We start from the raw sequence: 72,089 nt of genomic DNA, 5'->3' as shown, positions 1-72,089 counted from the left end.
ACCGAAAAGGATTCGTAAATGATATGGAAGTAAGTTACTTTTTTGTCTTCATTAAACTGCTGAAGGAAACATCTTGTTCAGTTATGACTATAGGTTGATAAATCAGAGTAGTAGCTGTGCCCATGGCTTTGTGACCAATAAGATCCAATATGTGCAGATCACTTTTGAGTGCTTGCCAATCTTCCAGATGCTCAACACTACTTCCATCTTGTCATTGCATAGATTGATAAACGTGCATGCTGTAGAAAGACAGAGGAGAGAAAATGGAAGGAAGGGAAGAGAAGAAGGGAGGGGAGGAAGGGGAGAGAAAGCAAGAAAAGTTAGAGCATGAAAGAAGACAAGCTGTCTCTTTAAAATTTAAAAGAGTTAGAGGGGCCCTGGGGTGTGACAGCAATCTGAGACAGAGGCAGAGAATCCTGAGTTCAAGGTCAGTCTAGGCAACCTAGTGGGGGTGGGCAGAGGGGAGGAAGAGGAGGAGGAAATGAGAACAGAAAGGATAAAGAAAATGAGAGCAGGAGGAGGTGGGGAAGTGGAGAGAAGAGCCAACTTGGAACGAAGAGCTCATAGATGTTCTACTCCTGTGGAAATGCTTATTGAACACAAACGCACTCACACCCATCAGCCATCATGTCCTGTGGCTACTCTGCAACCGACAGGATGCTGAGGAATGGCAAGAACGTGGAAAACCCACAAAACTTTTCCCAAACTCATCTCAAGTTCATCTAATACAGCAATTGTGAACCCATCCTCCACATGCAAGCACTGCCAGTAGTTATTCAACTGAAGATGGGGTCCTTGGAGACTAAAGTATATCAGTCAGTCTGGCTATGAAACAATTCAAAGTACAGGAGGTCAATGATGACCCTCCGGTGAGGTATATCATGTTTGCTCCCAAAGCAGTGGGGACTGATGCAGCAGGCTTCCAGGAGGGAGGGTGCTTTCAGAATGGGGAGAAGTGGGAGTTTCTTTCCCCCTGCCCCCCCCTGGGGAACTCAAAGATGGGGGCAGTAAGGTGTCAAGCTTGGAAAAAGTGGTGAAAACACCATGATTAAAGCAGAGAGAGCATGCAGGATGTGGAGGCGCTCCCTGAGGAGAGTTTACAAGGTTCCAGGCAAGTTTGAGGGTTCTGGAAACCACCGAGATTGGTTTCAAACTTTTTAAATGATGCATACTCCTCCCGAGAGGGCATATCAATACAGAATTAGAAACTGCCAATGTTTCCGGTCCACACATATGCCAAATACTGGACGGTTCTTCAGGGAAAAAATACCACTGGCTGTCAAATCCGTCGCTCTTAAATTCTTTATGCTCTCTTGTCTTCACCCAGGAGATCTGATTTTGTGGGGAAAAAAACTGGTTTCAGAATGCCTGCATGATAGTCTATTTATATGCAAATGTAATTCTCCTGTCAGTGACCAGCCTGGGGCGCCCCCTAGAGCTTCATGGAAAGGTGTTTATTAAAAATCCAACTGTTTCCAATCTAGGCTGCAGAGAAGAGTCACCTGGGGACTGCTAAAAACTACTGCAGTCAGGCCACTCATGTGCAGGTGGAGTTCATTGGCGTTTTATGCTGTACAGCAAGAGCACCAGAGCTTTGTCGTGTTCCGCAAATGGGACTGTGGCTCAGCACAGCCCTGGCCTAGTATGCATACAGCCCTGGGTTCAATCCCCAGCTACAGGGGGTTCAAGTTGACTACCAGACTAAAGTAATTCTTGATATCGGGGGTATTATCGGGCTGGTTAATTTGTTCTTTTCCAAATTGCTTTCACTGTCCTAAGGTTTCTGCATTCCCATATACCTTTACATAGCTTTAAAATTACATTTAATTGGTGTGTGTGGCACGGAGGGGAAGGGGGTTGTCCACACTTGTATTCATTCATATGGCATTCAGAAGACAGCCTGCAGGAGTCTAAGGTCGATTGCTTGGGTAGAAAATGCATTTACCTATTGAGCATGCTGACACCCCACATATCCACATTCTATTTAGAACCAGCTTAGTAACTTCTTTTATAAAAATGTTTGCTGGGGTTTTGACTATAAACCAGTTTGGGGGAGAATTGTCAAGTTTGCATTATTGATTCTCTGATCCATAAAACAGTACCTGTCTCCTTTGATTTAGCTCTTCCATTTTTCTCAGCAATACTTTGCATTTCTCAATATCCAGACCTTGGAAGAGCTAGACCCCTCCTACACACAAGCTGATAAAAATGTAAAAAAAAAAAAATCACAGCTTTGAGAAAGCAGGGCGGTTTCTTAAACAGTCAAATGCATATCTGTTGCTGGATCCAGCCATTTTCTCCTAGAGTCTCTTAGTTAGGGTTTCTATTGCTGTGATGAAACACCATGACCAAAAGCCAGTTCAGGAGGAAAAGGTTTATTTGGCTTACACTTCCACATCATAGTCCATCACTGAAAGAAGTCAGGGCAGGAGCTCAAACAAGGCAAGAGGTTGGAGGCAGGAACTGATGCAGAGACCTTGGAGGGGTGCTGCTTACTGACTAGCTCTCTATAGCTTGCTCATCCTACATTTTTTATAAAACCCAGGACCACCAGCCCAGGGGTATCCCCACCCACAACGGACTGGACCCACAATGGCTGGGCCCTTCCCCGTCAATCACAAATTAAGACTCCACAGACTCGCCTGAAGCCCAGTATTTTGAAGGCACTTTTGCAATGAGGTTCCCTCCTCTCAGATGACTACAGCTTGTGTCAGGTTGACAGAAATCCTGCCAGCATGTAGAGAAACAAAAGCCTGTTTGGCCTCAGAACTCAGAAGCGTTCGAGTGAGCCTTGAACACTTTTATTATCTTTCTACCCCCTGTTATCACCCCCTGAACAAATCAGTCCTGTGAAAATCCTTGACTTCGGGTTTGATTGTCAGGAAACCAAATTTAAGAGAAACTGCAATTCCAAATATAGAGGAAAATCTGGTTTTTGCTGGGGATAGTGGTGGTGGCCGAACATTGCAGCCCTCAGGAGACTGAGGCTGGATGATTGTTAGCTCAGTGCCAGCCTGGGCTACATAGTGAGTTTGAGACCAGTCTAGGCTGCATATAAATCCTATCGGGGTAGGACCAAGGGAAGGAAGAGAGGGGAAGAGTTAGTTATTGTTCAACTAAAAGCCTTTCTTGCATATTTCTTTTAAATAATAGCCCAATACCACTGACTGGGTACATATAAAGAAAAGAGGTTAATTTTAGCTCTCAATCCTGGAGGTACCAGTGGTGGTGGTCTTGTTGGTGGAGTCTTAGGGTGGTGCAAGGGCCAGAGAAAGGGAATGTAAGTGTGTACATATGTCACTCCTGGTCTTTCTTCTTGCCTTTAAAGCCACCAGCATTCAGTCCTGGATGTGCTACCAGGATCACTGTAGCTGCTCATAATCTCCTGCCAGAGACCCCTCCCTCCTATGCACACTACAGTCAGGTGATGTCTCCACATTCTTAACCCCTCACAGTGAAGATGAATGGAGACTTGGGTGCACTCAATACACATGCAGACATGAAATACACATCTTGACATTAAGAATAACTTGGCATACACTCTAAGGGATGCTTAGGGGTTCTGTACTGCAGAAGGGAGGGCAGAAGCAGTGTTTCCTCTCAAAAAAAAGCAGGGGGGGCGGATAAGGGGTTGAAGAAAGAAAGAAACAACGAAAACAAAAGGAGGGTGGAGGTCAGAGCAAGTAATTTGGAAGGTGGCCGGGACCGAGGGGAAATGCTATTGCTGTGATTCCACTGCAGTACTGATTCTATCACCACGGACCTCTGGATACCCCGGAAACCTTCCATAACCACAGCGCATTGCTCATCTGTGTTTGGGCGGGTCAGCTTCTGGCAAAAGTCAAAGGTGACTGGGTCTCAGGCGTGCTTGGGCAGAGCTGTGAGTGGGAGGATGTCAGAGCAGGTCTTGAAGACTGGCCACCTAAAGCTCTGTGATCAAGCACATTTACTAGGATGCCTGGAAAGTGGGGTGGGATGGGAGAGACTGCCAGTGCATGGGGCCCGTGCTAGGGCATCACACTTCCCTCTGACATTCCACAGAAACGGAGCTGTATTTTCTCAACTGCCAGTGGGTGGGAAAGGAGTGTGAGTCATTTGGAGTAAGGATGGGGTGTTAAATCAGCAGGAGGCATTGGGGATTCCCTTCAGGAAAGCAGAGATAAAAATCTGGAGGGAAAACCAGCAAGCTTGAGTCAATACAGCAAAAGGGATTTATATGTGAAACAGGAAATAAGAAAGGTTCAGAAGCGGAAGCGGTCTTGCTCCGGGATTAGGTCTCCATATGAGGATGACATTACCTTTCACAGTGCACAGATACAGAGTCAAGAGGAGCAAGTTATGTTGAGGTACCCTGTCATTAATACAAGGAAGAGAAATACGCCTGTTTTAGAAACGCCCAGGCTAGTTACGAAGAGAACTCTCAAGGCTCAGCCCATAGTAGTCAGTAATATTACAGCAGGGTAGGCGTGTGTTTTTGGAATAACGTGGTTTCTCAGAACACAGTCCCCAAGGAGTAAATTATGGGTTCCATCCTACAGCTCTCTGTGATGCTAGGGAATTGACATGTTCAACTGTAGAGCATGGCTACCATGCAGCAAAACGTTGCTCAAGATATATATACTCTATGGATTTGGCCAAGGGAACACTAGCTTCTGGGCGATGGGGTTGGGGAGGGGGGAGCATGACTGGTGAGGCATCCCTGCCCACTCTCAGAGTGATTTGCAGGCTACTTAAAGCAATTTCCTTTTTACATAAAGAGCAACCAAAGTCAGAGAAGGGTCTCCTTTGGGGAAAGGCCATCTCATTGGCAGTTGGTGTACATAAATCTCATTTCCACAGAAATTGAAGCCTTAGTTTAAGTTTTATGTGTTCATGGCGCCATCTTCTGGTAAGATGTGGATTTCAAATTACAAACCTAATTCTCCAGCTTTTTGTTCTTTTACATTAAAAAACTATTGAGGACTCCAAGTAACTTTTGCATGGAGCATATATATCAATATCGGTGATATTGTAAATAATAACTTGGAAAATGTCCATATTTATGTGCGACAGTAACAACATATATGAATGTAAATAATTTAATGAGAAATAATACTGTTCTCTAAATTATAAAATTGGTAAAAAAAAAAGTATAATATGAGGCTTAAGAAAATATATCTAGATTTTTCATATCTGCTTTTACAACTCAATCTGTCTCAGTATGTTGTTGGGGGGCAGCTTTTTGTTTGGTTGCTTTGCTTTTATATGTTTGAGTATTTTGCTTGCACTATATGCATTCCTGGTAGCTGTGGAGGTCAGAAATGGGCATCTGATCCTGTGCAACTGAAGTTCTAGATGGTTGTAAACCACCACGTGATGCTGGGAACCAAACCCTTGTTCTCTGCAAGAGCAACCAGGGCTCTTTAACTGCTGGACCATCTCTTCAGCCTCTCAGGTGCTTTCATCAAAATACATGAAGAAAATTCAGGCCTTTTAGATAACTTAGGGTATTTTTATTGCATATGGAAAAGTGGCAAGATAACTTTCTGGGATGTAGATGCACTGTGAATCTGTAAAGATATCCGTGAACTATCGCCTCTCTGTTACATTAAAGCACATTGGTCTTCTTCGGGCTTAGGTGGGTGTTCATCAGTGTGGAATTTTGTGACATTGTCTCTCCAAGGAGTTTTCTGAGGGGGCAGCAGTTGTGTAGCCCTCCCACATTTTAGCATCCCACCTTACATCATACACTAGGAAAAACCCCTCTCTTGTCATTTTCAGAACATACAGTTTCCTCACCAGTGCCTTGTTTACGAACAGAAATAGGCCAGTGTGCACAGGAAGAGGGCCTTGGCATCCCTCTTATGATCCAGCCATCCTAAGAGCAGCCTAACTGGCAGAATGCAAGCTGCACTCAAAGCTTCCACAGCAAAGAAACTGAGAAAGACTGACCTTTGACCTCTCAGACTTAGACAGCTGCTGCTTCTAGGTGCAGACTGCAGAAGTTTGTTCATGAAAGCCAGACCTAACAACTGTCAAATTATTTCCTACCTTTCCTCCAAAAGACAGGTCATCTTCCTAGACAACCTAGAGCAGCCTAACTGGCAGAATGCAAGCTGCACTCAAAGCTTCCACAGCAAAGAAACTGAGAAAGACTGACCTTTGACCTCTCAGACTTAGACAGCTGCTGCTTCTAGGTGCAGACTGCAGAAGTTTGTTCATGAAAGCCAGACCTAACAACTGTCAAATTATTTCCTACCTTTCCTCCAAAAGACAGGTCATCTTCCTAGACAACCTAGAGGAAGATTTCTATTTAACCCTTTTGACTTGAAGCCAACCATGACAACAGCATTCAGTAAAGCCAGAAAAAATGTCAGGGATCATGGGGAGTGTTCACAGTCAGCAAAGCTGGTGACAATCAGGAACCTTCCTCTGGGAGTGCCTAGCATGGTACAGTGGGGACATCAGTTGTCCTCCAGCATCCCTCTGAAATGCTGTCCTTCTAGTTTGCTTGACCGTGCTTCTTGTAAGCCAGCGTCCTACTTAGGGTTACTATTGCTCTGATGAAACACCATGACCAAAAGCAAACTGGGGAAGAAAGGGGTTATTTGGCTTACACTTCCACATTGTAGCCCATCATTGAAGGAAGTCAGGACAGGAACTCAAACAGGGTGGAATCCCGGAGGCAGGAGCTAATGCAGAAGCCATGGAGGAGAGCTGCTTACTGGCTTGCTACTTCTGGCTTGTTCAACCTGCTTTCTTATAGAACCCAGGACTACCTGCTCAGGGATAGTACCAACCACAATGACTGGGCCCTCCCTCATCAATCACTAGTTAAGAAAATGCCCTAGAGCCTGATCATATGGAGGTATTTTCTTAATTTAGGTTTCCTTCTCTCAGATGACTGTAGCTTTTGTAAAATTGACATAAAACTATCCAGCACAGCCAGGAACTCTTAAGATTACTCTTGTATTAAAAACATGGGTTAAAACATTTAAGTGTGAGATGTATTTTGATATTGCACATCTAAGACAGAGTTTATTCAGTATGTGTTGTGGAATAGAATATTTGTTTAACTATGTAAAGATGTGTGGCATTTGTTTGTGTTGCAGAATATTTGTTTAACTATGTAATGATATGTTGCAGTTGTTTAATTATGTAAAAATGTGTTGTTGTTTCACCTTGCCTGCCTAAGGCACCTGATTGGCCTGATAAAAAGCTGAATGGCCAATAGCTAGACAGAGGAGGGATAGGTGGGGCTGGCAGGCAGAGAGAAAAGGGAAGCCAGCTGGAGGATAGTCAGCTAGGGCCCAGCAGCCAGACAGGGAGGGAGCAGGAAAGCAGGATGAACAGCATGTAGATAAGGTAAATAAGACTCAGGGAAGCACATAGATTAATAGAAATCGGTTAATTTAATTTTTAAAGGCTGGCTAGAAACAAACGTAAGCATAATTAATAATAAGTCTCCATGTCATGATCTGAGGGCTGGTGGTCCTAGACAGCCTGCTCCAAGGATGTCTAAGATAGACGTTGGAGTGGTTTTACATAGTATCTTTTGGAAATTTTTGCCCCATTTATTTGACCTGGAGAGATTCTGAAGCAATTGGTCAGTCTACTGATCCCAGGGTGAAAAATGTTATTTTAAGCCATAAAATCCGGACCCCACAGTTCAGAATTGCCTAGAAAGCAATTTCTAAGGTGAATGTCTGCTCTCTGTGCCTGTTCTGCAGCTGTCCCCTGGCACAACCAGACAGAGGGACTGTGACATCCTCTGCAACAAAAGGAGTCATTGTCCTCCCAGACTGGGCTAAAATTCCTCCCTACTTTTCTACTTTGTGGTTAAATTACTAGTGCTTTGTTGTATCCGGTTCCTTCCTGTTGGCTGAGTGCAGTTTACATGTATAAGGTAGAGCGAGAATCAGTTTTCTCTGTGCTGTTGTATGGTTCTTTTCAGCTGTTCCTGTGTTACGGTTTGAGCATTCGATTTTTGAAGGTCCCTTGTAGGACCCACTGGTGTTATTGATCTGCTTGCCATGTTGTTAGCCAGAGCTATTTGATTTGAAAGTTTATCATTGTTCAGTTTATTTTTACATTAGTAAGAACATATTCTTTTCATTGCTGTTTCTCTTAAGATATTTTCTGGCTATTTCTATTGATTCTTTTTTCCTCCAAATGAACTTGAAGATTAAATAAATATTGACTTTGCCTTCTCTTTGCTTTAAGCTTGGCCATACAAATTTTTCTAAAGATTTATTTGCTTTTACTTTATGTGCTCGGAAGTATTTCTGTGCATCACGTGCATGCAGTGTCCTCAGAAGCTGGAATTCCCTAGAACTTGAGTTACAGACAGTTGTGAACTACCAAGTGGGTTCTGGGAACAGAAGCCAGGTCCTCTGGAAGAACACCAGTGCTCTTAACTGCTGACCTATGTCTCCAGCCCCAACAAACAGGCTTTTCCCTCTGTTGGTTGCTCCTTGCCATTCTGCACCCTTTCCTTCTGTGCCCTAATCTAAGTGTAATATTTCACAAAATACAAATAAGTCTACCTCTTTTGTCATCAAGACCTTCTGTTAGTCCCTTTTTCCTCCAAAGGAACAGATTTGTTTTGCATGATTCTCTGTCTTCTCTTTTTTCTGTCATTTAATTTTGGTTTATCAACATGACTGGCTTGAGAAAAACAAAGCACAACTGAGTGTGTTCACGAAGAAGTTTCCAGAGAGGGTTGGTGTGGGGGTCAAGTACTGAGTGGGAAAGACCCGCTTGGGTATGAGCAGCACCAGGCAATAGACTGGGAGTCCAGATAGAGCAGAAGCATGGAATGTGTGGGAAGCTTGTGTGTGTGTGTGTGTGTGTGTGTGTGTGTGTGTGTGCGAGCACACATCACTTCTTGAATGGATGCATTTTGGCCAGGAATTGTTTGTTTGATGCTGCTGTTGCCTATAGACATTGGACCCAAAATTCTTCAGCTTTTTATTATGGCCTTGAACTGTGACTGGTGTACTTAGCCTTAGAGCAACACTGCATCATTGGTCCCTCTTGAGAAGCTTCCAACTTCTTGAGATGAGTTGTTTCCAGTTTCCTTGACTCTCCACCCTTTAGAGACCATTGTGGCACTATCCAGCCTCTGATCCTGTAAGCCAGTATTTAATTGCAACGAGAGAGAGAGAGAGAGAGAGAGAGAGAGAGAGAGAGAGAGAGAGAGAGAGAGAGAGAGAGAGAGAAAGAGAGAGAGAGGATAGTCCTCTGGTGATCCCTAAATTCTCTCTTTCACCTTAAAATAAGGGCATTGAACACAGACTTCAATACTTAACAGTTTTTTTAAAAATCAGTTTTCGAAAACCCTATGTATCTCTTTATCCTCTAACAGAAGATACTTATTTTTTCTTCAGTACAATCCTGTAAGATAATTTAGTATTCACAATGCCACCCATCCGATGCCTTTCTGAACCTTTATTGACACTACTCAAATATTCAAGTACAGTTTTGCTGGCTGCCACCATCAATCAACAGAGTTTTTTCATCACTCTGTCTTGGAAAAAAAAAAACATATCTAAAGGTGTCAGGGCAAGGTGCTGTCCATCTTTGTTGTCAGTTTGGCATGACTATTTAGCAAAACAACAACAGAAGGAACCCCACTCCCACCCCCAGTGCCTGTCATTCCTGTGGAGCAGGCCTCGTATCCAAACAGAAACCAGTTAGTTACTTTCATAACTTTTTTTGTTTGTTTTTGTTTTTTTGTTTTGTTTTTTTCGAGACAGGGTTTCTCTGTGTAGCTTTGCGCCTTTCCTAGAACTCACTCTGTAGCCCAGGCTGGCCTTGAACTCATAACTTTTATGCCATTATGGCACTAGTGGTCACATCTTGACCAATGACCTCTTCTGGCTTCTGAGGGCAAGTCAGTATTGTATCATAGAAGATCCAGGACTGGCTAGACTATGACTTTGTTGCCCTAGCATCCTCCATAGTACATCTGGCACTGTGTAAGGTAGCCTAAAGAAGGACAGCTTCCTTGTCAAAGTTTGTTTCTCTGTGTCCTATATCCAAAGTAAATGATGTCTTCAGCAGTAGGTCTCACCATCTAGTTTTAGTAGGCGACCAAGAGCAATAGTTTGTGTTGTCTTGGGTGCCCCTGGGGCCCTCCTGACCAATAGCTTGTAGGAAGTTATTGCTTATAGGAAGCACCTGGGTCAGGTGCTGAGATTTTCCTTACTGTCTTCTGGGAACAGTAGTGTTCAACCCTGCAGGGTACTTTTAAATATATTTTTTCAACTAGCTCACAAAAACTAGTAGATCTCAAAAAGCTGCTTTATCTAGTTTTAGTTTTGAAATAACCTAATCCCAACCCACTCATCTCCTCAATTTCTGTTTTCCATTTAGCTTTTGTCCTAAAGATTTTTCCCACAATTCCTAAAGGAAGATTTAACATTTTCCAGCATTTATAGCACTTATTTTGGTTTGGACATTGAATGTTGAGATTATCCAGTTAATTGCATTTCAAGATAGTATGTAACTTTTGAAGAGGTTAAATTAGTGATGAACAACCACTTGAGAAGGAAAAGCACAGGAGCAGATGCTTTACCTGGAGAGGTGCTGATGAAGATATTGATGGTGCTTGTGTTAGCGTTTTTATTGCTGTGAAGAGACACCATGACCAAGGCAACTCTTATAAGAAAAAAATTTAATTGAGGGGGTTCCCTTACAGTTTCAGAGGTTCAGTTCATTATCATCTTGGTGGGGAGCATGGTGGCATACAGGCAGATATGGTGCTGGAGGAGCAGCTGAGAGCCCTACATCTTGCAGGCAATAGGAAGCCGACTGTGTATCATACTGAATGAAGCTGGAGCAAAAGAGACCTCAAAACCCACCCCTACAGTGACACACTTCCTCCAACAAGACCACGTCTACTTCAACAAGGCCACACTTCCTAATAATGCTACTCCCTATGAGATTATGGGGGCCAAATACATTCAAATTACCACAGTGCTCAAAGCCAGCAGTCAACTAGGACCCCCATGAATCCAGAAGCCAGAAAAAAAAAAAGATCTTTCTGTGACCAGAGGCAGGATTCCAAAGATCAGTGTTCTCACAAAATCCAGGGAACAGTGTATTGCCCTCTTTGGTTTATCCTTGGAAATCGAGTAGTATCATGTTCGCTGTAGGCATCACATAATCACATAAAACTGAGTGGAATGGCACACACCTATAATCCCAGAACTGGGTAGGGAGAGGCAGGAAGATCAGAACTTCAAGATCACCCTCAGGTTCATAAGAAGTTCAAGACCAGCCTGGACTACATGAGAATGTGTCTCAAGAGAAAAAACGATTGTGTAGTTTGACAGAACTGTACTTGGATGATACAACTTGTCATAGAGAGCGTGGGCATGAGATTTAGATGGTCTTCTGTCTGTCTGTCTGTCTGTCTGTCTCTCCCCCCCCCCCTCTCTCTGTCTCACCCTCTCTCTACCCCCCCTCTCTCCTTCCATCCTTTTCACCCCTTTTATCATTGATTGTGTTTCTCATTTAACCTATTTGAACCTATGAGCTTCCTGCTGCCTATAGTCTGACCTTGGAAAGGACTGCTTATCTCTCCCTAGCCCAGGCAGGCTACAGGAGGTGTCGGGCTTTATTTAGTTCTTTTTAATGAAGTCTTTAGAGCTCTGAGAGCTATAAATCATGAGCTGAAAGGTTGGACTTTGTGCTTAATGGTCATGCTAAGACAAAATGCCTTCCTCTTGGGTTTCAGCAAATTATTAGCTTGTGCTAGAGATTTTACCACTCAGCAGTTTCCAAAGTTTTCTCTCTAATAACCCTTACATCCTGTTAGTAAACTTTATGGATCTCATCCCTACCCTGCCATGTTTCAAAATAAAGAGGTGTATATTATCCTTCTGATTACTTTGGAATAATTAATTTTTTCAAGGGTCTGCTCGTTAAGGTATTTTTTTCCTTTAATGGTGGCAATCTGTCCAATGTCCTTCACTTTAGAACACCTGTTCTAGGTGTTAGACATGTTGACTGAGCATGAATCACATGTATGGCATGGACCTAGCAACAGCAAGTGCACTAGTTACTTTTCTTGTGGGTGGGACAAGATGCCTGACAGAACAACTTAAAACAGGAGTGATTTTATTTCAGTTCCCAGTAAGAGGGGGTGGAGTCTCTGTGGTGGGGGAAAGCATGGCAGTGAATGTGTAGCACTGCTTGCTCACATCTTACTGGGTCATACTGCAATAAAGTATGGGTTGAAGGTAAGCCTGGCTATAATTTGGGAGGCATGCCCTCCAGGGACCCACATGTTTCAGTAATGTCCTGCCTCCTAAAAGTTCTGCAACCTTCCATAAGAATGCCACCAGTTGGTAATGATAGTTCCATCACAAGTCTATGGGGACTATTTCATATATAAACCCAAACATTCCACTTCTAGCCCCTAGAGGCACATGACCCCAACCTCCTAATGTAAAATGTATTTGTTTCACACAATCTTACTTCAAAGTTCCTCATAGTCTTAGTATTTTTCAACACTGTTCAAAAGTCAAAATGTCTTTTGAAATTCAAGTCTCTTAGCTGTGAGTACCTGTAAAATCAGAAAGTTACAAACTTCAAATATCTAATAGCATAAAACAACCATGCCATATGGTCTCCTGGGGTCTCAGAGGAGAACAAAGATTCTTCCAGGAACTGGATTAGAATCTGTTCATGTTATAATCCAGCAAAGGATCTGCATGCATTCTGCTCATGTCTTGAGATTTAACTGTGGATGAATTCAAAAGCAATGGTCTAAGGTATTTAATGGAGAAAATTTCAAGTCAGTACAGTATCCAGGTTGTGGTACAACTGTAGCTAACTTCTCTGAGACATAACTGTAGTTAGTGCAAAATTGGAATGGAAGGATGTAAAAATAAAATAAGTGAATTTAAGTTTAGAGCCAAGGGAATGGAGGCACAGCAATGAGAAATAGACCAACGTAAAACTGAAACACAGCAAATACCAAATGCTGCGACTCTGTGTGGGACATATGGGGCTTATGATGACATCGTCTGTACTCAAACACACCTGAGTAGCCCCTGCTCCTTTAGCTCTACTGCCTCTTTGTTGGGCTGGGTCCACTCAGTAGCTAAGTGGACGTTCTTTCCTGAGCAGGCATCCCACATTGCTGGAATCTCCCAAATCTTTGCTATCCACTATAACTTAGATTTCTGTTTCAGGGCTTCTCTCAATGACTCTATCCATGCAGGGAATCTGGCTCTGCTGTACACGGCATGGACTAGCCTAGGTGAAAGCTTCCTTATCTACTCATTTACACCCTTGCATGCCTGCAAGCCACCACACAGAAACAACACCAAGTTCTGCCGCTAGTTTGAATATAGCCTGGCCCCCGTTCATCACAGCTGCTGCACCTGCTGTATACTTAGGCATCTAAACCTGGGAAAACACATCCATTGGGGGTTGTTTTCAAACAGGGAATACTTGTGGTTGCACTCTGTTCAAGCACTTTCCTTTCTCGTTTATGTCCATATAGTCTTTAGTGGACGGGGTCTGGCCCTCAAAGCACATTTCTTATTGGCCCAGTATAGAGTGCAAGGTTCCTCTTTAATTTCACTAATCTAATAGTCAACACTACATTGTCTGCAGTCACTTTGTCCCTAACTTTAAATTTGCCTACATTTCCTTCCTTGACAAATTTCATAGTCTTCACACCTTTCTGACTCACTTTCTGCTCTCCTTCACTGTGAATATGACTGAGAACAGAGGCAGTAAGCATGCTGTAGCCTGAATGCTACGATGTCTCACAAATTTCCTCTGACAAGCAAATTGGTGCATGATTTTGAGCTATTCCTGACCCCAAATTTCAGGAAATGGGCAGAATACAACAAGATCTGCTTAACATCAGTGGGCTGTAATCCAGACTCCAACAGAATCCTGTTCTCCACTGAAACCTCATGAGAAAGTTTTACTGTCCTCGTTTCTATAAGCATTCTGGCCTTCTTAAATCCCACCAGGATGTCTATGAAAGTCTTTTTTCCAACACTCTAGAGCTTCTCCAGCCCTAAACAAACTTCTTTCACATTCCTTCCACAAACCAGTGTCAAATGCTTAAGAACCGCTTGGTCAGATGTATCATAGCAAAGGATAAGAGTACCAATTGTCTTTGTTAGCTACTCTTCTTTTTTTCATTATTGTTACAAAATACCTGACAGAGAACTAGAGAAGGAATGATTTATTTTGGCTCATTCTTTAAGGTGATACTGTCCATTGACACTAAGCTTATAGATGTCTACCATTCTGCCCATGTCATGGGAGAAGGAATCTCAGGATGTGACTCCATAGTAACAGGCTTGTTGTGGTTACTTGAATGAGAATATCACCCATAGCTCATATATTTGAATGTTTCCCAGTTGGTGGAACTGTTTATGAAGGATTAGTAGGTGTGGTTTGTTGGAGGAGGTATGTCACTGGGGGTGGGCTTTGAGGTCTTAAAGGCCCATGCCATGTCCAGCCTCCACCTCTCTCCCTCTCTCTCTCTCTCTCTCTCTCTCTCTCTCTCTCTCTCTCTCTCTCTCTCTCTCTCTCTCTGGTGTGTGTATGGATCAAATGTAAGCTCTTACTTACTGCTCCAGTGCCATATCTGCTGCCTGCTACCCTGCTTCTGACCATGATGGTCACAGACTCACCATCTGAAACTGTAAGCAAGCCTCCAATTAAATGCTTTATTTTAAAAGTTTCCTTGAGCATGGTTTATCTTTGCAGCAATAGAAGAGTAAGTAAGACAAGTTGTAGTCAGAGGTTTTCCTGTGTCCCAACCGACTGGTGGTTGGGACAAATCTCTCCCACTCATGTCCCCCAAATAAACACACAGAGGCTTATATTAATTACAAACTGCTCCCCAATTAGCTCAAGTTTATTATTGAGTAGTTTTTTTTTTTTTTTTTTTTTTTGGTGTTTTGAGACAGGGTTTCTCTGTATAGTTTTGGTGTCTGTCCTGGATCTCCCTCTGTAGACCAGGCTGGCCTCAAACTCACAGAGATCCACCTGGTTCTGCCTCCTGAGTGCTGGGATTAACAGCATGTGCCACGGCCACCAGGCTACTGACTAGCTCTTACATTTAAATTAACTCATAATTCTTATCTATGTTTAGCCACATGGATTGGTACCTTTTTTCAGTTCTGCCTTGTCAACTTGCTTCCTCTGTGTCTGGCTGGCGACTCCTGACTCAGCCCTTCCTCTTCCCAGAATTCTCCTCATCTGCTCACCCCACCTGTACTTCCTGCCTGGTTACTGGCCAGTCGGCATTATATTTACCAACCAATCAGAGCAACACATATTCACAGCATACAGAATTACATCCCACAGCAACAAATGTGTAGTACTGCTTGCTCACATCATGGCAGACCAGTAAACAGAGAGTAAAGCACAGGCTGGAGTCAAGGACATACTAAAACCTGAAGGTTTGCCCATTACCAGTGACCCACTTTCCCCTTTCCTAATGGTCACAAAATGTCCTGAAATAGTACCACCAGCTGGAGACTACTGAGCTTATAGATAACAATTACCAATCCAACCATGTAGCAAGTTTATCAGTTAGAAATTCATATGGCTGCAAGGACCAGAGTCTCAGAAACACCTGCCCTAAATCTCAAAGAAGAAAAGCATCCATCAAATATACCTGTCCTTGTGTTATTTTAATGCCATGTAACACATTCAAACAAGTCTCTGACGCAGTTGTATTAAGTCAAGTGGGAATGAGAAATGGTGATGGCACTTGGAGGGCATAGCCATAGCACTTGAGAAACACCAAAGGGCATAACCATTTCTTCATTCATTTAGTCATAGAACAGGTGGGTATTATCTGGAACCAGTTCAAAGTATGGGTGCCTTCACGTGGGACTTTAGGAATACTGAAAGGCTTCTCAAATCTGAGTACTATCCCCACTTCTCACTGGGCTCTGCAGTTCCTTCCTTTGACGGAATGGCACTGTGCAGTGTGCATCTGTGAAATGTGTTTTCTAGACCCAGAACAGGATCAAGAATCACAGCTCTAGTGTCCTCCGCCTATGCTCCTAGAAATGGGATCCAAGTGAAAAATCTTACCAGCTATGACTATGTGGACACCGAGTTGCTCAGAGGAAGCTGGTGTCACAAGAGAGCAGGACATTCAGTTGAGTCTTGCTGGAGATGAGAAGACTGTCACCTCCAACAACTGTATACCTTTCTTCCTGATTAAATGGAGGCTGCACCCGGGCCAATTTAATGTCCCCCTTAATTGTAAGTATATATTTGCACTTAAAACCAAATGTTTCAAAACCAACATGAAACTTCTTGTTGTTTTGCTTTGTCTTGAGTCTAGATCTTACTGTGCACTCTGAGCTAGCCTTGAGTTTGTGAATGTCTTGTCTCTGTCTCTGAAGAGCTGAAGGAAGAAGCAAATATCCACTTGGAACCAGTTTCTCTTTTTTGAAAAAAATCTGATTTCAAGTCCGTTTTATCTTTCCTATTATATTTGGGCTTGACCTTTAAGTAAAGACCTTGCTTAACCTGGAGGCCATTTTCTCAGCTTCTTGACTTGAGAAAATGTTCTCTTTCTGTTGAGTTCTAAGGAATTAAGCAAATGTTTGCCTAACCTTTGCTTCGAGCATAATCTCACCTTTTAATAAAGTACACCCAAAAGGCTGCTCTACAAGTCTGTCACAGCTCTGAGCCGTGTTCCTACCAGGAAGTGAAGGAATTAAAGAACTGTCTTGTTTGAATAGTAAGTTCTGTGTGATGAGTCCGAAAGTGAGGGCAGGCTGGGAATGGCAAGAAGCTATGAATATAGGCTAGGGACAAGTCCTATCACATCTTAATGTGGTGATGTGAGCTTTCAGGGAGTTGGCCATAGGCAGTTTGGAGGGCTTGCCCCTGCCATGGGAATAGCCTGGGAACAGCCTGGGAGAGAGCCGAGCCTTTGAGAAGTGTGTTGCTCTCACCTTTCCCCTTGTTTGACATAGGTAGGGTACTATGAAGTGAGAACTCAAGGGGAAAGTCCCACCTCTTTGCTACTGTACCCTCTAGGACCTTTTTTTCCCAGATGGAAAAGAGTTACAATAATTGTTGGTCAGTCTGAGCCACCCACTGGCTAGGGCTTGGAAGACATACAGCTGTGTTACCACTTGTACCTTTGAGTGCTAAGCTTTCTCCCAGGCTCAGACTCCTGTAGAGGACCTGCTTGTTAGGGGCTGGAAAAAATCATGCTGTTAAGTCTTAGGTTTTTTTTTTTTTTCTTCAATAAATAGGCTGTGAAAAAAATAATAAAAGGATCAGAGTGTAAAAACTTCCTTTAGGGAGTGAGTGTAGAGAACATCAGTAGGAGATCAGGAAAGGAAGGCAGGGAGGAGACGAAAATCACAAAGGATGGGTTTGATGACAAGACAGTTGTCATGTGTTCAGTCTTACTTAGGGACATCTGGGAGACAGTGGGAACTACACAAGCAAGCCAGGCCCTTCCAGGGTGGGTATGATCCTGTATTACATACCACCCCCCAACAGTCATTGGCTACTTACTCCTGGGAGGGGGTGGGTGGAAAATCCCACACATTTGCAGATTACCTTGAAAGGGTAAACTTGAGTGGCCTGATAGGTGATAAGGCACAGACACAGTGGTGTGGACCAGGTTTCAATAACACTACTACTACCCTCTCTATTCTTTTAACTTTTCTATACAAAATCAGGAAGGTTAATTATTGATCTTCACGGCTAGTTGAATTCTATTCTACTTGTCAAATGACCTAGATTCAAGCAACTTGGACCTGGGAAATCCATATAGACTTCCCAACCTAAGCCAAGTTCTCCACTCTAGCCTTCGCTACAGAAACCCTGGATTGAGAGATGGAAGCTTTTGCATGCTTGCCTAATGGTCAAGATGCTATTTTATCACCCACTTGATTATTTCACCCTGTAGATATCTTCTTTATTTCCTTCCAAGTCTCAGGACTGAAGAAGTCAATAAATGCAGGACTTAGCGAACGCTAACCCAACTTCCAACTGTTACTGTGTCCTGTAGTCATGCTTTACAGACCTGTTTCTCAGGGTTCATTCTAGAAAACAATATAATGTCACATGAGGACATGAGGCTGTAATTCGTTAAAATTTAAATTCAGTAGCAAGTCAAAAAATCATGCCAGCTTTACTCAAGCTATGAACAGTAGCAACTTAGATTATAGCAAAAATTGAGTAGATTTTATCCAGCCTTTATCATATATGCTTTGAGCATATAAAAAAGGAACACATTTCAAATGAGGCATTAGGTCTCCCCTTCTCCCCTTTCCCTCTTCCTCTTTCTGTCTCTGACAGGATCTTGATATGTAGCCCAGGATGGTCTCACACTCAAACTCCCTAATGATAAGACTATAGGTGCACCACCATGCCAGCTACATATCTCTTTTGAATTTGCTCTTTTTGTGTATGAGAACTGGTTGATACATTTCTCCCTTTCCCAGAACTGAAGCCTGGGCTTCAGAACATATTGCACATTTTGTACTAATATTTAAATAATTTCTCTCTCCAAGAAATAAACAGTGTCAACATCGAACCCAGTGTGCAATGTTTAAATTTTAATTGTATCCACAAATGCAGAGACCCTCTAAGTATAATGGTGTGCTTAAGAAGATCTCCGGGTAAGGGTTAGACAGGATGACAACAGCAAAGGAAGGGATACAAAGGAAAACAGAGATGCAAGTCGGGGAGCGACAGCTGGTGCTATTGAAGTCGACAGAGCACACATTAGAGGGGCAAGGGAGTGCTATTTCTATCTGAAAAGTAATAGGATGTTGTAATCATCTCCAGGAAGAAGCCGTAAAGCAAAGAGGACATGATAGCTGTCTGAAAAGCAATTAGGCTATCTCCTGGAGGAGATGGAAAATGGATTCCAGAAGAAATGCAAAGAACCCTTTTGACCTCATCATGTGTCAGCGCTTCACAAGCCAGGAGCCCTCCTGGAGCTGATGTGTTAGGGACGGCAACCGGAGAGATGTCAAATCGGGAGCAAAGCAGCAAGAGAAATGTGCAGGGTATAATGGAGAACATGGATCGTGGGTGCTTTTCCATGGGCATCTGGTTGCAGGCGGCAATTCTGACTGGGTCGCAGACTGTGTATCTGATGAGGGTGCTATGGTGAGTCTGCACAAACCTATTTTTCAGGTACCAGCTCGTTACACAAGAAGAACACTCCAGAGTGGACTTGCAAAACTCACACCTGCCCAGATCACTGGTTAGGCCTGCCTAACATTTGTCATTCTTTCAAAATCCATGTATTGATTATTCATATCACCTCTTAGAGTAGGCAACGTCAACCTCAGTGCTGCTCACACAAGGGAACCCTTTCATGGGGTGCTGTCTTTAGCACCATCAAATAGAGACACTTCAGCAGCATCCCTGGCTTAGTTACTCAGTGCTAGTATTTCCTCCCAGCCATGCCTGCGAATTGCCAAATGCTAATAGAAGGGACAGGCCACAGTGATGAGTCAAAATAGACCTTGGTTAAGAACTGTGTTGTTCACTGAAGAGAAAAATGAAGGGATGCTTTTCTCACTAACCATATCCCAGCATAGTGTTGTGAACAGCTTATAGACAGTCATAAAGCTGGCTTCAGATCTCAGTTCCTGTACTTTACAACTCAAGTGACAGGGGACATGGTCCTGTCCTTTGTAGCCACCCCACAGTGCCATACAAGACACCAGGAGTTGTGTTAATTGTTTTCCAGACAAGCTTCTACTCTGAACACAAGGTGTTATTGCTGCTTTCTATAAATGAATTAAACCAACTAAAACAAATTATAAACTCTGCAGGGCTCCATATCAAAGGGAGACAGGGAAGATGGGTTTGAATGAGAAACGTCAGCTTCCCCTAACATGTGGATTTGCAAATCTGTCAAATTTATTTTATGGTCTAAAGCAAAGGAATATCAGTACCTCTTATCTGTGCCGGGTGTCAAGCAGATCTGAATATCATGCATTGATGGCAGAAGGGGAAATGGAGGCTCCGTGAGTAACTATTCTGGATGCTTCCATGACAACCATACCTGGTTTCCTTTGGAAATGTCGCTCATTGTGCTGGATCCAAGCTAACCACTGGAGGTCACCCTAGCCCTATCAAAGTTTCCCAGGACTAACATCTAAAGTTTCAGAGTCCACAGAAGTATGTCATAGAGGGAATGGTAGGTTAGACTGGCTGTGGGAGCTGCCGGGTGTGCAGGAGGACTTCCTGCATGTTCTGAGACGCTGTGAGGATGAAACAATGAAAACTGACCCTATGCCGAGGCAGCCGCAGCGGATGAGGTCAGGGCAGAGGGCAGATGCCTCTGTCCATAAGCTTCTTGGGTTCCACTGATTTTTGTTTCCAATCTCTAGCACCCACATCCTGCTGGGACCATCTTTGCCTAAATTCAGAACTGCGTGGGAATGATGCTTGCCTACTATAATCCTTAGCCAATGATTTGCCTGTCACCATAACAAAATACTGGAGATGGGATTGCTTATGAAGAACAGTTGTTTAGCTCACAGTTTGGGAAGGTAGGAATGTTACTGGCATCTGGTGAGGGCTTTTCTTGCTCTGTGGTAACATAGTAAAGGGGACGAGGCAAGACAGAATAAGCAAGTGAAACAGAACCTTCTTTTACAACAAAGCTACTCCTGAGCCAATCCATTAAAGAGCAGAGCCCTCATGACTCAACGATCTCCCAAAGGCCAAACATCTTAAATGTCCTCATTGTGGATTAAGTTTCCAACACATGAAATCTGGAAATTCATTCAGATCATACCAATTAGTGACAGGCTGAAAGAAAGCTCAGTTCTCTTGCCTTGGCTCTGGGTGGCTCTGTGGTAATTTAGCATACCCCAGAGTCCTCTGTGGGGTCAGGCCAGAGTCATCCAGCAAGACTTTACCTGAGGTGGCATTCTGGCTGAGTTCCTCCTTTTCCTCCCCTTCTGCTCCATGCTACCCATTTCCCCTGAGGGCCATTCTCTGATAAATCACTGTATGCGTACGTCTCCATCTTTGTGCCTGCTTCTGAGGAACCTAACCCAAAACAACAATGTGTCTGTCATCAGTGCTCATACTTGTTGATTCCTTACCCCGGTCATCTGCCTGGCTGTTGTATGTGACAAAGGAGTTTGTAAATGCATCCTTTTAGAATCTCCCCAGCATTCCTGTGGCATTTTTCTGCAGGACTAGTAAATGCCTATTCCTGGGTTCCAGCGGTTCAACTGATGACTCTTCTGTCTACCGTCCAGAGCATGGAAGAAGCTTCTTCTTGACAACAAAAGCTCAGTGTGTCCATCCATCTGTGGGGTCACTAGCAGTATGACTTAAAGCCCAGTGAAGCATTAAGAGTATATATAGCTCAGAGGAAGGGCAGTTGCCTAGCATCCATGAGACCCTAGGCTCGATCTCCTGCGCAGCAATAATACTACCCAGGGAAATACTTAGAAGTTAATTTTTAAAGTCCCTAAAAATCAGGAGAGGAAGTCAGAAGAGAGTTGGCAAACCACAAGTGGCCAATGGCCCAGTAACATGGACACCCATTGGCCAGGACTTGGGAATTTCACCTTTGGTGGATAGAACCGAAACACCTGTATTGGCTTTCATTTTCCCAAATCAACGCAGCATTGCTTAAGCAAATTAACATTCTGATCTCGACTAATTCATTCGGCTGGAATAAATTCACATGCTGAAGCGCAAGGGAGGAAGAGAGGAAAGGCGAGCAGAAGTGGGAGGTGGCGAGGCGCCTCCCAGCAACCTCTCAGCTCTCACTCCTCCAACGCGCTGACTTTAGCACGGCACACACTTGAGAAAAGTGATTAAAGCGATTGCTCACATGTGACAGAAAAGTAATTTCCATTTAGAAAAATATTTAAATCAGGAATTGGGAGCATTCTCTGTCTTAGTTAATAATGGGCTAGATTACATGGAGAGTAGATTATATAAAGCCTATGGATCAATATACCATTTTCCTGATTAAATTGCTGGTGTACTGTGGGATTTGTAAGGGATACAGCTGAGGAGGTGTCTGGAGACTTGAAATTGTGTTTCAAGGGTAAATAAGGAGTAGTGTAAGCTGGGGTGTAGCTGGAGGAGTTTTCTTTTTATCCACCCCCCGCATATTTTTAGATAGATGAGGTTGACTGCTGATGGAGAAATGAGTTTCTTTCTAGTGCCTGCTCCTCTGCTATCTCCCCTCAGAGCTGACATGCTCGCTCCCTCTTCCAGAGATTTGCTTAAATACTACACGAGCACACTTACGTCTCTGTCTCCCTGTATTGAATTTGATCCACGAGGGTAAATTCAATAAGCATGAGCAGCAGTGACAGGCCACATTTATCTAAGGTCAGGAGTGGGTGAGGCTAACAGTTATCTTTCTCTCATACTTCTGAAGTATGCTGGAGTTTAAAACTTAACTGCTCAAAAAGACTGCTGCCGGGTGTAATCACATTGTTCCTTGTGAACAATGAACTGAGTCACAAAGAATGTCTTCATAGAAGTGGTTTGGGAGTAGTGGGTCGGATGAAGGCACCTGCCATTGGCTGGAATCTCCAGCAGCCCCAGCTTTCTCTCCAAATCCTGCCCTCTCAGAAAAGCCGCAGGGAATCCAGTTCCTCATTCCTGGTGGGAGAGGGGGTGGCTCCTCCCTGCAGGATGCTAGCTGCTCAAGACCCTGCCTATCATGATGGGGTACAAGCCCAGCTTATGGAGGACAAGTCATCGCCCAGAGCTCACGGGGTGTTTAAGTCCCCTCCTTCAAAGAGGCCATGTGATTTCTCTCCTTTCCCCTTCCCCTGCCTCATCTCTGGGGGCTAGAGAGTCACCCAGGAGTTCTTTGCTCAAATATACCTGGTCTTTTACTTTTGGCTTGATCTGGCTAACTGCATCAGCAGAGAAACCTGTTATGGGGTACCTACTAGCCATTATCTCATTATTTCCAGTAAAAGGGTATTTCTGAGGGTGAAACTTTTAAAATAAAACTATGGATGCAAACTATAGTTCAGGGTGGCCAGGAACTCACTGTGTAGCCCAGGGTGACCTTGAACTCATGGCAATCTTCCTGCTTCAGCCTCCCTCTTCGGCATGAAGATTATCATGCCCAGCTAAAAGTGGGCATTTAAATTGTTAACTATGACAGTTGATTCATATAGTCATTCGCCTTTGCAACGCCACAAAGCAAGTCTGAGAAGTCCTTACTAGGCCTGGTTTGGACATGGTCTCATGAATTAATGGTCAGAAAGTTGAAAGGCAGACTTCTGATTTTAATATCTGACAGACATTCTGATTGACCTCAGACGGATTTACAGGAAGTGGAAGCAGCTGTCTCAACCACTGATCTCCTGAGCAAGAGGCATGACTTGTTTCCTTCCTTCCTTCCTTCCTTCCTTCCTTCCTTCCTTCCTTCCTTCCTTCCTTCCTTTCTTCTTCCTTCCTTCCTTCCTCCTTCCTCTGGGGTGTGTGTGTGTGTGTGTGTGTGTGTGTGTGTGTGTGTGTGTGTGTGTGTGTAGCTAATTTTGAAACCAAGGCCTTATACATTCTGAGCATGAAGTCTTCCACCGAGACCTGACCTCGGCCTCCATCCAGCACCAAGAAGGATAACTTCTACAAAAAGACACACTATAATAGCAGGAATATGCTGCCAAGTCTACAGGCACGACCCCAGGATGCTTTTAGCAAACAAACAAACAACCGAAAAAACTTTAATTGCCTTTTTTAAAAACTTTTTTGACATTTACTTGTTCTCAGGAAGTAGCTAAAGAAGTGTTTGGGACTGAAAGATGGATTGTTTATTCACAGACTCATTAATTAGGTTCATGCTATTAGTTTTCACAGGATCATAAGACTGGTGTTCAGAAGGACCCTGGGCCACTTATTTACCCACAAACCTAATAACAAACACTCAAAGGACATGCCAAAGTAAAATGGCATCACTGGTGACTAGGTATGGAACAGCAGGGAGGGCTAGAAGGGTTGGTTTGTTTGTTTCTGTTTGCACCTTTATTTGAGAAACCAGGAATAGGCATACTAGGATTTTTACTACATGGTACCTCCCTAGTTTATCTGCCCTACACACACACACACACACACACACACACACACACACACACACACACACACAGAGAGAGAGAGAGAGAGAGAGAGAGAGAGAGAGAGAGAGAGAGAGAGAGAACAAAAACAAAAACCTTTATCAGAACATCCCTGAAAATGATAGCAAAAATATATATACTACCACAGACATTAAGAATAATGTTTGTGAAACTTGAATCTAAGTGTGTGTGTGTGTGTGTGTGTGTGTGTGTGTGTGTGTGTGTGCATAGTGTGATAATTATTTACAACATTCCTTACAGACAACTTCAGAAAAATCTAAGCAGAAAAGTTTGGGTGTCTGGAAAGAAAAGATGTTTGAAATTAATTCACTTAAACAAGAACACTGCTTCCTCAAATGTTTCACAGATGTTTTAAAATCCCCTCACTTTAAATGTAATCTCATTGCTATTTATTTGTATCTATTATGTATTGTATACTGTATGGAGTGGTTTGTTCAGAGTGTCTCATCTACCTCAATTTTCATAATTATGCTCAAAGTTAATTATTGTTTTTTTTTTTTTTTTTTGGTTTTTCGAGACAGGGTTTCTCTGTGTAGCTTTGCGCCTTTCCTGGAACTCACTTGGTAGCCCAGGCTGGCCTCGAACTCACAGAGATCCGCCTGGCTCTGCCTCCCGAGTGCTGGGATTAAAGGCGTGCGCCACCACCGCCCGGCTCAAAGTTAATTATAATTGCCCCCAAAGCATTGCTATTCTCACTTTGAGGATGAATGAATTGGGAAGCAAGACGATTGTCGCACCAACAACAGAAGCCCAAACACCACTCCTTACTTAAAGGCTCTCCTGTGTCTGGATCATGCACATAAGTTATAGTTGATTCTTGCTACAACCCAGCTGTGGAGATGATGCTAATCTGTGTGAAGTCAATAAGACAGAGGTTTAAAGAAATTTGAACCTTTATCCATGCACGTATGGCCAGGAACTGGCAGTAAACATTACTTCGAATCTCTACCATAACCTGGGCTTCCTACCCATCATCAGTTTCTCTAAACCACCAAACCACCTGACAAATTTGCTATGCAACGAGGTGGTCAATGCATGTGCCCATGTAGGCGAGTGCATGCAGAGAGTAGAGGTCAACTTTGAATGTCAAGCTTGTTGTTTAAGACAGGGTCTCTCACTGGGACTTAGGGCTCTTTGATTAGGCTTAGCTAGCTAGACAGTGACCCTCAGGGATCCACCTATCTCCACCTCTCCAGCTCTGGGATTACAAGTGTGCTCCATCATACTTGTGTTTTGTTTGTTTGTTTTTACACTCGGGTGCTGGGAGCCGAACTCAGGTCCTCATGACCAACCAAGCTACCCCACCAGCCTGCACAGATTCCTAAATACTGCACAGCAAACCAGCTCCTCTTGTTGTTCATCAGTTTCTGTAACTTCACTGTAATTACTTTCAGCCAGGACTTCTTAGGTTTTTTTTTTTCCACTCACAACCCCTTTGTATCCAAGAAGCTTTGACACAATCTTGAGTATATGCATATACGAAGCAGGTATACAAATCAAACATTTAGTGATACTAAACCATAAAGAAATTTCTATTAAAACAACTCTCTGTGTGTATAAAATATTACTACTTATTAAAGACAAAAATCATACTTATCAAAATATGCTTTGATTGAGGTAGCTCTGCTTATTTATCTTTACATAAAGAAATCTCTTGGGCCGGTGAGAAGGCCCAGTGGGTAAAGGCACTTGCACGCAAGCCTCATGACCCGAGTTCTAGCCTGAGATCCCACAGTTAGCAGGAGAGAACTGACTCCTGAGACTTGTCCTCTGACCTTCTCCTTTGCGTGCATTCTCTCTCTCTCTCTCTCTCTCTCTCTCTCTCTCTCTCTCTCTCTCTCTCTCTCTCTCTCCCTCTCTCTCCCTTCCTACCTCCCTCTCTCAATAAAACAAAAGAAAATATTTTTTAAAGAAATCGTGTCTAAATATTTGGTAGTATAGGACTTAAAGCATTGTCAATATTTTCAGAGGTGATGGATGTTTCCATTTCTGCTTGTCAATGCTGAGAGTTCCAGTTCACATAAATATGTAGGGCAAAATGACACAAGCGTGTGTAGGGCCATTTCAGAAATTGTTTCAAAGTCTGTCCTAGTCCCAAACCAAGATTAATGAAACGTATTTTATGAAACCTGGGTCAGCAACTCCAACAGCAGTCTTTAAAGGCAAATGTTCTGACACAATGGATCCCAAACATGCACTAATGTGACGCACGCCAAGGACTGATGGTAGGAAATACTGAAAGTCCACTTTCCAGAATTAACACATCGCCTTTCCGTGACAGCAGGCAGCTTCATGTGCAGAGTAAAAGCAGCACGATTCATAGCCTGTAGTCTCCAATCTAAGCCGTGGTGCTTCAGCTGGTGTTTGTTGGCAGGGTGTGGTGTGGGGGCACATACAATGGCAAGTGCACATGCGTGTTGAGAACAAAAGCACACTGCAACGCAAGTAGGAACTGTCAGAATTAACGATTCTTAATATGCACCATAATTTGATTAATACAATTCTTACTTTGCCTTTCAAGCATGTGGAGGCCCTGGGTTCAATAAAATAAATAAATAATTTTAAAAGTAGAGTCTATGACCCACAGGGAATTCCAGTTTGTTAGCTTCCTCGATATCAATGTACGGGCTGGTTTTGGTCATTATGCATTAGGAACCTTTTACTATTGCTGCCTTTGATTCTAGGACCCCAGAGGAGATCGCAGCCCACAATGTAAGATGCTAACCTTTCAGCAACGTCTACCTCTTGTCCTATGGTAGACCCTGAATTTATAGCCATGCGCTTTCCCTGTGCTTCCACAGGGAGAAGTCTACTCCTCACATTCTGTGAGGTCAGAGACTGAGGATTGAATGTCCTTTTTTCTTTCACAAGGAGCCAGGACAAACTGCACGGTATAAGTGAATGCTTTCTAAACTGAGTTCACTATGTCCCAAACTGAAAGACAGTGTTGGCCACTTCCCTGCTTTGTTTCATCTTGTTTAATCAATCTGTGGTCATCTGCGGCCACAAGAGCTGAGCAATTGAAGGAGGAGGAGACATTGGGGCTTCGCACTGTGTCTTGGCTAACAGAATGAGTTTGGGTAGCTGAGACTCTCCAAAATGGAGCAGGGGCATGCTAACACTCGGGTGCCAGATTCAGCTACCCCAGTATATGACTAAGGTATAGCAAAATCCTTAGGAGTGTAATAGAACAGTCCTTTACCTTGAGGTATCAATGAAGCTTACAAGCTAGAATTCCCAATGGGTCACAGACTCTATTTTTCTTATTTTATTGAGCCCTGGGCCTTTACATGCTTAAAGGGCAACCTTCCTACCACTGAGCTGTAGCCACAGCATCTTTTGAATTTATTACTTCAAAATACGCTTTCACTAAGTTGCCTGGGTTAGCCTTGAACTTGCTTGGGAGCCCCATTAGCTTTTGTACTTGAGAGCCTCCAAAGTGGCTAGAATTATAGATCTGTACCACCCACCTCCACTCAATCATCTTCTATTTAGTGTATGTGTGTGGATGTGGGATGGGATGCCTGCATGCCACATCACAAAGGACACATGCAGAGGTCCAAGGACAACTTGAAGGAGTCAGTTCTTTCCTGCTGTCATGTGGGTCACAAGGCTCGAACCCAGGCTGTCAGGACTGGCGGCAAGCATCCTTACCTCCAAAGCCGCCACAGCAGCCCTAATCTTTTCTGAATAGAATTCATTGACAACCACTTTTTGCGTCAGTTTGTTTTTAATTTGAAGATTACATTTTGCAACCTTCCCACGCCCTTCTCTTCCCCTTCCAACTCTTTTTGTGTCCCCCAAAACCATCCCTCTCAAATTCATGACCTCTTCTTCCACACTAATCTTTATTAAATATGTATGTATATACGTGTATATACAGCATACTGTGTCTAATTAATGTTGCCCTTATTTTCATGTGTTTAGGACTGGTCTCTTAGGATTGGAGTCTCAAAAGAGAGAAAGGGAGAGGGGGAAAGAGAGAGAGAGAGAGAGAGAGAGAGAGAGAGAGAGAGAGAGAGAGAGAGAGAGAGAGAGAGAGAGGAGAGAGAGAGAGAGAGAGAGAGAGAGAGAGAGAGAGAGAGAGAGAGAGAGGAGAGAGAGAGAGAGAGAGAGAGAGAGAGAGAGAGAGAGAGAGAGAGAGAGAGAGAGAGAGAGAGACTGGTTCTCTTTCCCTCTGTCAGCAACCATCGACTGCCTGTAGCGCTTCACCTAGGGGTGGGGTTTTGTGAAATTTTTCTCCATCCATGTTGCCATGCCAATTGCGGTCTTTTCAGTCTTGTGTAGGCAGCCATATTACTGACAGTTCATGGGAACAACATCCCTGTCCTGCCCAGACGACACTATCGCACAACGGAATTTACAACCTGTTAAAAAGGCTAAAATGCCATTGCTCTTAGCAAGGACAGGAGAATTCCCCAACAGGAAAGGGGACCAGAATGACCCCTCCCACCACTCATTCTCTACAGACCGGTGGACTATGATATGATACAGAACAAGATGATGAGGAAGGCATTAAGAATCTTGAAATCCTTTGAACCTTGAGATGGTTGCCTCATCACTCATATACTAGCTTTTTAAATATTTCTCTATAAGATAAAGGGAAAGGGTGGGGGGAAGGCCAGCCTCTCTTATGTGCACAGAAACCCCCAGAGATCATATGGAAATGCAAATTCTGATTTGGAGGTTTTTCAGGGCCCTGAGATCTGTACTGTAACCAGTTCCCAGAGATGCGTTTTGCATCAGAGGGTAGATAGGATTGTCATGCCCTGCATAGTGAACGCTCTTTATTTTCATACAGATGTGTCTCCCTGAAGGTTTAAACCAGTGACTTCCCCACTCCTGGATGAGGTCAGTCCTGGAGGATAAGAGTTTGTTGGAGCAGGCAGGAATACTGCTACAGAAGCCCTCAGCTTGGGGAGGGAGGCTGGAATCCTCACACCAAAATGATAGTGCAAGAGGTGTGCTACATATCTCCAAGGAAGATGAGGTCTGGGATAAGGAGGCCAGTCATCAAGAGGAATTACAGAACAGGTAAGTGGAAATTATCTTAAAACTTTTGCAAGCCTTAGGTGCTGCCTGGAAACGTACCTTTCATGACATAAACTGAACTAGAATAAACCATGACATTGCTTTGGTTTTGTTTTTGATGCTCTTTTACTTGTGTGTGCTCCATAAAAATTTGGCAAAATGATATTCACCCAAAGCAGAAAAAAGACCCAAGTCTCTGACTTATCCTAAGAATTCTCTCTACTTCCTTATTTACAGGATAACCAGACCACAGAAAACTGGACAGCCAAACTCACTCCAAGTCCCCAACACTATCTCTACCCAAAAGTTAGCATGATTAAAGAAAGAAAGGACTTAAAGACTATGAAAGTCTTTCCTTTGGTGAGGGCATATCATAAACATTTTAATTATAAGTAAACAAACAGAAGTTCATGAGTATATAAAAAATTACATTAGTTTTACACAGTCAATGCAGATTCACAGTTAAACATAGAAAGCCTTATGGACACCCCCCTGTCAGGTAGCAAGGCAAGCAGGCATAGACTTGTAAGGCACTGAACTCTTTGCACTCACAATCAACTTTCAACCACACCTCCCATTTGTACTGGTAACACTCTAATTTTAAGAAAGGGGAAATATTGCAATTGACCTCCATAGAATTTAAAATACCATGAGAAAGGAAAGAGGTATCATGTTTGGGTGCGGGTAGTAGAGCTAAGGTACAGCTCACAAAGGAAAATCCATTTTCTCCTGGTAAAATGTGGTTATAGATTTTTTCTTTAATTCTCTGTAATATACTGTTACATAATTTCCTTTTTTAATTAAGGAATTTTTTATTCATTTTGCATATCAACCACAGATTCCCTTCTCTTCCCTCCTCCCACCCCTCCAGCCTCCCCCACAACCCACCCCCATTCCCTTCTCCAACAGTTTAGACTGTTACATTATTTTAGTCTAATATTTTATTTATTCTTTGAGAATTTCACACAATATATTTTGGTTATATTCACCCCCAGACTCCTCCTAGATATACCTACATCCCTACATCCCTCTTCCAACTTCATGACTCCTCCCACGTTTAAAATAATCCAGAGTCCAATTAGTGCTCTCCATACCCTCGTGGGTGTGAAGTCATCCACTGGAACACAGTCAACCGACCAGGGACCACACCCATAAAGTAATCTGACTCTCTCCTACCTAGTGGCCATCAACTGTCAATAACAGCTCCTCAGTTGGGGGCAGTTCCTCCCGACTCCGTAATATCAACCAGCTTGATCTTGTTCAGGCAACCACAGCTGCTGTGAGCTCATGCGGACAGAGGTCCAGTTACATAATCTTTTATCCAAGGAAAGATAACTGAATTGCATCTTTGACTCTGGGTATAAACATGGCATTGCAACTGCTCAAAAGATTATAAGATTACAAAAACAGGATGAGCGCTCAGTAGGCCTTTACTACTACTACTACTACTACTACTACTGCACACATACACACACATGTATAAATACACATATGTAACAAAAACATGCCATTGCATCCTCCCTTAAGTGTTAATCTAAATGGGACTGTCAATCCTAGACAGAAAACTACCACTCACGAAAACTATCTGTTATACCCGAAGACACATTAAGAAGATTGGAGGGGGAAATATCCCCTTAATGAGCTCTATACCCTAGATGTCTTTCTCTCCATGCAGTTACTAATAGATCCTCACTGCTTAGCCTGCTCTCTGAGTTCTAATTTAAAGAACATAATCTTTCCTTCCTCCACTTTCTGTCCCTTTTTCAAGTACTAGCCCAAATCCTAAGCCCCCTTGCCCTGGCATGCTGGGCATTCCCATCTCTAAAGAGCACTCCATCCTTTGAAGCAGCTGACAAGAGATCGCTACCTCAGAAAGTATGGCTTCCTCTCTTCCTCTTACCCACTTCCCTCCTCCCAGAAGCTGCCAGGAGTTTTCTTCTGGGTCTGCTTAAAAAGCTTTTTTTTTTTTAACATATGAGACTGAACCTGCAAAGGTTGTAGGAAAAGATAAGGGCACGCTCATATTTCACAGCAGCACATTGAGTACTTCTTGTAGGAAGGAGTCTGCTTGTCCACACGGTGACTAGCCTGGCACACATACTAACTGTTTAATTGGAGTTCGCCTTTAACCTAGACACATACGTAGGTGGTGCCTCTGTGCAGGGTCAGTGGCCTTCGGGGACAGAAGCACTGCTACACAGAGAAAGATGATAATTAGTGGTCATATAGGGGACAATGAGGGCAGATTCACCAACACTGCGAATCTCCAAGGCAAAGCTGACCTCCACACCACAGAGATACGGCTAAACTTTGCAGAGACTCACACTAGCTATAGCTGTAGATGGGGAGAGACTGGCAGATTTGGGGACATTGCCTCTGTCTTCCCAGATTTCTGGCTCTCTGAATAAAATGCAGCTTGAACTCAATTCCCGTTTCTTCTCTCTGTTTTTTGGTGTGACAGGCATCAGGAATTTTAGCTTTTCATTTATAAAAGGGAACCCCTGACTTCCCAGTAACATTCCAAGGTAACTTCTTAATACATTACACTTGTTCAGAGGAATTTGTATGGAAAGAAGAAGGGAAAGTAGAGACAGAAGCAGAGGAAAAAGTCTTCAGACTTGGATTTGGCTATCCCTTTTGATGACTCAAAGCTTGAAAAAGATCCAGACAGACAACAGAGTAAAAGGAAACTGTTCCACCAAAGGAGTTTCCAAAGATTGTCATCCTCAGTACATACACACAGATTTATTTAAATGGGGAGAAACATAAATTGGTCTTTTAGAATGTAAAGTTATCCCAACTGAAATAACACGTGAAATATTTCTAAAAGAAAAATCCAGAGACATAGTCCAAATATTCATGAGTCCAAAAGCTCTTCTTATACCTAACATCCTTACATCCAAGGGTATCAACTATAAAGAATAACAATACTAGAATATCCTGACAAGTACAGTATTAAGACTTTAAATGACCAGAGAGACAAATAACAGAAAACACGTTCAAAAGTCAGACTTATAACTCACCAACCTCATGAACCTGAAAGTCAGAGCTGGGAAGAATGGCCTTTTAAAAATAGCTACAAATAAAACACCTTGTGTGTGCATCACTGAGCAACTGAAGATCGTCTTCCCTGCAAATTAAGTCTTTGGTTACACACGACTTATATGATTCAAACAGCACTCTGTGCAGCCTGTGGGAAGACCAGGGCAAGGAAACAAGACCGAGTTGAAAATTCCCATATATTGGCTCCTTCTAGATCCGAGCTTCTGCCACCAAACAAAGCCAGAAAGGTGCAAATATACTGTTTTAGTTATTTCCATTTCTTGTCTTCATCATTGGTGTTTCCATTTTATCTTCAATTTTAACTAATTTCTTATTCACAGAAGAAGTCAATATCCTGGGGGAAAAAAAGATTGAACTTTCAGGCTATACAAAAAAAAAGCACATGTAGATTTTTTAATTTAAAGTAAGATTTAATAATAGAGAAATTTGGATTTATGATAAGTCAAGGTTGAAAACCCAAGGATTTGAAATAATTATCACTTTAAGTCAAATATCATTTAAAATGAAGGTCTTCCAATACATCTCTAGTTGGTAGTTACGACCGATGACGCACAGTACCACGATGTAATGACAGGTGAGCCACATCTGTTAGGCTGGGATAAGTTTGATGCACAACCCTCTTGCAAAGGAGCTTAGAAAGGATCTTTCTTTTCTGCCACAGTTTACAGGGCCCCAGGGCAGTGGGAAGAGCAGGATTTTATTTCATGCATAGGTGGAGTCTTATCTGCCACAAAGATAAGACTCAAAGAATTTTCTAGAATATTTTGACCTTCTCAAAAACATTGGTGCTAATTTTTTCTTCATCAGAAAGAACAGCTTAGTAATTTTTTAGTTCCTTTCTCTGTGGCATAGATGCCTTCCAGGATAACTTACATTTAAAACAGAAAGAGAATTGTGTTGTATACTTGAAACATGCTAAGTCGGTCTTCATTAACACACACACACACACACACACACACACACACACACACACACACACACATACACGAGAGAGAGAGAGAGAGAGAGAGAGAGAGAGAGAGAGAGAGAGAGAGAACAGAGAGGTAGGGTAACTATATGAGGTTGCAGGTGTGAATTGTCAATCGGCTTTGGCAGGATGATCATTTTATGATGTCTATATACATCAAAACATCAAGTTTTACATATTCAATATACAATTTCACTGGTCAGTTATATCCCTGATAAATATAAAATACAGTTCTTAAAAATTGAAGCATTTAAAAAATCAACTCAGCATGATTGTAGTGTGTGAAGAAAGTGTGCCAACCTCACAAGGTTGATAGTCAATATGTACATTCTAAATGTCACTATCTCATAAAAGTCATCTGTTTTATGCAGCATATACTGTAAGTTGAAGGACACACTCCTTTTTTTAGAACAAGTCTATACTACTCCAAGATCCGAATCATCCTCCAGTCACCTTTGAGATGCTTACCGTGGTTGGGACTTCCTTGGTGGCCTCCTGGTATACTCGTTGCTCTTCAACCAAGTTGCAGGGGAAATAGCCCACAATTCCCATCTCGTCCTGGTGGTCACCGTAAACCTGTGTGCCCAGAACAGCAGCAGTCAGGAAAAGCTGATGTCAGGGGATTTCAGAAGCTTCTTTCCTCATAATGAAAATGACATGAGCCAGAGCTTCCCTTGTGCTATGCATTCCAGGGAATTCAGAGCAAATCTGAAATTCACTGTTAGCACCAGGAGCTGTGTGTCTGTTCTTTTGGGGGAGGATCTGACTGTCTTGCTACTTTAACATGACTTCACTTTCTGCAGTTTCATAGCTTGCCTGAGGTCTTCTGAATTCTATAAAAAATTAAGGTCAATAAAAATTTTAAAGCAAATAGACACTCATTTTAAAATATGTATACTTCCCACTTCTTGACAATTCAAAGGGACATATTGTAGTGGGTAGCCATTCCAGCTTTGATCTGGAAGTTCCCCATTCTGATTGAATCCTTCATCAATTTAGAGTGTGTCTTTGGGATAACATCAACAATGCTTCATCCCTCCCTGGGCTCCGCTTGCTTTGTGGGTACATTTTAACTCAAGAAAGCAGCTCCTGAAGAACCAAAGAGGCTTCTAACTTTTCCTAAAGGAACATTCTATTTAGACTGACCACTAACACGTAACTCTTCCTCTTGGAAAATTCTCTAGACATTTTTTGAAAGAGACTCAACTTCTAGCAATGAAGATGCCTCCGCATGCATGGTTTTTTTGCTCCTCAAAATATCATTTTAACTTACCTTCAATTTTTGTCACGAGATTTTTTTTTAATACGATAACATAAAATGATTTGAATTTTTGTGTTTCCGTTTACATTCCCCACATTGTCTTTAGAACTACTATTAGGCATTAAAAGGGTTGAAAATAAGAAAGTCAGGAAAAGTTAAGAGTAAGTTAAAGTAAGAAATATATATGTTTTAAAAAAATCTCATCTTACACTGCCAGCCCAAAACTCTCCAGCTCCATTTTCTTTTACCAACTTGGAGTAAACATAGATTTGCTGTCCTTTCTTGACATTGATGAACCTACAGTCTGGGGCATTGTAATCGTCCTGTGCTTTAGCCAGAGAAATAGTATCTGGAAGAAAAAAAAAAAAAAGGAAGTGACTGAATCTCCTAAGAGTAAAAAGGCAAAGCATATGCGGAAAGTAGAAAAATCCAGCTGGGCTGCAAACGGAGAGAGAAAGCCAGAAGATTAAAAGCTGCAACAAAATCTTAGGCAAGTGAATTCTCCACAGTTAGACACCAAACACAGACCACAAGACACAGTGCTGAGAACGCACACACATTTAAGATTCACTACAAAGTACAAGCTGGCTTTACACCAGACATAGTTTTGATCATATGATAGTAAGATAAAGCAAACTGAACTGTTAACAAGTCCTTACAGACACACTCCTCATCTGCACACAACTTCTTAGAAGAAAGTTTTTCCATAAACACTCCATGCCCGGCACATAGAGCCACGAGGCTCCCAAGCAAAAGAATCAATACTTTTGCCATCTTCCTTTTTCGAGGTTTGGACTAGCATGCCTTGCCTGACTTTGGTGGTTCTTTTATTTGAAAGCCAGACCTCTAGGTAAATACCCAGCCAATAGGAAGGGGCCACCCCCACCCTTGCTTTCATATCGTGTGTTCCTGGATTCCAGAGGCTTTTTAGCATTTCATTTCCCAGAAAGAGTCAAATTCCATGTCTGTGTTCCACACAAATGGTACACTATGGTTAAAGTTAAGTCTGCCATGGCTTGTGCTGTCCACCAGCAGGGCACTGTTGAGAGGACTGTGAGAATGCCAAGCATTGTTGATTTTCCTGTTTTGCCCCCGCCCCTATCCTTTCAGGGTATGAGCAAACGTTTGTGGAAGGTAGAAATCTGTTCAAGATGTAAAACAGGCTGGGGAGACAGCTGGGTGGACAAAGTGCTTGCTGTGTGAGCGTGAAGAATAGGGTTCAGAACCCCAGAGCCCCCACACAAACTGAACAGGCGTGGTGGGCCAGCACTCTAGAGACAGACATGAGGCAAGATGGCTAACAAGACTAACGAATTGGCAAGTTCTGGGTTCAACACAAATTCCAAGAAATAAAAGAGAAAAATTGAGGAAGACAGTTAATGTCAACTTCAGGCCTCCTCCGGAACACATATGCATCCACACACATGTGAACACACCACACATACACACACACACCATGCCACACACATATACATTTTAAAAAAGTAAAAATGTCCCAGCACTCGGGAGGCAGAGCCAGGCGGATCTCTGTGAGTTCGAGGCCAGCCTGGGCTACCAAGTGAGTTCCAGGAAAGGCGCAAAGCTACACAGAGAAACCCTGTCTCGAAAAACCAAAAAAAAAAAAAAAGTAAAAATGTCTTGAGTATAAAATTTATTTCTAGTAAATCTAATAAAATTCTAGATTTACATAATATATAAATAAAGTCATCTTACACAAATCTTTGGTGATAGGTTTCTTAGAAGTCATGTTTAGCCTGAGCCACTGGTGGGTTATATAACATACCACAACCAGATCCTACCAATGTGGAAGCAAGAGCTGAGGGGCTGAGGAAGTGGTGGCAAGTCCTTTATGTCTGTGTACATTAGCTTTCCCTCTCTACAACACAGGCCTGAGACAATAGACTGAAAAACAGTTTGTTTATTTTGAGTTTCAGGTCTGGAAGTTTAGGTCCATGATCACGGCTCCCATTGACTCGGGTGTGTGGCATACCTTGATGAAAGCCAGCAACAGAGATCCCTACTTACTTCCCTTACGACTAGAAAACGGAAGATGTGGAAAAAACAGCCAGTGAGGCTCTGTCACCCCTAATGGCATATGTACCTCTCAACAGGCCTCACCTCTCAAAGGTGCCAACTCACCTCTCAACTCCTCCCAGTTACACCAATCTGGAAGCACGTGTTTAATAAATGGGCTTTTCAGGGACATTCAAGATCAAAACTAACTTTTTTTTTTTTTTGGTTTTTCGAAACAGGGTTCCTCTGTGTAGCTTTGCGCCTTTCCTGGAACTCACTTGGTAGTCCAGGCTGGCCTCACAGAGATCCACCTGGCTCTGCCTCCCAAGTGCTGGGACTAAAGGCATGCACCACCATCGCCCAGCTTAGCAGCTTCTTCTAAGGATCATGTATTTAGTCTGTACACGCTATGATTGGTCACAGAAAAGAGAGGGAAATTTGAGGTTTGTAACTGTGGTGGTTTGAATAAAAATGTCCCCCACAGGCTCTTAGGGAGTGGCATTATTGGGAGGTGTGGCCTTGTTGGGATGGATAGGTGTGGCTTTGTTGGAGGAAGTATGTCACTGGGGGTGGGCTTTGGGGTTTCAGAAGCCTAAGCCAGGCCCAGTGTCTCTCATTCTTCCTGCTGCCTGGGGATCCAGATGTAGAACTCTCAGCTACCTCTCCAGCACCATGTCTGCCTGCATGCCACCATGTTTCTCCCCCCATAACAATAATGAGCTAAACCTCTGTACTGTAAACCAACCCCATTAATTATTGTTTCCCTTTATAAGAGCTGCCATGGTCATGGTGTCCCTTCATAGCAATAGAAACGCTAACTAAGACAGTTAACCCACTTTCCTGCATTTGAGCATCTCTCCCATAGGAAGTGGAAGATCACCCTGCCCCTGCCTTGTCCCCAACCCTGGGGGGTCGGAAATCCCCATCCCCATGACTCATGGTTAATGGCCAAGCAATACTTCAGGTTGCAATGTACCCTTCTACCAGCTCCTCCCAGCTCACTGTTGTCTGTGGTCCCACTCAGAGGCACCCACCACTCTGTGTTTCTCCCCAATGAATCCCTTGTGTGAGGTTTGTTGCATGGTGTGACTTTATGGTATTCCCTGGCTCCCTTTGCTAGGATACCCTTGCGCTGGAAAACCTTTTCAGGGACATTTTAGAAGTCGTCAATACATAGCTCTATCTATTTAGTAAAGATTTGCTGAGCATATACTGTGTGCCAAGTACTGATTTGGGCATGTGGGATCTAACACTGATGAAAAACAGTCTTGGTCCAAATAGTTTACCTTTTACCAGGCGAGACAGACAGTATGTAGCTGCTTTTTTATAGGGTGCTTGGGATGGGCATCTCTCTGATCAGGTGAAACCCCATCTCCCACCTACTGTTTCTTGACTAGAGCTCCCTGTCTACCCTCTCCAACTCTGCTAACCATGTGGCTTCAGAGATACAATATGAGAGACGAGAATTTAAATTATTAAGCAATTTTGTGTAGAATACTTTTCCAAGGGATAAGTTGGTAATGCAAACTATATTTATAATAAAAAGTTTTCTTATTTGGGGTAGATAAATGCATAGATATGAGTACATGTGTGCAATAGTTTTACTGTTTTGTTTGTGTTCATATAAAGGTTTTTAGGGCATGTGGGTGTTTTCAGGGGAGGATTCTGCATAGAGTTTGCCTGTTTTGGAAGACTCTTATTCAGTATCTTTATTAGAGATGATGCTGACCCCCCTATCCATGGGCTACCCAGAAGGACTATGATCCACAGCTACTGCCTCTTATCAATACCAAATTAAAAATGGATTTTCGATCCTCTTTCCTGCTTCACACCAAGGAGAGGGTGAATTAGAAATCACCTTGGAGAGTGGAATGGCAATGTGGCCTTTGTTCTATTTTTCTTCCTTTAACCCAAGGCTCTAAAAGCATCTGTGGGAAAATGCAAACATTGATTAACTCTTAGTTCTGACTGGACAGCTGTCTTCAGACTGATGCAGTCCCAAACTAGCCGCCAACACGGACTTAAAAAACAATTGCCATTTTAGAGCTACTTCAAGAAACAGGACTGGTAAACTCGACTGCCATGCTGTGCACAGCCTCCACAGCAGAGTGGAGGTCAACCACCCCGAGCTATCATAACTAACAAGTAGCTAAGGCTAATGTGACATTTGCACTGGTCTTGGGAAGGTGGAGAAAGAAAGGCGATGCCAAGCCTTCCTAGGCACTGTGACCCCGGAAGGCATGGGTTATTCCAGTATTTGCAGTGGGCAAATATGAATTTAACTCTGATTGTGACAACTCAGACCCAAGCAATTGCGCCTGATGCCATGCTCAAGACACTGCAGTCACTGGAGAAGCTGACCAGAGTTCTGACTAGAGCCCATTTGCCTCTTTTTCTGGATTTTCAGATATGTTCTCCAGTACTTTCATCTTTAAATGATGTGCTAGGCCTGTCATTCTTAAAAGGAGTGTGTGGCTCCTTTCACGTCTAAGGACAGGCTGCAGCACATGGAGCTGAAACTGGGTAGGCATGGAGTTAGGTGTGAGGGGAGCAAGGAAGCTGCAGCTGGGGCTTAGTAGCTGCCCCTTGGGTTAGATTTCTCCTCAGGTCAGATGCGAAGGCATCAGGGACTGATCTCAGACTGCTATCACTTTGCTCTGTTTTCTTCTGTTTTGCTAAATAAACTTATTTTAAATGGTGTCTCACCAGTAGATTCTTTCCATCAAGAAGACAGAGTCAAGGAATTATTTGCCCAATAGCATCCTTCTGATGCACACTGGCCCCGGTTCTCTCTCCCTTTCTCTCCTGTTTTCTCTCTCCCTCCCTCCCCACCTCTCTCTCTCTCTCCCTCCCCCCACCCATCCCCATCCCCACCCCCGCCTTGTGCCTTGTTCTCTAGGACCCAGCTCCATCTGAGTCCTTCAGGGAGAATCCCCAGGCTAGGCCAGCAATTTGATCTAGTACTGTGTAGGCTGCTGCTCACTGTTTATTTACTCACCCTTCATGAGACTCTGTCTTAAAAACAGAAACATAGAAAGGGCTGGGATACAAAGGGCTCTTGCTTAGCATGCACAAAGTCCTGGGTTCAGTCACCATTACAATAAATCAATAGCTGATAAAATTTCCAATCTCAAGGATTGCATCTCAGGCTCAGTTCCCCCTCATCATAGGGCATAGGGTGAAATACAAGGTCAATAAATTGGAACATCCTGAAAGAGGGGTGCCCCATCCAAAGTTATATGGCTTGGGAAAACTAAAGGACACCTTTCACCTCATCTCCCCACACTTTCCATGTTTCTCTCTCAGATGGGGACTCAATCATTCAGACTTACCCCTTGGTTACACACACACACACACACACACACACACACACACACACACACACACGAAGTGAATGTGTGTGTTTAAGATTCAATTCCTTAAACCACAAGTTAAGAAAATTGATCTTACTTGGTAATATGGCTTGGCCATAACCCTTCCTGGGTGATGTACATTCTGACTTGAGAATGGGAGTTTAAAGTTTACACCATGCTCCAGTTGGATCTCCCCATGTTCAGAATTCATGGACTTAAGGTACAGTCCTGACCTCTGTTAAATCTGTAAATTGGATCCTAATTCAGATGATATAATCCCACGGGTGAGTCTGCTTTACTACTCATATACTGACAAACTCCAAATTCATCAGGGGAATGAAATTAAAGTACAACTGGTATTATCATTAAAAAGGACAGTAAGACAATTTGAAAAATGTTCTTGGTGGCCCTTCAAAACAAGCTCCCTCCCCTCATAGCTTTTTTTGTTGTTGTTTCTAGTTGGGAAGGAAGATCACTCAACTGGGGAACAGGTCCACTGGGGACAGTTAGATACTAAGTTTAGGTGCTTCCAGGAAAGGCCTGGTTGACAGAACCCAGTACTGTTGAGTGATCCTGTGATGTCCAGATCCGTAGGTTCACACATTCCCAGGTTACTTCTAGCTAGTTAGCCCTCCAGCAAAAAGAAAATACTGTAAAGAATTCTCTGGGTCCAGCCTGCTATTAGTGGACCCAACAGTGAGTCTACCGGCCACCCTGCACCGTGTATTCTCTCCATCCCCTTTTCTATCCTAAGCCATAGTAAGAGGGCAGAATATCTAAGCTATAATAACAGATTATATATAGAAAATTTGGCTCTGCATATTTTCCTTATTGCTTATACTAAGATAATTTTCCTGTCCAGGATCTGTTATTTTAGCCAAATCTTGCTGGAATGTAATATTTGTGATCCTTAGACTCATGATATTAAAGAAGGAAAATAAATAAAAGCCTTTAAAAATTAAGGTAATAAATAGGTAACAGAGGAGCATACTCTCCAGCGATTCAGAACTGCCAGTTATAGGGCTGTCAGAAGTCCTGACAGGAGTTCTATGTACTATTTCTGCAATTTTTATATAAAATGGAAATTATTAAAATTAGATGTCATCCTTTTGTTCAAAACCTAACATAGACACACGTGTGAACACTTACGTGTATGTTCACAGCCATTTTATTCCTAATCCACTGATGTTACAAACTGCTGCATCCAACACAGATAATGCTTACAGTAAAATTTGCCCATTTTACTGTTCCATCTGTGAGTTTGGGCAACTGTACACAATCATGTCATAATCATAATTGATTTACAGCATTCTCTCATCCCAGACAAACTTCAGCCCTAAGCAACCACTTATCTGTCATAATAATTTTGCTGTTTGGATACATTTCACTTTTACTTGGAAAAAATAAGTCTTTGATACAGTTTTAGAAATAATTCATGTTGTTGATCTCCTCTTAATAAATTCTTGAGTAATAAAAGATCTCTATCTAAATCTAATGCTGTGGGATAATGCTTTTGGACACTGGTTCAATAAAATGCAGATTGGCCAGTAGCCAGACAGGAAGTATAGGCAGGATAAGCAGACAAGAATTCTGGGAAGAGGAAGGCTGAGTCAGGAGTCACCAGCCAGACACAGAGGATCAAGATGATAAGGCAGAACTGAGAAAAGGCACCAAGTCATGTGGCTGAACATAGATGAGAATTATGGGTTAATTTAAGTGTAAGAGCTAGTCAGTAATAAGCTTGAGCTAATGGCCATACAGTTCATAATTAATATAAGCCTCTGTTTATTTGAGTCTGAACGGCTGTGGACCGGGTGGGACACAGGAAAACTTCTAACTACACTCTAAAAATGACCTTTCTGTAGACACACAAGAAAAATTCTAAGTGATAAGAGAGTTTTAAGGAAATGTTAAAACAAGAATATTTTTCATTATGTGCTATATTTGAAAAACAAGGTCAACTTCTAAAGATGGTTTCATCAGTGGGAGGAAATCAAGTCATAATATAAGGCAAAACCAGAGAAGCTTTTGGAATTCTGTAGCTGTTTAACAATTACAAAAAGCTTGCACTAGGGGCACATGCCTATCATCCCACATGTGGTGAGTTTGGCATTAGCCCGGACTACATTGTAATACCCTGTCCCGAAACAAAAGAAATATCCCTAAACAATGGGCAGGGACATAAAGCTCAGTGGTAGACTGAATGCCTAACATCTAACTGTGCACACCCTCAGGATCATAAAGAAGGAAGATAAGTTCTGTTTTAGGAAACATTAGAGATTCCCTTTTGGAGGTCTAGCATTTTATTCACTTATTTGTCTTTTTGAGGCAAGGTCTCAAGGAAAAGCTAAAGTTAGTCTTGTACTTGCAGTGATCCTCCTGCCCCTGTCTCCATAGTGCTGGAAACCTAGGCAGGCACTAATAAGCCTGGGACCCTTGAAAGTCATTCAGGATTGAAACTAGATATTAACCTCCTTTAAGAAGGAAAAAAAAGTAAAATGTTCCACTGAAGGGAGCAGTCCTACTTGTCGATTTTTTTAAAAAATAGTAAGCAGCTGTTAGCAAATGGCCACTATTTAATACTGTGTGAATCCCTACTCCAGTAAAATACTATGCTCCATAGGCTGAAGGAGGCAAATTGCATGTTTTCTAACAGCAAACTGATCATTTTACCATTAACATGCTCTTCATTAGCTGCTGCAATCTGTTCCCTTCAACTTCTGTATCATCCACTGCTCCAAAATAATACAAACTTCCACTATGGAGTTTTACACACTTTCAGATATGTTCTATGCTGAAATAAGCATTTGATGGTTGAACATCAGACCAGTAAACAGTGGTAAGTACACAGAATACAAATAAAGGTTTATTGTACAAAATTAAGGCTTTAGATTTCACAGTTCACCAAAACTAAAAAAAAAAAAAAATTAGGTGACTCTTTCCCCAAAACTTCACTTTCACTTCCAACCATTAAAATGACTTGACCGAATGTAATCAAAATGAACATTATAAATAACACCAAGTCCTTTAAAACTGGCTATTCCAAATGTTATTTCTTGGCATAGGTAATCTTCATGGCATGGGATGGTGTGATCTTAAACCCTTGCAAAGCATCTCTGGCAGCTCCAGCCTGTCCATCATTTTCAAATTCTACAAATGCAATGTCATGCCTCCCAGGTACCAGGCGAACTTCCTTGAAACCAGGGAACCTAGGAAAAAACAAAAGCAATAAATACAGGTAAATGTATAAATAAATTTGTTGAACAACTCGTTATTGGTCTAGGAAAACTAATCATATTCAGTGAAGAACCCCAAGTAGGATGGAGGCATTTGTCATAAAATTTTACCATGAAGGGACTGCAAGAGTCCATGCTAATTCCAATACTGCCATTATGTCAAAAGTTTGTTTCCTGTTTTCCCCATCTATTAGAATAACTCCAACAGAGGAAATCTAGCTTTTTATTTGCTAAGCTTGGAGACAGGCTTCCATCCATGATTAGTCCCAGACTAAATCAATGACCCTACAGAGAACTAGTGCTGTGGGGTGACAAATGAACTCAGGCCATAGAAGCACTATTTGTCCTGTTAGGAGGCTCCGACAAAGAGATCTGTTTAGTAAAGAACTTACTGATTGAACAGCATGGATAACATCATCTCATTCGTCTCTTCTGGTAAGTTATTAAGGAACAGGATATAGTTTGGAGGGTAATCCGGGACCTATTAGAAACAAAAGGCAAAGTTAGCTTGTGAATATAAATAGCACTGTGAGGTATTTGGTTGTAAGAAACATGAAAACTCTTCTCCAGAGAACTCCACTGCAGCTTATATGGGCTTGTGAAACCTTAATACACCAAAACAAATGCTGAAAACAATGGCACCAGAGATACAGATAAAAACCTAACAACAGAGAAAGCCAACATTCAAGGTAGGATACCCCAAATCTGGAAGGTTATGATTCTGTGAAAACAGTATTTAATAAAACACCTGTATGTCAGTCATAACTGGGGAATTCTGTCATCTGGAACAGAATTCAAAAAGTCTAAAAACTAGAAAAGGCAGCAACATCGACTTCAACTGATAACTCTACTCAGCTAACACTCCAACATGTTACTCCTGGGCATCACTGTTTACTACCAGAACACCAGAAAATTAAAAACTAAAACATTACTATTGACAACCACAGCCTGCTGACATTTACTCTGTGTATGTTCCTGTGCATGCATGCGCACCATAAATGGCATGTACTGCATCTACTTATATAAAACAAGCAGAACATTAGATATTAAGTCACAAGTTTGCTACCCCATCCTGAGACTACAAGGAGTATATCAAGGATTTATATCTAAGACGACACTCTGTCTACTTGCTAATTTCATGGACAGAAAAGATAAAGTGTAAAAAACAATTAGTGAACAGCTCAAGATAGAGAATTAAGTGCTGGTATTTGTGAACTGACTACAAGTTCTGAAAGAGTTCAAAGAATAGAAAGATCATAAGAGCATGCAAAGGGTTAGGTATGCTGACAACTATCTGTAATCCCAGCACTCAGGAGGCTGAGACAAGAGGATTGAGACTTTGAGAGTAGCATCAAGACTGTTTTCTCAGTGGGGGTGAGGGGTACCAGGCAGCTCAGTAGAGCACTTGCCTAGCATAGGCTAGGCCCAGGATTCAGTCACCACCAACAAAGGAGAAGAAAAACTCAAAAGCACACAACTCTAATATTGTAACTTTCTTGGTGGTACAGAGAAGATGTGGATGTCAGATTCTGTAATTTAGACTCTACTCAAAGCAGAAAACTTAAAATAAATAAATAAATAAGACTGAATATTTGTGCTGGGGAAGTGGAAGCAAGGCTAATTACAAACACTGTTGCCCAATGTGACAAGGCGGTGTGTCAGCCATCTGGGATGGAAACAGTTCCTCATAAAGGCCTCTGACCTTATGTCTGTAAAGTCCTGACTGCACCCTACCCCAAATAAAAGCCCTTTCTCAGCCCTCACAAATCCTGCCTTTTTGATCTTATCACTGACTCATGGGAAACAGGAATCAGGCCAGGTTTTCTTCATCTTAGGCAAATTTAAATGTTTTTAAGGGTGAGTTTCTTAAGTGACAAGACAATTATGTCTTGCGAATGGATTCACTTGCTTTTGCAGACATGCACACTATTTTATATTGCCATAATTTTTATCATCTTAAGGTAAGCACCCCATGGAGGAAAACATTACCTGAGGATTTGGCACTGCGTTTCCTTGAGTATTAGCTGAATTTGGTGTTCCCTGCAAAAAAAGAAATTGGGATTAAGAAATGGTTAAATCTCAGTCATGCTAAAAAAAGCAGCTACAATTTATAACATAAAGCAACATTAACTGTAAAAGATCCCCTATTCCATTTTACTTTAAGATCCCTACGTCTTCACTATTTATTTACTTAGTTTGTCAATTATTTCTGAAATGTATGTCCTTCAACTCTACTGACCACATCATAAAACTTAACATTTTTCTTTCTTCCTTTTTTTTTTTTTTTTTTTTTTTGGAGACAGGGTCTCACTATGTAGGCTCAGCGGTCCTGGAGTTTACTATGTAGACCAGGCTACCTGCCCCTGTCTCCCCAGTGCTGGGATTAAAGGTGTGCATCATTACGACTGGCTTTAACATTTAAACTTTAAATGACGGGGAGACCAAACATGCTGTGAGTTGAGGCAGGAGGGTCATGAGGGTGAACAGACTCCATCTAGGCTACAAGAGCTGAGATCTTATATCAAAAAAATAATGATGGAGAAAAGGAGCAGTCTTACTTTTTAAAAACAATTTCATATAATCATTATACGTCAAACTGATTTAAATAATTTTTAACTCGAAAGTAACTCCTGTTTTTGGATAATTTCACTTTTATTATAGATTTCAAATTTTGCTTCTTGAATTGTTCAAAGAAGCTCTGAGTAGGATACTCATGATAAAGAGATTACATATGATAATACGTAATTATAGGGAGAATTTAAGAAAAACGCCAATAGGTATGTCTTAGATAAAGATATCATTAAACCAGTATATAAATCAGTAAATCAGATTGAAACTGTTTATTGCAAATCTCCATGAGTAAAGGCTGATATTTAAATTGTTGCCACAGAGAAACCTGATCCAGTGTACACACCAATCCGCCCCTGCCCACTTCCCCACCCCCAATCCCACACATGGAATTATCTGTCTCACCTGGCCAGGCTTTTTGTTTGCAGCTGCTGCAGCCTGTTCCATGGTTTTAGCTTTCTTCTTTTCCTTTTTCTTTTCCTTGTCAGCAAAAGTGCCACGCATTTTAGATATTATGTCAGAATCTGTTTTTGCATATTGAATTCGCTGTTGTAGTTATAGGAAAACAGATTACATTACTTTGTGGAAGGCTGTTTACAATAGTTGTTAACCTTTTAAATCCAGGTACATAAATACACTGCAAACTAGTTTTAAACACATCTTTAAGGAAATCATTGAAAGAAATTAGTGTAAATAAGTAGTGGCCTATGATTCACAAGCAAGGCACACTATACTCAACTGTCTTTATTAAAGGACAAATGAAGCCGGGCGGTGGTGGTGCACGCCTTTAATCCCAGCACTCGGGAGGCAGAGCCAGGTGGATCTCTGTGAGTTCGAGGCCAGCCTGGACTACCAAGTGAGTTCCAGGAAAGGTGCAAAACTACACAGAGAAACCCTGTCTCGAAAAACCAAAAAAAAAAAAAAATAAAAAAAAAAAAAAAATAAAGGACAAATGAAGTTTAGCTGGGTAGCTCAGACCTGTAACCTTAGCTACTCAAGAGGCTGTATCAAGAGGCCTGCCTGGGCTATGGAGCAAGTTCAAGGCCAGTCTGAAAACTTTAGTCAGACTCTATTTCAAAACAAAAGGTAAAGATACACCTGAGTAAGAGAGCACCTACTTATCATGTATGAAGTCCCAAGTTCAATTCCCACCACTATCACAAAACAAACAGAAAGCAAATAGACCAGACTGCATATGGTAAGAACAAGGTTGAAGATGCTACATTACCATTTTTTTCTCACTTAATAACAACGAAAACCTATCAATGACCAACAAAAGGATCAATGTATCAATCAACTGTGGGATGTAGCATGGTATTTGTTACTTACAGTGACTAAAATACTGAAATCTGTAAATGACTTTCCTTTGAATCTATCATTTTCAAAAAATAAATTCAGTACTTAAATGTTAAAGTGGCTTGAGAGGAAATAGAAAGACAGATATCAGCTGCAATGACTGGGTTTAATCTTTTTATACCAGACAGAGCCAGCAAGATGGTAGGCACCTGAGATCAGTGAGCATTCAAAAACACTGGCCTATACTAGTGTTTTGCCAACTACAGTGCCCAATTCAAGAGCCCAGAGAGCCTGACACAGAAAGTCTAGGTAAGGCTTCAGATTCTACACTTTTTGTAAGCACAAAAAGAATGATGACCAGCTTTGAGGAGTGGGGCTTTAGACATACTAAATTTGCCACATGACTAAATTCATCACTGATGAAATGGCCAAATATTTCTGCCAATGACCTGTACAGTTACCTAGGGTATAAATGTCTCCACGTTGCAATTTCCATTCAACCAAACACATCTCCAGAGCTCAAAGAGTCAACATTTTTCCGATGATATCAAAACACAATAATCCTACAAAGTTTTCCTAACCCAAGAATCTGATATTTGAAGAGAAGGAAAGGTATTTTAAAGTAGTGTGGATCATAAGGCAAGAATTTCTTAAAAGCAAAGCAATTCTCTTTCCCCTCCTTCAGCTAAGAAAGAATATACCAGGGGAAGAGGAAAGCAGGCAACATCCCTCAGAACCCCAGGCTTTGCTTGGCCAGTGTGGACTAGTCTACTGCAGCAGATGCCAGACAGCTCTGCTAACCTTCCCATCATGTTCTAACAGACAAGATGGGCTGAGGCTCAAATTGTACCACTCAGAAGAAGTCAGTTCTCTGAGGTCCCCAACCCTGATCCTGACCTGAACAGATCTTGGGTACCTGACTTCTCTGCCGTTGTAACAGTCACCTAAGAAAGTATCTGATCTCAACAACGGCTCTTAACAAGACATAATGCAGCCTGTCCAGGGACACTCAGCACTATAGAGATACTGCTAGCTGAGACGCTTTTAGCTTCTAGTGTGTAGAGGCCAGGAATTCTGCTAAACACCCTAGTGAACAGTAAAAACCCCAAAGTGCCATTACTAAGAAACTCTGGTCCAAATACCATAAAAAAAATTACAATTCATCTCTCAAAGACAGCAAAGAGCAAGATTTAAATTTATTCCAAAAGGATCATGACAGAAATCCTCAGGATGGCAGTTCTACTTTATTGAGGTCATTTTGTTCTGAGTTAGAAATTGAAGCAAATTCTGCTCACTGCTGATCTAACCTAAATGCACTTAAATACAAGCAAGGCAGCTCAAAGCATCTTATTATCCCGTCAAGAGGCTGGAGATCTGGCAGCTCCTCCTAAGCTTCCTCAAGGCAGACAGAGAACAGGCCTCTAAAATACCTTCAGTGTAAAATCAGGCCAAAGGACATTTTGTATTCATTTAAATGAGTTTGCAAGATGAGGCTAGTGCCAAACACAGCAAACATTTCCTCCTGTTTTGTATCCAGTTAACCAGGTACATGCTAACTTGCCATTTCAGTTCAGCCAAATTGCCTAAAGAAGTCTTGTGCTCCAAGCAAAAGCGATCTAGATCATGCAAATTCTTCATATTAAGTAATAGTAACTGACTTCAGGAAACTTCATCTTACTGAACTCAGGGAACAGTGTGATACAGGACAGAGGCTCCAAACGGCTGGTGACAGCTAACACTGTAGGGCTGGCTGGAGCAGTCACACCCATTCACCTGGTTTCACTGCTTTGTCTAAGTAAAGAGCTACAACAAAGGAGCATCTGGCTATCGAGGCCTGCAATCTTACTACCTGACCTATTGGAAAAATATGTTCCCTCCTAGCATATAAAAAGCATGATAATCCTAAATGTTTAATTAGTGTCCGAGCACTGACATTACCACTGGCTATAGGACTATATCCTATACGAACAAGATTAGCTCATGCCCAGTCCTTCTCTGCGGTGATGTTTGTACTGAAATGTGGTGATATTTTATTCTTATGTTATTAATACAGTTTGCCTGGAGATCAGAGGAAATTGCAAACCGTTTTAAGTAAACACAAAAGACAGGCAGTGGTAGCACATGCCCTTAATCCTGATCACTTGGCAGGCAGGGTCTCTGTGTGGTCAAGGCCACACTAGGGAACAGAGCCAAGTGTGCTGACACGCCTTTAATCCCAGTACCAACCAGAGACCTGGAGGTCTATACAGACAGGCAGTGACAAGAAAGTGAGGTAGCTGGGCTAAGAGCCAATGAGAGGGCAGAACAGCAAGGCAATAAAAGCCTGGGTAGACAAGAAGTTGTGGCATTTTGGAAGCTGCAGAGCTGGTGAGGTAAGGTTGGTTGGTGGCTCTCACTATGTCCCTGATCTCTAAGGCTTTTACCCCTATACTTGGGTCCATGTTTTTTATTTAATAAGACCGCTTAGAAATTTGGCTACATTTCTCCATGATAGGCAGAGACCAGACCATCAGTGTGTACTTACATACTGCCTTTAGGCCAAATCCAGATCACGACCTATTTTTGTACAGCTTGTGAGTTAACAATTATTTTAACACAATTTTAAAAGGTTCAAAACACATAAACAGGACAATAGGTATCAAAAACTTTATGTGGTCAGCAAAGCTTGTAATATCTATCTAGTTCTTCAGAGTTTCTGCCGATCTCTGGATGATACCAATGATTCACCTTGCTCATACTTTAGTGGCGGTACAAGTAAATAGAGATGCAGAATCTGTTAATGGCAGAACACGAATGAGGATTCAGATCCTCTAAGCCACAGGCCTTGGTTTTCCAAGACCTCTTTACATGACTTCCCAATCCCAGCAGAAAGGCAGCATGAATCTATAGTCAGGGTACAGTGTATGTACTTAAGACTCAAGACTTTTCCAATACGCTATCACCCAGTCTTACACCCATGGGCCTCCTAAATGAGTTCCTTGCAGGCCCTTTGGACCACCCCTTCCTACGTGGTTATTTGAGACAGAGTTTCATGTAGCCTGGGATATCCTTGAATTTCTGACCCTCCTGCCTCCACTCCCAAGAGCTGAGAATCCATGCATGTACCCCTACCTTAATTTCTAATGTTTTAAAAAATCTTGTCTGTGTTGCCATCCTATCTTTCAGTGATGTACATAATATATTTTAGTTTTGCTCATTTTAACTGGAATAAGTTAATAATTAATTCAGCTCTGGTAGTGCATTTTTATAAAAATATCTATATAAGCCTTCTGAGGTAGTGCACACCTATCATCCCAGCACTTAAGGGGTAGAGTCAGGAGAATTAAGCATTGGCTACCTAACAAGTTTAAGGCTAGCCTAGGTTACCAGAGACCCTGTCTCAAAATGAACAAAATACCTATGTGTTCAAAAAAACCCCAAATTTCTCTAAACAAACAGAAAGCAATAGCCTAAAATCAAGTCCATACTTAAAAACCTACTATAACACTCAATAATAGTAATTAAAGCAGAAATAATAGGATTAGCTCACCATTGGTTTACCATAAAATGGAAATCCTTGTAACTGTCTCAGAGCATTTGTGGATGAGCCCAGTTCCTTAAATATAACAAAAGCCTGACCCCTCATCTTCATGGTCTTTAAAGCCACAATATCTACCACGTGTCCAAACTGAGAAAACAGGGCATACAAGGATCTCTTCAATTCTGTGCAAATAAGAAGGAAAACAATTTGTGAATGTAACAATAACTAAGTTCTTCATAAAATAACAATACAACGACCACCTCTATCATTCACTTATTTATAGTAATTTGAAAAAAGAAACATACCACACTATTCTCATTAGCTACCTAGTTTAAAGTTATTTGAAACCATTTATGAGTTAAAACAATTCAAAGCATTTGGATCCCTGTATATTCTTACATTAAAAAAACCCTAAAGTTGTGTAAAATGGGATGAACCATTTGCAGGGCATTAGGAAAGAAGACTAGATGAGACATTAAGACACATTCTCAAGACACAGGTGAATAAACACATTTTAGTGGTGAACAAGTATTTTTAAAAGAACATACCTTCTTTTTTAATTTTATCATTCATATTGTTGATATAAATAGTGTGATTTGGTCTGATATCCATGTTTGCGTAAAACTTTTCAAATAGCCTAAAAGACAGACATAATCCGTTATTAGCAAGGAGGGTTAAATCATACAGGCATACGACACGACAAAAGACAAGAACCATTAGTGTTAAATTATTTTTCCAACCCCAGATGTCAGAAAATGTCAGCTGGCACTAGACAATAATTTCTCTCTAGCCACTACTGGGGCATTTTAGACAAATGGAAAATAGTTCTCAAGATCAAAACTCAGTAGAACATCAATACATAGGCAGATTCAGAAACATTTTATTTAAGGTACTACTTTTTCTAACCCCCCAACCCCCATAAATGATACTGTCTTTCCATCTACATAATGAAATAACTTTTTTAAAGTGTATTTACTAATTCTTTGAGAATGTCATACAATATATTTTGATCATATTCACTGGAAAATTTTTTTCAGTGAAATGATTTAAACATCTATGTAAGAAACTAGTAAACATACATCTAGTTAAAAAAATCATTGTAGGCAGGGAGGGGTGGGGGTGGGGGTGGGGTGGTGGCACACGCCTTTAATCCTAGCACTTGGGTGGCAGAGCCAGGCGGATCTCTGTGAGTTCAAGGCCAGCTTGGTCTACAGAGTGGGATCCAGGACAGGCACCAAAACTACACAGAGAAACCCTGTCTCGAAAAAAACAAAAAAACAGAAAACATTGTAATAGAACAATAATAAAATTGTGCACTCACAAACCTATTTATTTAAACGTTATTTTTATTATTATTATTTTTCGGTGTGTGTGTGTGTGTGTGTGTGTATGTATGAGTGTTACTATGAAAGCTGGGGTCAGAGAACAACCTTTCACCACCAGGTTCTCTTCTCCCACCATGTGAGTCTCAAGGGGCCCAACTCAAAAGTGTTCAAGGTTGGCAAAAAAAAGTGCCTTTACCTGCTGAGATATCACAACAGCCCTCAAATGTATTTCGTAATTTATATACACCTTAATACATATATCACCTCCAAGGCTGACTTCGGGATTTCCTCTCACAGACCTGAAAGGAATCATACTCTCAGAAAACAATTTAGAAAGACAGTTAAGAGCTCAGATTCTGGCACTAATGAGATCCGGATTTAAATTCTGTTTATGCTTTTACAATCTGCTTCGCTGAGGGGCAAGTTCCTTAGCATCTCGGGTTCTCAGCTACACACTGGTGATAGTAACAGCACCTACAAAGTGGAGCCCAGAAGACTAAATGAGACGTATATCGAACGGTCTGCATCAGTATGCATCTAAAGTTCATTACTGAGGGTCAATATGCTGTGCTGACTTACAAGAAGGACCTGTACTACGCAGCTAACAGTTAACAGGAACCTGGAGAAGGGCTGGGGTCTCAGGGAAGAGAGGGGCCAGAGCAGAAGCTCTGGCAGTAGCTCCTGCGGGCTGAAAGAGCGCAAGGGCACCCGAAATGCCCTCCACACACCCAAAAGGCTGCTGGGGGGCGGGGGAGGGGCGGAGTGTTCAGCGAGCCGTAAATGCCCCCCAAGCAAACAACCGGCCGATCTTTACCCCAGAGCTAATTCCTATGCGCCAGCTAGAGCCTCTTCACACACCGGTCAATCTGCCCAACAGGCGGACCCCACGGGCGTTAAAAACCCCAGTCACCCCGCCGAGAACAGGATGCGACACTGGGCCTCGACCCGCCGTAACGCGGGTCGCCGTCCCTTCCTCCCCTACGTCGCACCCTCCACGGAGCCGGAGACCGTGCAGCCGACGACACCCTCGCCCTTGCTGGCTCGGTTCCGACTGGGAGGATCCGGCCAAGCCCCGAGACCACCCACAGCTAAGAAGAGCCCCGACTAACCCACCTGAAGTCCGCGCCGTCCCGCCTGAAGCCAAAACCGGAAGAGCTGCCTGGCGCCGGAAGAGCGCCGCTACACTCCTCAATCGAACGCAGATAAATCGACGCGCCGAGCACCGAGTCAATCGATGTCTCCTGGCTCGGGCAGCCTGCGCCAGAAATCTTTCTGCGCATGCGCATCCCTGGAGGCTGGGGAAGAAGGTTACTGTGGGAAGGGGAGGAACTGGATGGCATCAAATTAGGATCCAAGGACTAATCTGTGAACAGGAGAGAAGGGAAGGGAAGGGAAGGGAATCGGTTTCCCTTACCGCGATTTTGAAACTTCCCAACTTTATGCTATGGTACAATTCTACAGGAGCAGTCCCTCAGCCTGTCTCTAAGGGCAAGTGGGCAAACTTTTCAATGGGTTCTGGCCAGCTTGGCTTAACACCACCTTTAGAATGGCCATTGTCAGTTCCGGGATTCAGTCTCAGATTCTAGGAGTCTGAAAGAACACTCCAACACTGTGCAGAGTACATCTTAGATGCAGCCCTGGCTTCCACCCAGAGCAAAAAGAATTAGTGTTTGCTGGTCCTCTCACCAAGCTGCGGGAGTACACAATCAACCTAAATTTATGATTAAACTCCAGAAACAGTTAACTTCCCTCCACCCTCCCAATGTCTCCTTTCCTCACAAAATGCCTGGATTTTTCTAGGCTAAAGATTGGGGTAGTGACCAAATTGGTTGGTTTCATCATCTTGAGGTTTCTATTTTTTTTAAATCACCAGAAGTTGCACCATAGAAATAGTGTCTGCTCTGTTCACTGAAGTAATTAGAAGAATGACTGATAATAAATATGCATTGGATGAATGAATGAAGTCTCAGGGAAGTTAGGCTACAATAAAACAAGTGTGATTTCTAGTGAAGATCCTGTAAGTGTAGGAAATGATGTTAAACAACCACAGAAAAAGTGTTCATTATATAAATATAGAAACCAGTCTGTTTTGTAAAAAGAATATTGAGTATATTCTTTAAAAAAGAACATCAAGTAAATATAAAAATAATTTCTAAGGAACAATAAGGTGCCCTACCCATTAACACACACATCTGAGCAGCTAATTAACTGCTCGGTGATAATGAGAGCAGCTCAAATGCTTTTTCTGAAATAAGCTATAATCTGACTTCGTTATATAAATTGATCTGGCCAATAGTTCACAGCTATTTTATACAAGAAAATTTACAAGCACGCAAAGACATTCTACCTGAGAAGAAAATAGCCCAGAAAAAAAGAGCTCTAAAGACACCACACACTATTAACAATTGAATCGCAACTACTGTACATTTTACAATGCATGGAGGAAATTGTCTAATGACAAGTCAGTTCACATGATTTTTTCCAGCTTCATCTATAAAAAGCCAGCACATTTTCATACCCATGAGCAATCACTCTGGGCTTTTCTGAATGGGTCTTTGATGGTTTCCCGAATGACCAAAAACTAAGAATTGAAATTGGGTCTGGTAGGGAATGAAGGGGAAAGGGGCTTTCCTGGTTCTTTGAGAAACCTTGTAATCACCCAATTCCATATCTGAAGTATTGGGAAGTTACGGCATCCAGTGATCACATATACATGCAGTGCAAAAGAACTTGAATGCGCCGGGCGGTGGTGGCGCACGCCTTTAATCCCAGCACTCGGGAGGCAGAGCCAGGCGGATCTCTGTGAGTTCGAGGCCAGCCTGGGCTACCAAGTGAGTTCCAGGAAAGGCGCAAAGCTACACAGAGAAACCCTGTCTCGAAAAACCAAAAAAAAAAAAAAAAAAAAAAAAAAAAGAAAAAAAAAAAAAAAGAAAAAAGAACTTGAATGCATTATAAACAAATCTTCTATAATCTCTGACCTCTTGTTGGTCAAACTAGGAATTAGAAGTAAAAAACTCACATTTTTGAAACTAACAGAAGAGAACATATGTTTCCCTGGAGTTCTGCTCAGTTTAGACTCATAATTCTGTTAGGCAACAAGATTTACTTTCCAACGAAACAGGTTTTTTTTATCAAACTAAACCCAGAGGCAACGTTATAACCACCAAATACAAGCTTTATGCACCTACTAACGATAAAATTTGCTTATTTTTGGGGCAGCAGAAAAATGACTGCAACCAGTTGGGAATAAAACTGTGTCAAGACACCTAAATTATAAAGATGGCAACTGCACTGTCTCAGTGGCTCTCAATACACATATATTTTCCCTACTTTATCTGCACATGTTTTATGTTTCTCATTAAATGTTTTTCAGTATCTTGCAGCAGTGACTTTGGGAAAGAGACATGCTTAAAGGAAAAGGCACCATAAAACTATACTAGATGTATTTTGCCTTATTTATGCTAGATAGAGCCAGGAAATGTATGGCAACTGGCTTGCATCTTCTTTCTCCCTACAGGTAGTAATTACACTAAAAATTTTATGTAGAGTGAATTATTTTCACAACAAGCATTAAACAAATCTAAGTGTTATTGTTGAACATCAAATCAAGTTTACATTTTCTCAGCTGTTTGAAATTATGTTCAGCTAAATTTTACCAAAAAGCAATCCTCTCTTTCTTTTCAGGGAAGAAATAAATTTGTGCAATTAATTTCCTTTCATTGCATTTCACCCTTGCTTTTTTAATCCTTCATAAGCACACTCTTATTTTTACAGCCAATGAATAAAGGAATGAATGCCAGAAATGACTATTACTTACATGTAATGCTATGTCCATGCTAGAATGCAGTGTCATTCTTGTATATCAAAATAATACCCTCTCCCTGGAATGGGTGGGATCTTAGGTTGGCTATGATAACATATGCATTCCATAAGGTTTACAAACAAGTTTTTTTTTAATTTGGAGATCTGAAAATCAGCCCAAAGAAAGACAAGAAGAAAATCAAAACACTTTGGTGTTCTGTTTTGTGAGACATGTAGGTTACACACAATATACTATTGTCTGTCCTCACAGAAGTCAGGTAAAGTAACATCACACAGTTCCCTAGCAGACCATAATGTGTCAGTCCTTCAGACCTAGGTAATGAACTCAATGATGTATGGATAAAAAATTTAAGTGGTGATACATGCCTTTAATCTCAGCATTCTGGAAGTAGAGGCAGAAGGAAATCTCTAAGTCCAAGGCCAGTCTGGCCTGCATAGCAAGTTTCATGCCAGCCAGGGTACAGTGAATCCTAGTCTCAAATACAGGACACAATTTGTAAGTATAGTTAGTTATGTTTTTCCTATGATTCACCACTGCAAATTATTTGGGATTCTTAGGTCTATAACTAGTTGAAATCTAAGTTTTTAAAACATACACAATGTATTACTGATTTTGTGGGCATAGTACAGATATCCAGATCTAATGCTCCTCAAATGTTAACATGTATGCAGTTTTCCTAGAGTTTTTGCTAAACAAAAAATCTGATTTAGTGAGATTAGAATAGGGCATGAGAAGTTTTGACAATAAAATCCTAGGTGATACTGATGCTTCTAGACCTGTACTACATTTTAGGTACCAAAAAAAAAATCTCTCATCTTAAAAATATACAGTTGATTACCCCAGTATTGCATAGTAGTTAGCTATAAAGCTGCAGAGATAACAGCAAATGCAGAATACTAGTGTCTTAGCACATATCCTGTTGCTATAACAAAATACCTAAAATTGGGTAGTTTATAAATAATAAAAATTTATTCAGCTCAGTATTCTGGAGGCAGGGAGTCCAGAGCATGACATGAACATCTGATCAGCATCTGGTGAGGGCTTCCTTGCTACATCACCATATGGCAGAAGGCAACACAGTTGAAGCAGAGCACATAGGCCAGAGAGATTTCCTGTTATAACAAAGCCACTCCCAAGATAACCTACTAAGTCACTGCTTTAGTGGTTTAAATGAGAATAGTGCCCATAGGCTCATATATTTAAATACTCGTTTCCCAGTTGGTGAAATTGTTTGGGAAGAATTAGGAGATACGGTGTTGCTGGAAGTGGTGTGTCAATGAGGGTGGGACTTGAGGTTTCAAAGGACTCTTGCCATTCTCAACACTGTTTCTCTCTGTCTCTATCTCTCTCCATCTCTGTCTCTAAGTCTCTCTGTCTCTGTCTATGACCCTGCCCCCTGCTTCCTACTTGCCGATAAAATGTAAGCTCTCTGCTATTGCTCTAGCACAATGCCTGTTTGTCTGCTGCCATGCTCCCTACCATAATTGTTATGGACTCTAATCCTGTGAAACCATAAGCTCCAAACAAACTCTTTCTTCTACAAGTTTGGTTGGTCATGGTTTCTTACCACAGCAATAGACTAAGACACCCATTCATTCACTAGTTGATTAATCCACAGCCCCCATGACACAGTCTCTTCCCAAAGGCCCCACTTCTCAATACTGCTGCACTGGGAACCAAGTTTCTAAATGAGGCTTGGAGGGGAGAAACCCTGTTCAAACCATAGCAGCCACCTTCTTATGTAAACACAATATTTATATAACAACTATTTATTTCAAAAATGGTACCAGTTATCTTGTTTCCTTTATTTAAATGTCTTCCAATGGACAATGAAAAATAAATATTAAGAGGAAGAAGTCTAGAGTTTTTGATCCTCTTCAACAAGTGATTGCTTGTTTAAGAGTTCTTACTTTCCAAATTATAGTGGTCATTAATATCGTGAGAAAACAAAATCCAATTCTTGTCTTATACCAGGCTCACAGAAGACATGTGCTACACTCTGCATTTTGAAAAATTGGCATTGCCATGCACTTTCTTCAGATAAAAAGTTTAAGAATATGAGGATGCAGCACTAACAGACCAGTATATCTGAAACACAGATGCTGAGGGACAAGGCAGAAACACAAAAGAGCCAATGCAGAGTTTGCCAACTGCTTTTGGTCTTTGTTGTCTTGGAAACATATCCCAAAATACAACTTCTGTTTCTTCTAGGTCTCTGAGTAACTTTAATGATTGGAAAACATCTTCTCCCTTCTATCCTCCATCAACAGTTCAAACTGATCATGTAACATATACCAGAGATAATTCATTGTGCTTTAGGAGGTATTTGTTAATATACACATAGCTTAACTTACCATGACTTGCAATATTAATATCTCTAATAAATAATTGTTTAACAATATATTATATAACTCAAACAAGTTCTCTGCAAGCTATTCTTATAATGAGGACCATTTTCATTCGAACCACTATAATGGGCTAATGGGTTATCTTGAGAGTAGCTTTGCTGTAACAGGACCTCTCTCTGGCATACATGCTTTGCTTCATCATGTTGCCTTCTGCCATGTTGTGATGTAGCAAGGAAGCCCTCACAAGATGCTGATCAGATGCTCATGTTATCCTATGGACTCCCTGCTTCTGTCTGGAGAATCCAAAACAATTATGTAAATGAGGCAGATACTTCCAATTCCGCTTTGTTTCAGGTGAATGTGGGGCTAGTTTAACTCTTTGAAATTTCTCTAATATTGACTAGCAGAAATATCATCTCATGAGTTAATGAGTTTATTAAAACTGATGGCAAAAAGCCGGGCGGTGGTGGCGCATGCCTTTAATCCCAGCACTCGGGAGGCAGAGCCAGGCGGATCTCTGTGAGTTCGAGGCCAGCCTGGGCTACCAAGTGAGTTCCAGGAAAGGCGCAAAGCTACACAGAGAAACCCTGTCTCAAAAAACAAAAAACAAAACAAAACAAAAAAAACTGATGGCAAAAAATAAGAAGTGGTATTGTATCTTCCAGAATAATGAGCTGAATAAATCTGTATTCTTTATGAACTACCCAATTTTAGATTTTTGTTATAACAACAGGGTATGTGCTAAGACACTAGTATTCTATATTTGATATTATTTTTATATTTGATATTATCAATGCAGCATTAGAGTTAACCATATATTCTTATAGGTATGACTGATTTTGAGTACAAGACAAGCAAAATATATAGATCTGAGGTTATTATAAATTTTTATAGTAGAAATCCAAGTAACTGATAACTACAAGACCCAATTCTAGTGTTTTTACTGTGAAATTTAATCCCTTATTTATTGAATACCTACGTGGATGTATCTCCAGTTATGGTGGTGTTTTCCACCATAACCCATGGAACCCATAACCCTAATGAACCCATTAAAAATTGAAATATTGAGTCAAAATGCATTTAATAGACATAGTAGATTAGATCACCCTAACTTAAATGGTCTTAAAACACCCTTTGGTAAAGCAAGATCATAATGAAATGCTAATTATCTCATGCAACTTATTGAATATCAACAGGAAAAAGCTGAGTAGCTGTATAAATAATTGTAGCATTGCTGAAAAAAACAACTAAAGCCAAACCATGGCAAGTGAGGAACCATCAGCATAAGATGTCATTATATATGTGTATATATTATATTGTATTATTATATTATATTATATTTTTGTCAAACTTAGAGAGAATCAGTGGTCTGTAGAACCTTCAGAGATGGATTCTGAAGAAAAAAAATACCATTTTACTACTCTAATTTTAGACTGGTCAGTATCATCTGGCAACAAAGGATGCAGGTGTGTATAAAACATTTCAGGCATGATTTAACGTCCAGAGACAGGTTGAATTCTGATCACAAAGGAGTTGAGCGAGAAAGTTCTGAAGTCCTTACTTTGAATTGCAGATTGTGTTCAGACAAGACAACCCTGAAAATCATTTCTGTCTGGGGAATCCAAAACAATTATGTAAATGAGGCTGATATTTCCAATTCTATTTTGTTTCAGGTGAATGTGAGGGTAGTTTAACTCTTTTAAATTTCTCTAATATTCACTGGCAGAAATATCATCACATGGGTTAATGAGTTTATTAAAACTGATGGCAAAAAACAAGAAGCGGTATTGTATCTTATTGAGATTAGATAGTCTTCCTTTAGTTATGATAGTTTTTCCATCTCTAATATGAAGCTACTTTCTAACATTTAATGTATTAAATTTGGTAAATTACTTCAGCTCCCAAAAGATATTAATATAACTTATAATACATTTTGTCATCTCAGTAGAGGCCTCTGAATCAGAATGGTCAGTTTGCAAAGCCCGCAAGGAATTAGTTCTAAGTTATTTCATTGTGACTGAAATTGCAAATGTCAGATTTTATTGTGAGTGGCTATGACTGAAAGAGCTCATTCCTCCCTTTCTTCAGCATAAGGTATCCCAGAAGTCTTTGTGTCTTGCTAAACTTTAAGTATTCTAAGATTTTACCATATTACAACTTTGAGACTCTTATTTTTGTCTTGGTTTTATTGGGGATTGAGCCCCAAACCTCAACTTAGGCTGGACAAGAGTTTCGACCAATAAATTGAACCTGCAGCCCAGGACACTCTTAGTTTTATTGAGCACCTACAAATTAGGAAATCATGTTAGCTGCCAGAGATGAGCAAGAAAGACAAACAAAATACCTCCTTACACATAACTGATCCCATGGGATGTCAGACTAACATGTAAATGTTTGTGAGTTGTAGATAACTATTACAGAGATGTTCCCATGACTAATGCTATATCATAAACTACACCCCACGGACTTAATGGTCTGAAACAGTACCTCCTGGATTATGTTAAGTGGGCTTTTGGATCAGGAATTCAATCAGAGTGACAGCATGGAATTTTTTATCCTTGTGGAGAGACTGAGTGTCACCCAGTAAAACTCAGCTGATGAACAGATTGACTTACAAGATTCAAACATTTTCACTCATCCATTTGGTGATAAGAATAGCTAAGAGATGGGGTTCAGAGAGGGATGTCAAATGGAACATTGTCACATGACATCTCTAGCCTGATGTCTCAGGCTGTTTGAATTAATAATACAATAGCCAAATTCTCCTGAGAAAATTAACCAGACATTGTACATAGATCTAATCTGGGATGTCATACAATAAAACTTTCAGAAAATTCTTTGGTTCCAGTCGTGTGGTAATGCTAACCTACATTCAATGGGAAAGGAACTGACCTCCAGTTCCTGAGAAGAGAGTGGCAAATTCATAGCATAGACATCTGCCAGAGGTACATACTATCATGGTAGAAAGGGAACATTTACAGAGTTATGGGTAATAATAAACTGGTCGGTGGCTAAGTAGGAACTAGGAGGAAAGTAATAGGACATTGTCTAGATAGTTACATCTTCCAAAGGCTGTGAGATAGAAAGCAAAGTACTGAATCTGAGGAACTGAAAGAAGGGAGAAAAAAGAAAAAAATCAAAGGAAGATACGTGAGACACATGAAATAGGCAGAATCTAAAATGAGGAAGGTGTCAGACACCAGGCAAGTTAGGACAACTGAGTGCAATCTAGGGATAACAGAAACAAGACTCTCAAATAGGGGAATAATGAAACCCGAAGCTTCAGAGCAGTGGTTCTCAATGTTCTTAATGCTTCAACCCTTTAATAGAGTTCTTATGCTGTTGTAACCCCCAACCACAAAATTATTTTGTTGCTACTTCATAACTGTAATATTGCTACTGCTACAAATCATAATGCAAACATCTGATATGTAGGATATCTGTCTGATATGTGACCCCCAAAAGGGTCATGCCCCAATATTGAAAACTGTTGCTTTTCGTGTATTTTTCTGAATGGACTTGTTAGGTCAAGCCTGAGCCAGTTAGGAAATGATTATGGTGCCTAGACTGGTGCTGAAGGTGGCCTGGATTTATGGCAGTGATGAATTAGATGGACTAGGATTTGTTTGAAACCATAATTAATAAGTCTATTTGGTGAGCAGACCATAGAAGGTGTGAGGGTTGTAAAGTATATTAAATACTGGGCTTACTATAACAAATTACCACCAACTTAATATCTTTAGCAGAAATTTATCCCATCACAGTTCTAGAGGCCAAAGGATGAGACCAAGGTGTCAACTGGACTACAGCCTCTTTGAAACACAGGGAAGAATCTGTACCATGTCTTTCTCTTGGATTCTGGTGATTGCTGGAATTTCTTAGCATCCCTTGGCTTACAGACACATCACTCTAATCTCTGACATTACATGATGTTTTCTATGTTTGTGTTTTCCTTCTTCTCTTATAATGGCACAAGTCACATTAAAACAAGAATCCACCCTGCTGTGGGGTGATGTCATTTTAATTGTGGGTTTAATACCATATTTCTTAAAAAATCACATGTGCTGGTCCTGTCTTTCTGTGGGAGCCACCATATGAGGTAAAGACAGGGATAATGATTCCTTCCAGGTTTTGAGGACCTTGAGATTAGGAGTGGATGTTATTGAAACAGGAGCAAGCTAGAAGAGGGATATGGAGAATCAGTGTTTTATTTTAGATAGATTAAGTTTCAGTTAATTGTGAACTGTCCAGGTACAGACATTAAGCAGACAGTTAAGTAGGCAGGTCTTAAGGTTCCAGAAAACCTGGAAAACCTCTATGCTGTGGGACACTGCTAAGTGACAAAAAAAAGTAAGCCCTGATACTGGCTAGAGAGAAGAGAAAAACAGTGCAGAGCCCAAAGGACCTCTATTCCCGCCCCCAAGAGGAAAACGTCAAGGCTAATAACATACTGGTGCATATTTAACAATTAACTTTTCAAGAGAAGGAGAGAAGAAAACCCTGATTGGTAGAGTGTACCAATTCCCATGATATTCTCCTCATGGTCAGTTGATTTGAAATTACCATGAAAATTTAAATATTGGCTTTTAAATATCTAGCTGATACAAACCAGCTCTTGCATGCATCTAAGCTTAAAGCCATACTTATTAGTGCATGAGTAATTAAGCTGCTTTCTATGGGGTTTTGTATCTTTACTTATGAAATGAATAACTGTTTTCAATGGTCTTATTCTAGGCCCCATCTTGCTCTTGTATAGCACAATGTAGCATAAATTCTAATAACAAATATTTAGTTCTGACCCAATAGTCACAGGGGCTCTTGAACAGGGTGTATGATGCTTTAAAATTAAAGAATCAAATAGTTAAGTATAGGTAGTAACATTCCTGTTCATTGTCAGCTCCTGGCTTATAACCTTATATTCACATACTTGAAGGAGGAAGCTGGGAAAACTCTTTCGAATTCTTTGTAGTCTTGATTACTGAGGTCTTTGGTAAAATCCATTGTCTTACTTTTACAATAATATTGGTAATGTTTACCCTGTTCATCAGTCAAACAATTATATCGGTTAGTCATTCTGAAAGCTAATTTTGATGAATAGTTTTTCTGCATAGCTCAGAGCTCATTTCTTGTCATCATCAGTGACTCCATCTCTTTCTAGACTAAACAGTAAAAATGGTAAAAAATAAAATCTTGCCTTTTCCATTTATCGGATGTGAAAACTTCAAGAATCTAACCCAAGGCTCTCTTGCATGCTATGCAAGCACTTTATCAAAAGAGCTTCATCCTCAGCTCCCTCTTTAACTTCTATTTTAGATGCTAGAACATGGACAGCATTGAAGGTTTGCTTTCCTTTTAATGTAAGAGAAGTCAAAGATTCTATTCCAATTTTGGTTAGTTTTTATAAGCAAATTGACCCTTATAAGGGAGATGCTGTATGACCTGTCAATGAAACAAAGCTGATACAGGTTTCATGACAGGAAAGAGAAAGAGTAGTAGATATGGAATTATTTTTGAACAGCAACACTTGGCTTTCCTCCACTGAAAGAGTCAATTTATTAGCCATTAGCTAAAAGGTCAACTGGACTGTCTGACCTTAAGCAGGCTGACTGGGCACTAAATACAATCATTCTATTTATTTATTTATTTATTTATTTATTTATTTATTTATTTATTTATTTATTTATTTATTTATTTATTTTTGTGGACAATGTGAGGGTTGACTGGGCCTGTCAACAGTGAAGTTTTGGGGAGGGGCATGTGGGCCTCCCCTATGGAACTATTGGATACTGATACATTTTAGGGGAGGGACAGATATTATCTTCAGTTGTGTAGCCACTGGTGAGCCCATCAGACTTGAGTGGATACTTTCTAAGCTATAGTAACACATACTGCCCCGACTAAACTCACTGGTACACACACACACACACACACACACACACACACACACACACACCATGAACATGAGAAAAAACACCTTGTGAGGAGGAAGTAGCTTTGGCAACAGGGGAAGATATGAGAGGGTGGGGATGAGAGTAACCAGAATTCATTAAACACGTGTGTGAGATTGTCAAAGGACAAATTTAATTAATTTAAAGTTATCAAGAGCATTAAATGTAAGTATCCTGACAGCATCTGTAAAGTAGAAGTTTTTAATATCATCATTTTTGGTACATTCCTAAAAATCATCCTTTTTGAAACATCCTTGTAAATTATAGCCTGTTTATTTTATACAATTATAATTCTAGTCAATATCCAACTTTATATCTTGATTTTTTTCCTTTGCCTTCTACTGCATTACAGTATGCTTATGACCTCTCTACAGAAAAGCTTTTGGCTTTTTACCCTTACTTTTTACTCTGGAGAGTGGCCTCAAGAAGGAGTTATTGATGTCTTCCTCTCTTGCAGTAATCAATACTCAGCATTTGTAGAAGAGAAAGTTCACAAGAAACAAAAAAGACGCCGTCAGTAGCTGAGAGCTCACTTGTGGAGATGGAGACTAAATTGATTTGAATTGGTCCAGAGAGCTGAGCTAAGACCCAGATGTAGACATCACAGGGGATGCACAGCTCTGCTCTATGAGCTGATTGAAAAGTATCCAGACTCATTCCGGTTTCCTTTCTGTTGCTATCATAAAACGCTCTTACCAAAAGCAAATTAAGGGAAACGGGGTTTATTTCTGCTCAAGGTTGGAGAGTCTGCTTACAAGTTACAGTTCATCACTAAAGGAAGAAAGGGCAGGATCTCAGGTGAAGACTTGGAGCAGAAACCATGGAGCAATGTTGCTTGATTACCAACTCATGCTTTGATAGCTTTCTTTTTGTATTTTATAATTTAATTTAATTGTACATATCAGCCACGGATTCCCCTGTCTTCCCTCAGTGCCTTAAAACCACAATGTTTATATTATTATGTCTCTGTTATGAGGTGACTAATGGTTTCTCATGTCAGACAGAAGCCAGGGTTAGGATAAACATGAGCAATTCCTTATTCCTCTGTCTGGCATTTGGACTGGCAGACCTTAAACAGCTACAGGACTGGGGAATGTCCATTCTGAAGTATCTCTGTGTCCATGTGGTCTTCCAGCATGATGACTTTAACATAGCAGACTTGTAAGATGGCAATATGGAGCTGGGCACATATATGTCCCTAGCTGGAGCACCAGGCAGAAATTGTGTAACCTTGTATGATCCAGCCTTGAAAACCATGTAGTTTTTTTTCAGTTGTCCTTTGTCACTGAGACAGCCCAAAGACCTATCCAGATTTAGAAGGGCGTCTCTGTGCTTTGTTGGGGAACAATATTTGGAAGCTCCCATGGAACCAGAGATAGTCTGTGGACATTTTAGGAAAATGTCATCTGATATGTGGGCTTTGTAGAACAAGGATTTGGTTACATTTCTGGGTGATGGCATCGTATTCTCATATAGCCTCTCAACATGTCTCAGTTACTTTGTGCCACCAATATCTCTGATGTAGAAATTGTAACAAAGTCTGAGCTATCTATAGAAGGGGGTATCAGTCTATAATGGAGGGAAAAGAGAATGTTTAGAACTCACTCAATAGTGATATTGGGGGTAGAGCAGGAAGTCAAGTTCAAATCAAGGTACTCAGAATCCCTTGATGGTCAGTAATCTGTGGACTGGGAAAGTATGGATGATATACATCGATATCAGCTAGAATTTGGATTCAAATATAAACAATAGAGTGACTGAAACTCAAAAAGATTTATTATATAAAAGACAATTGAGGGGAGTTGGACAAATGACTTGGTGCTTAAGAAAGAATGCTGCTCTTACAGTTCTCAGTGCCCATGATGGTCAACTCACACCACCTGAGACTCAAGTTCTAGGGGATCCTATACCCTTTTCTGATCTCCATGGCCAACTTCACTCACATGTACACACAGCCACAGACACCCCTGCACATATACAGTTAAAAATTAAAATATAATTTTAAAAAGGGTGATTGAGAGGATGGGAAGATGACTCAGTGGATAAGAGCACTTGCTATGCAAGGGCTTGAGTTCGAATCCACCCATCAGAAGGCAGATGTGATTCTGCACACCTATAACCTCAGCCCTGAGCAGGGTCAAAACTCAGATAGGAGAACTGCTAGGGCTTGATGAGTGCAGTTTAGCTTCAAGTTTAGTGAAAGCCTATCTCAAAGAGATAAGGTGAAAAGCGATTGAGTAGATTATCTGACACCCTCTTCTGGCCTCCCCATTCATACAAACAATGTGTACCCACACACATATGTGCACACCACACACACACACAAACACACACCACATACACACATAAATGCACAAATATGCATGTATGACAAATGAAGATTCACAGTCCAGGTTCCTCAAATTTCTCAAAGACAAAGTTACTTCAGTTTTCTGTTAGATATTCTTGTTCCTCTGCTTTTATTCACAAGGTCATGGTGCAAGGTGGCCGAGGTGGCTCCTGGAATTTCAGCCATATTCCAGGTCTCTACCTTTTTGTCTTTCTCTTTTTTTAATTGGGTTCAACAAGTTTCAAGCAGTACCAGAAAATGTAGCTTCTAGTACCTTTGCCCAGGGTTTTTTTTTTTTTTTTTTTTTTTTTTTTTTGGTTTTTCGAGACAGGGTTTCTCTGTGTAGCTTTGCGCCTTTTCCTGGAACTCACTTGGTAGCCCAGGCTGGCCTCGAACTCACAGAGATCCGCCTGGCTCTGCCTCCCGAGTGCTGGGATTAAAGGCGTGCGCCACCACCGCCCGGTTTTTGTTTTTTTTTTTTTCTTAAGACAAAAAAAATCAAAGTCGTATTTACAGTTAAGGTCTCCATTTTTTTTTTTTTTTTTTTTTTTTTTTTTTTTTTGGTTTTTCGAGACAGGGTTTCTCTGTGTAGCTTTGCGCCTTTCCTGGAACTCACTTGGTAGTCCAGGCTGGCCTCGAACTCACAGAGATCCGCCTGGCTCTGCCTCCCGAGTGCTGGGATTAAAGGCGTGCGCCACCACCGCCCGGCAAGGTCTCCATTTTAAAGACAGCCCCTGAGATGGCTAATCTTCATTTCCAGCTTGACTGGATTTAGAATCACGTCAGAGACACACCACTGGGCACATTCACGAGAGTGCTTCCGCCAGCGGGGTAAGATATCCTCAGAGTGAGCAACACTTTCCAGCAGGCAGCCTGAATACAGAGAGGGCTAAGGAGAGAGTAGTTTGCATCTGCCCTTTTCAGCTGCTTCTTGCTGCTCTAGTACATCTATGGCTGCTGCTTCCACCACTACCACTACTGCCTCTGCAACATCAGCCTCCAGCTTCCCAACAGGGAGTCAACATAGTGACTCTAGGAACCACTACACCTTCAGTGCAGAATGGGAAGGCTGAGGCGTCCAGCTTCATGGACTGGGCAGTTTCAGGTTCTCACTCTCTCCAGTGTTCAGACGACCACTTCTGGACTACTCAACCGTGGTCATATAAACTAATAAGTCTCCATATGGTATATAATCTCACACACACAGAGGCACACATGCACACACACACACACACACACACACACACACACACACACACACACACACAGAGAGAGAGAGAGAGAGAGAGAGAGAGAGAGAGAGAGAGAGAGAGAGAGAGAGACGCACATGCACACACACTTTATTGATTCTGTTCCTCTGTAGAACCTTGCCCGAAATACTCATTAAGTTAAATGGGGCATAAAGTCCTTTCTAGTGATATATAACTGTGTATTATTTCTTCTTTCCACTTCACTATAAGAAATGAGAGATTTATTTCAATGATTTGCAATCAGAAGTAGAGAAATTTTATGTAATTCACCTTCTACTCCAAATAGCAGATAACATTCCACTAGAGAACATTTCATTCTTTTGGTCAAAACAACCAGAGCCACGGTGACTGCAAAAGATTAGATGGTGTTCAGAAAATTCAATGAATGACACCCAATCTCTGAAACAGTCAATGAGCTGGTTTGTGTACCTTGTTTGTGATCTTGAGTGACACACCTGGCGATTAAGGTCATTGTTAATATTAAAACATGTGCTTAGTGCTGCACTCCGTAAGTGTGGACGACATGAAATACTATAGAATTTTCCACCTGCAATTTTCTGGCTTTCAGATGCCCAGCTGAAGGGCAGTTTCCTTCCTAAAGTTTTCCAAGCACCAGTGCTCTGCCATCTTTCTCATCTCTGGACTCAGGCACTGAGCCTATGTTTACATTCAACAGTTATGATCAACATTTACCACACATTGATCCAATATTTCACATTACTTGAAAATGCCCCGGTACTTGTGACCTGCTCATGTCACATGTAGAATTCTTACCTTTCCAAACTGAGCATGAACTCCTTGAGGTTAGAACCTTGCTTCATATTTATTTCCTATCATTCAGGTTTAGACATTCAATATATTTGAGGTGATAAAGTCCTAGTAGAGCACTTTGGCAGCAAGATCAAACTCAAGGGGCACATGTATCAAACGTCCCACTAAATGCTAGAAACAAAATTACTCAACTATTTTTGTCACAAAAGTAAATTATAGTCTACCTTCAAGGATGGCTAAATTACAGAGACAATTGTTGATAAGTATGTGAATTTGTATGAACATATTTAAACTGGTTAGCTAAAGTCATAGTTAGGCTATCTGATGGCCTGGATATTCTACATTTTTAAAAAGAATTTCATACATGAGTATTGTATTTGTACCACTTCTATCCCACCCTCCAGGCCCCCACAGCCCTTCTCATGTCCCCCCACATCCTCTCTAACTCATGGCCTCTTTATTATTTTTACATATGAGTCTGAACAACACTAAATGTACTCAGCAGAGGGTGTGTGCATATGTATGTGACCTGAATTTTACACTTAACTGTGGTGATCTTGTGTTCCCCAAAATATTGTGTACCCTAATAAACTTATCTGGGTTCAGAGAACAGAACAGCCACTAGTCAGACATAGAGGCCAGAAAATGTTGGCACACACATTAATCCTAGCATTCCAAAGGCAGAGATCTGTCTGGATCTCTGTGAGTTCAAAGCCACACTGGAAACAGCCAGGCATGGCAACATATGTCTTTAATCCCAGGAAGTAATGGCAGGAAGCAGAAAGGTATATAAGGTGTGAGGACCAGGAATTAGAGTCTGTTAAGCTTTTAGACTTTTGAGCAGCAGTTCAGCTGAGATCCATTTGGGTGAGGACTCAGAATCTTCCAGTCTGAGGAAAAAGATCAGCTGAGGAATTGATGAGGTGAGGTTAGTTGTGGCTTGTTCTGCTTCTCTGATCTTCCAGCATTCACCCCAATACCTGGCTCCAGGATTGTTTTTATTAATAAGAACTTTTAAGATTTTTGTTATACTTAACAAAAAGTCCATGTTCATATTTTTAATAAACAACAAAAATATTCCCTAGAATTCTCAAGACAACATGTATGATAGCCTCAAAATGGGAACCTATGTCCACCCATAGCACAGCACATAAAATTTAGCATGTTCATGCCAGTGAATGTTGTGTGACAACAGCAACAGAAGTGAACAGAACATGTGAAAGCATGCAGACAGAATTAATACACCTCACATACACAACTCTTTAGAGACAGGAGCACAACATCCAACAGCTCTTACTATATGGCTTCACTTAGGTAAATTTCAAAGGCAGGTGAGATTGGTCTGTCCTCTTAGGAGTAAAGACAGAGGATACTCTTGTCTTTTTCATTTTAGCCATTCTTGTAGGTGTGCTATAAGAATACACAATGAGAGATTTTGTTGGTTAATGGATGTAGACGAATTGTTAAATGGTCTTATTAATAAAACAAAAAAACTCAAGAGCCAGGTATTTGGGTGAATTCTGTAACATCAGAGAAGCAGAACAAGCTACAGCCAACCTCACCTCAACAACTTCTTAGCCAATCCTGTTTCATCAAACTGGAAGATTCTGAGTCCTCCTCGGAATGGATCTCAGCTCAACTGCTGCTAAAAGCCTAAAAGCTTAAAAGCCTCTAGTTCCTGGTCCTCATACCTTACATACCTTTGAGCTTCCTGCTATCACTTCCTGGGATTAAAGGCATGTGTCTTTCCCGAGCAAGACATGAGATCTCAAGTCCTGGGATTAAATGTGTGTTCCACCATGCCGGCTCTGTTTCCAGTATGGCCTTGAAGTCACAGAGATCCAGATGGATCTCTGCCTCCTGAGTGGTAGGATTAAAGGTGTGTGCCACCATCTTCTGGTCTCTGTGTCTATTTACTGGCTGTTCTGTTCTCTGATCCCAGATAAGTTTATTAGGGTGCACAATATATTGGGGGGACACAATATCACATTTCCTCTTTTTTGTCTAAAATAATAAAAGAAGCTTATAACTAATATAAGGAAACTATATCCAATAAGTATATACAATATATACAGTCAAGAATTACATTAACAACGTCTAGTCCATTAACATTTGACAGATTCAGACAAAAAACTCCATTATATATATTAACAATGTCCAGTCCATTAACATTTGATAAATTCAGACAAAAAAATTCATTATTTATCCTATTTTGGTGAGTTCAATACAAAATTTGTATACAATATAAAAAAATCCAATCCAATGTAAAATATTTAAAACAAGTAGTTCCTTTTAAAAAGTAGATTAAATAATCTACTTTTTTATCTTATCATATCCATATTCTCTCTTTCCCTTTTCATAGTAGATTCAATAATCTATCCATTTATGCTATTATTTCTATATCTCTTTTTTTAGAGTAGATAATCTACCTCTTCTCTATATCCTCTTTTTTTCTTTTCTTTTTTTTTAAACAAGAACTCTGACTCTAATCTCCTTTGTTTAGCTTTTTTTCTGACCATTAACAATTAACAACTTGAAACAATCATCGTAAACAATGACAATATCCACAACTCATTAAACAACCAAAAACTACCCACTCCACTTCTTGGGAATGTGGGCATCACGTTCTTAAAATTACTTTCTGCTGTTTGGGGGTGAAGTCATCTTTAGGGGATCCTGAAAAGAAAAATTTTGAGTTAATTGTTTCAAGTCCTTGCTCAAGTAGTCTGTGAATCTGGATCATCTCAGCTAGCCATCTCAAAATTGTCCTGAGCAATTTGTAGTCCAAAGCTGATCTTTGGGTGGTATTATTAGTCAGCTTAATGACTTTATCATAGTCCATGTGGAATCGTCATTGTGGGATCTCGTCATCTTTTTGAAGATTTCAAAGTCACCATTAGGTATGGTCATGGTTCCCTGCAGATTTGTGTGTGTGTGTGTGTGTGTGTGTGTGTGTGTGTGTGTGTGTGTGTGTGTGTATGTGTGTGTGTGTGTGTGTGTGTGTGTGTGTGTGTGTGTGTGTGTGCCTCCTCTGTGGTTTGGAGCAATGACAATTGTATCTGTGGCAGAATCGTGTCTCACAGACAGTTCCAAGTTTGCAATACAACAGTATAACAGGTTCCATTCTTCTTCACCAGGGTATTCTTTGATTTCCAATCTCTGTGAGCAATAGCTGGCTTTCCTTGGGTACCAACCATCTCCATGTGAAGATGGGCAAGATCACTGACGTAGACAGAGCGAGTGTGATCATCCCTTCCACTCTAACAGTGTATCTATTCAAGCAATCAAAGAGGGATCCATGCTCATGGTAATCCGACACCAGCCACAGCTGAGTCCAAGTGCCATTGTCTTTGTTGTCTGCTGCTATAAATCCTAGGATGTTTTCATGGCGTAACATCACAGTCTGATAAAACTCTGTCTCTGGGAACCATGAATTTTCTTCCCTAGAAGAGAACATCTTCATAGCAACTTCTTTTCCCCACCACCACTTGTCTCCCCAAACTTCTCCAAATCAACCTTTGCCAATGCTTTCTTGTAACATGATGGTCCTGGCAGTTGTCCTCTGAACAGGCAGAAATAAACCTTTCATCCCTGATTGCAGGGTCACTGCTGTCACCAACACAATGAGAAGTAGCTGGCAACATGGGGCAGTAGCTGCCACCACTGTTTGGGGCCTGGCCTGGCTGCAGCTTCTCCTTAGCAAGCCTCCCAGCCTGGCCTCGAACTCGGGATCCTCCTGCCTTTGCCTCCTTCAGCAAATCCTACCAGCGTGGGCCACCACAACCAGCCTCGTGCAGCTCAGGTCTGAGCTAGGGACTGCAAGGCTACAGGCAAGTAACTTTTTCAAGAATTTGTACCCCACAAGTTGGACACCAAATGTAACACGAGT

General features: G+C 41.3%; 2 protein-coding genes and 1 pseudogene across 4 annotated transcripts; all 3 read right to left on the bottom strand.

Annotated features, from left to right (window-relative positions):
• Positions 1–32,502: 32,502 nt before the first annotated feature.
• On the bottom strand, positions 32,503–35,194 carry Otor (otoraplin). The gene is made up of 4 exons (XM_052722669.1): positions 35,080–35,194; positions 34,630–34,769; positions 33,628–33,735; positions 32,503–32,526 (listed from the first exon to the last, which is right to left on the bottom strand). The coding sequence occupies exons 1-4, from the start codon at positions 35,192–35,194 to the stop codon at positions 32,503–32,505; spliced, it is 387 nt and encodes a 128-aa protein (XP_052578629.1).
• A 5,742-nt stretch (positions 35,195–40,936) lies between these two features.
• Snrpb2 (small nuclear ribonucleoprotein polypeptide B2) lies at positions 40,937–52,956 on the bottom strand. Of its 3 annotated transcripts, none has more exons than XM_052724812.1 (8): positions 52,845–52,914; positions 51,928–52,030; positions 50,955–51,043; positions 50,416–50,588; positions 45,996–46,136; positions 45,012–45,062; positions 43,415–43,503; positions 40,937–42,995 (listed from the first exon to the last, which is right to left on the bottom strand). In XM_052724812.1, exons 3-8 carry the CDS (start codon positions 51,016–51,018, stop codon positions 42,836–42,838), a joined length of 678 nt encoding a protein of 225 aa, XP_052580772.1. In that variant the 5' UTR covers positions 51,019–51,043; positions 51,928–52,030; positions 52,845–52,914; the 3' UTR covers positions 40,937–42,835. The 3 variants fall into 3 exon arrangements, with proteins under 3 accessions (XP_052580772.1, XP_052580770.1, XP_052580771.1); XM_052724810.1 differs by having other exon boundaries at positions 51,928–52,205; positions 52,845–52,903; XM_052724811.1 differs by lacking the exon at positions 51,928–52,030 and having other exon boundaries at positions 52,845–52,956.
• Positions 52,957–67,068: 14,112 nt separating this feature from the next.
• On the bottom strand, positions 67,069–71,789 carry LOC128100990 (TGF-beta receptor type-1-like; annotated as a pseudogene).
• Positions 71,790–72,089: the final 300 nt, after the last annotated feature.

This window comes from Peromyscus californicus, unplaced genomic scaffold, assembly GCF_007827085.1.
Source record: "Peromyscus californicus insignis strain IS unplaced genomic scaffold, ASM782708v3 Scaffold_7__1_contigs__length_154581171, whole genome shotgun sequence".
Taxonomy (NCBI): Eukaryota; Metazoa; Chordata; class Mammalia; order Rodentia; family Cricetidae; genus Peromyscus; species Peromyscus californicus.
Note: the sequence above shows the minus strand (reverse complement) of the source record. Positions and strands in the feature narration are given on the sequence as shown.

Coding starts and splice junctions, on each gene's coding strand:
- Snrpb2 (XM_052724811.1), bottom strand. CDS start 51,018: ATGGATATCAGACCAAATCACACTATTTATATCAACAATATGAATGAT. Junction 50,589..50,954: donor TGATAAAATTAAAAAAGAAG/GTATGTTCTTTT, acceptor TTATTTGCACAG/AATTGAAGAGATCCTTGTAT. Junction 46,137..50,415: donor CATTTTATGGTAAACCAATG/GTGAGCTAATCC, acceptor TAACTACAACAG/CGAATTCAATATGCAAAAAC.
- Otor (XM_052722669.1), bottom strand. CDS start 35,194: ATGGCAAAAGTATTGATTCTTTTGCTTGGGAGCCTCGTGGCTCTATGT. Junction 33,736..34,629: donor GAGAGTTTTGGGCTGGCAGT/GTAAGATGAGAT, acceptor CTGGGCACACAG/GTTTACGGTGACCACCAGGA. Junction 32,527..33,627: donor CCAAGGAAGTCCCAACCACG/GTAAGCATCTCA, acceptor TTTTTCCCCCAG/GATATTGACTTCTTCTGTGA.